The sequence below is a fragment of the Martes martes genome (genome assembly GCF_963455335.1).
Source record: "Martes martes genome assembly, chromosome: 8".
Lineage (NCBI taxonomy): Eukaryota > Metazoa > Chordata > Mammalia > Carnivora > Mustelidae > Martes > Martes martes.
The window spans coordinates 112503613-112575701 of NC_137895.1; the positions used below are offsets into that span (position 1 = coordinate 112503613).

General features: G+C 38.6%; 1 protein-coding gene across 2 annotated transcripts; it reads left to right on the forward strand.

Moving 5' to 3' along the window:
- Positions 1-13260: 13260 nt before the first annotated feature.
- ITGB1 (integrin subunit beta 1) lies at positions 13261-58127 on the forward strand. Of its 2 annotated transcripts, XM_080811555.1 has the most exons (17): positions 13261-13836; positions 31294-31360; positions 33825-33910; positions 36640-36862; positions 38595-38765; positions 39283-39521; positions 41820-41975; positions 42789-42884; positions 43194-43283; positions 44977-45117; positions 45286-45485; positions 47071-47309; positions 47532-47754; positions 48382-48614; positions 50330-50496; positions 51440-51520; positions 56901-58127. In XM_080811555.1, exons 2-16 carry the CDS (start codon positions 31294-31296, stop codon positions 51512-51514), a joined length of 2406 nt encoding a protein of 801 aa, XP_080667681.1. In that variant the 5' UTR covers positions 13261-13836; the 3' UTR covers positions 51515-51520; positions 56901-58127. The 2 variants fall into 2 exon arrangements, with proteins under 2 accessions (XP_080667681.1, XP_080667682.1); XM_080811556.1 differs by lacking the exon at positions 51440-51520.
- Positions 58128-72089: the final 13962 nt, after the last annotated feature.

Consider the following 72089-nt stretch of genomic DNA (forward strand, 5'->3'; position numbering starts at 1 on the left):
CCCAACCAGCCCAGTCACATGATTGCAGAACAATATGAGTTTTCGGGGCAGAGCAATGCCCAGGGTAGTTGCCTCTGCCAAACCAGGCCAGTGAAGCTGGAGGCAAGGTGCTCATGTTTGTGGTATTCCATGATGTTTTAAAGGAAGGGAATTTAAGAATATATCAACATTACCATTTTCATTACATGGAGTATTTCATGTAATGTTTACATTACACATATTATCTCCTTTAATTTATTGTCCGTGAGAACAGATGAAAAAGCTGTCTCAGAGAGAAGGTATTACAAATCAGAATGAGAGTCCAGGTTTGTCTGACTTCCGAGTGCAAGCTTTTATACCAAATCATGCTGTTTTGCTTACAGCAGTGGGCAAGGAAAGACTTTTCCAGCCCCTGAAACAGCCCACTGGGTCTAATTCTCAAATTACTCAAATTATCCAAATGGCGTTTTAATCCCCATAACTTTGCAGAAACCGAAAATTTCTATTTTACCTCTCCTTCCCCGGTTTAGTATCACTTGGGAGTGTGGATAGAAGGGAAATGGAAATACTAGAAAAGGAAGAGAGAAAAGCGTTATGGTACCAAAGATACAGTGTAGAATTATTTTTGAAAATAATTTTGAGATGCATGAATGGGATTTCTAGGATACCATATTCAAGTTAATAACTTGTCTGTGCAGTTTCAAAACTTAGAAATCTTGATTGTAGAAGCTCTGGCTGTGATTTCTATATTAATGGAGTGTTTGGGCATGCCATTTTTAGGTGGACATTTGTCAATGGCTCCTCACTGTCATCATGTACCCATCGCTAACAAATTTGTAGACAAATGGTCCGTCTTGAGTTTCTATAAATTATCTTATGCTGATGTTGTCATTTATTCTTTCCTTTATTATTAATATTACTATTATTTTCCCTCACTTTCCAATACACCAATATGATTTTGATACCAATTGATACCAATCTCCACAATATCTACTAGCTACACAGTTTACCTATAAGTGTCCTCAATACTGCCCAGGTCTGGCTCTTGTAAAAACATTTACATCTGTCTAATTGACAGATTAAACCCCTCCTTACAGAAGGAAATTCAACATCGTTTTCATTGAAGGATAGTTGACACGCGATGTTGCGTTAGTTTCAGGTGATCAAAATGGTGATTCAACAAGTCCATGTTATGCCATACTCCCCAGGAGTGTAGTTGCCATCTGTCACCACACAACACACACTATATTCCCTATGCTCTATCTTTCATCCCTATGACTTATTCATTCCTTAACTGGAAGATTTCAACATTTTTGAAAGATAATTTTCCAGTAAATTGTGAATATGTCTCATAGCCTATACACTACGTGACATACTCTCTTTTTTTCAAAAAAGCATATTTTGTAAGGATGTAATTGTAACCACCAAATATTATTTAATGTCCAGAAGAGTAAAATCAGTGTTGCATTGACTTCCTTCACACTAAAAGCCAGGGTATTTGGGAGAGTGAGTTTTTTTTCCCCTAGAAATATCAGAATTTACTGTCTTGAAAAGGTAGATTTATTTTGGAGTAGGTAATTAATTTCAGTAATAATTTCTAATTTTTTTCCTGATATTAAAGGTTTATGGTTTTGATCAATTTATATTTTTATTAATGTGTAACTTTAACAACTAAATTTAAAGTATAAAAACTTCCTTATTATTTTCATTAATGTTTATTTACTCTGATTACAGTTAAATAAAAATTAAAACTTGTTGGTGTTTCCATCAATTTAAAGAAAAACAACAGGAAAGATTAAGAGCAGTAGACAAACTTACTTAAGTTATAAGGTTATACTAAGATTGGAAGGAAATCCGGGGTGGGGGGGGTCTGGGTGGCTCAGTTGGTTAAGCCTCTGCTTTTGACTCTGGTCATGATCCCAGGGTCTTGGGATCCCAGGGTCTTTCTTAGCTTCCTGAGCAAGGAGCTTGCTTTTCCCTCTCCCGATCCCCTTGCTTGTGCTCACTCTCTCTCTGTCAAATAAATAAGTAAAATCTTTAAAAAAAAAAAAAAAAAGAAGGAAATCCAGGAAAATAAAGGGAATTTCATTTTTTGAAATGGTATAATTGCATGTTTTGATTTAACAGTACAGCATGTGTCATACATAACAATTTGAACTCCACATTTATTAACATACACAAAAGCAGAGCCAATATTATGAATAAAATGTGTACCACCTCAGTTCAATAACTACTAATCTTTTCTCATACTTACTTCATCCATCTTTTTCTTTTTTTCTTTATTTTAAAACAAATCCCTGAGATATCCTAGTATTTCACCATTTTTTCATGTCGTGTCACTCTTAAATATTTCTCTAAAACACAAGAATATGTTCTTACAAAATCACAACACCGTATCATGCCATCAAAAGAAATATTAATTCCTTAAAATAATGCTCAGCCCATATTCAAACTTCCCCCAACCATCTCATAAATATCCTTCTATACTTTGTTCAAATCAGGATCTAATTAATTTCCACTCTGCGTTTGATACTCATGTCTCTTAAATCCCTTCTCCTCTTCAGGTTTTCTTTCCAAGATCTTCACTTAAAAAACTGAGGTCAGTCGTTCTGTCGATTATCCCACATTCTGGCTTTTTGATGCTTTCTTACAGTGTCATTTCAATTGTTCTCTCCCTGTATTTCCTAGTAACTGAAGGTAAGATCTAAATGGGATGAGATTCTGCTTCATTTTCTTTGTCTTCCTTCTTTTCTGCATAAATCTTGTTCAGGTAGTGCTTTGTACTTCACAGCGCATCACATCAAGGAGCAGGTGTCTGGTTGATAACTGTTAGGGACGCGAAGATGGACCTTGAGTTCAGATGAAAGCACTCCACCCTTCTATTGTGTAGCTCTCCATCAAACTTCACACTGATGGTTCTTGGAAGACTCAATTACTTCCATAGAGATCGCCAAGTAGTAATTTCTACTTTTATCTTTCCTCTTGTCTGTTCTACTTTTATCATTCTTTTGGCTGTAATCCTTCTTTTAAAAAAAAAATATATTTATTTATTTATTTGACAGAGAGAGACACAGCAAGAGCGGGGACACAAGCAGGGGGAGTGGGAGAGGGAGAAGCAGGCTTCCTGCCAAGCAGGGAGCCTGATGCTGGGCTCGACCCCAGGCCCCTGGGATCACGACCCGAGCAGAAAGAAGGCAGACGCTTAACAATTGAGCAACCCAGGCACCCCTGTATTCTTCTTTAAAAAAGAGTTGTTTTTTTTTTTAATTTTTATTTATTTTCATCGTAACAGTATTCATTGTTTTTGCACCACACCCAGTGCTCCATGCAATCCGTGCCCTCCCTAATACCCACCACCTGGTTCCCCCAACCTCCCACCCCCCCCCGCCCCTTCAAAACCCTCAGGTTGTTTTTCAGAGTCCATAGTCTCTCATGGTTCACCTCCCCTTCCAATTTCCCTCAACTTCCTTCTCCTCTCCATCTCCCCTTGTCCTCCATATTGTTCGTTATGCTCCACAAATAAGTGAAACCATATGATACTTGACTCTCTCTGCTTGACTTATTTCACTCAGCATAATCTCCTCCAGTCCCGTCCATGTTGCTACAAAAGTTGGGTATTCGTCCTTTCTGAGGGAGGCATAATACTCCATAGTGTATATGGACCACATCTTCCTTATCCATTCATCCGTTGAAGGGCATCTTGGTTCTTTCCACAGTTTGGTGACCGTGGCCATTGCTGCTATAAACATTGGGGTACAGATGGCCCTTCTTTTCACTACATCTGTATCCTTGGGGTAAATACCCAGTAGTGCAATTGCAGGGTCATAGGGAAGCTCTATTTTTAATTTCTTAAGGAATCTCCACACTGTTCTTCAAAGTGGCTGCACCAACTTGCATTCCCACCAACAGTGTAAGAGGGTTCCCCTTTCTCCACATCCTCTCCAACACACGTTGTTTCCTGTCTTGGTAATTCTGGCCATTCTAACTGGTGTAAGGTGGTATCTCAATGTGATTTTAACTTGAATCTCCCTGATGGCTAGTGATGATGATGAACATTTTTTCATGTGTCTGATAGCCATTTGTATGTCTTCATTGGAGAAGTGTCTGTTCATATCTTCTGCCCATTTTTTGATATGATTATCTGTTTTGTGTGTGTTGAGTTTGAGAAGTTCTTTATAGATGAACCTGGGATGTTTTTAAATTTATTTGTGTCTTGCTTAATTTCTATCAGCAATCTTTTATAGTTGTCAGTGTATAAGTCTTTCACCTCCTTGATTAAGTTTACTCTTAAGTAGTTCATTTTTTTTAATGGTACCGTAAATGGAATTGATTTCTTAATTTCCTTTTCTGGATTGATGTATGCACTACAGCTGATTTTTGTGTATTGATTTTGTATACCACAACTTTGCTGAATTTATTTGTAGTTCTAACAGGTTTTGCATGTGTGTTTATGTGTGTGTGTGTATGTGTGTGTGTAGGTAATCCTGAGAGTTGTCTACAAATTGGATCACGTCTTCTTCAAACAATCATAATTTCACTTCTTCCTTTTGTTTCAGATGCATTTGTTTCTTTCTGTTGCTTAATTACACTGTCCAGGACTTCCAGTACTGTGTTGAATGAAGTGGTGGAAATAGGCATCCTTATCTTGTGATCTTAGAGGAAAAGCTTTGTCTTTCACCATTGAGTATGATGTTGGCTGTGGGTTTTTCATAAATTGCCTTCATTTTGAGGTAATTTCCTTCCATTTCTAGTTTGCTACATGTTTTTATGAATTAAACGAAATGTTTTAAAGAGCAAGATTAACAATAAAAGTTACACTAAATAATTGTTTTCTAAGATGTTACTTTAATGTTACTTTGTAATCTTCACAAGATATTGAAATAACCGTCATATTTGTTGTTAAGTAAATAGTGAACAAATATTTACCTATTCATTCAATAACTATTGTTTGCTCTCCCTCATGAGTCAGGTACTTCTGGAAACTGGGCAAGGCAGACAAATTAGCTGCTCTCCTGGAGTTTGCACTTTGGTGGAGAAAGATAGAAAGTAAACAAAGAAAAAATGGGTAGAAAAATAGCAACTGGTGCCTTGCAGAGAATTAAAATATGGCAATGCGATGGAGAGGATCTGGGGAAATATTTTAGAGTGAAAGGTAGGGAAAACCTTCTAAGGAGGTCATAGTTAAGCTAAGATCTGGTCGATAAGAAGGAAGTAGACATATGAAGAACAAGCCTTTCAGGGAGAGAGAATGACAAGGACAAAAACTCCAAGATAGGGAAACACCTAGTGAAGTCATGGAAAAGAGCAAAGATCAATGTGATTAAAGCAGAGTGGGCAAAGGGGAGATGGATTAAGATGAGGTCAAAGAAAAGGGGTGGTTATTTTACCCTAATTGTAAAGAGAAGCAATATAATCATATATGTAAAGCTCTGTAATAGACACATAAACACTTAAGATACGCTCACTCCCCTTAAGAAGGGTAGAATCTTAAAAAAAAAAAAAAGAAAGGTAGAATCTTATAAAGTCTCTAATAAAAAATAATAACTGACCAAATTTGGAATGATGTGCTTAAACAATCTTAGCTACACTTATATGCTTATTTACATTGATATATAACAATTAGAATCTCATGTCACCCTTTCTTTTTAGATATATTTATTTATATATATTCATTATGTGTTAAATTATTTATATAATATAGTCATATATATTAAATTATTTGTATTTTTATATATAAGTTAAGAGATAGACAAAAAGTAACATAGAGGGAGGTGAAAAATGTCACCTTTTTTTAAATTGAAAATGCTGGTATTGGAGAACATGGCTAATGACAGACTTACCTGCCTAGCCACAGTGGAGGTGTAACAGGGTGGACAATGTGTCTATAAAATTACACAAGGGATCAGAGATAGCAAAGTGCAATGAATAAACATCTGGATTCCAGAGGCAGACTGCCCGGGTTCCAATCTCAGTGCTGTAACTTCCTAGTTTTTTAATATAACCTCTCAATTCTGTTTCCTTAACTCTAAAATGTGGATAATACTAATATTACTTCATAGTGGGGATTATGTCATAATACGTTCTGAAACTTGTTCATGATGCACCCATTATATACAGCCAAGATCTTTCCATAGCCATACACTCAGGTCCAATGCATTATTGTTTAAAGCTGCTGGTTGTTATATTCCATGGATGTATTAGAATTTATTTAATCAGTTTTCCCTGGATGTCATATACTTGGAGTCATATGGGATGTAACCTTTTTAGACTGGCTTCTTTCACTTAGTAATATGCATTTAAATTTCCTCCATGTCTTTTCATGGCTTAATAGCTCATTTCTTTTTCTTTTTTAGCATTGAATAATATTGCATCATCTGGAAGTAGAGTTTATTTATCCATAATTCACCTATTGAGGACATCTTCATTACTTCCAGGTTTTAGCAATTATGAATGGAGCTATTATAAATATTTCTGTGCAGATTTTTGTCTTGACACAAGTTTTTACCTCCTCTGGGTAGCTACCGAGGAGTGTGATTGTTAGATCATATGTTAAGAGTATGTGTAGCTTTGTAGGAACCTGTCAACCTGTTTTTCCAAAGTGCCCATACCACCTTGCATTCCCACTAGCAATGAAAGAGAGTTCTTGTTCCATTGCCTTGCCAGTGCTTGGTGTCATCAGTGTTGGGATTTTGGCTATTCTAATAGGTGTAGGGTTGGGTCTCGTGGTTGTGATTTGCAATTCCCCAATGACCTATGATGTGGAACATCTTTTCATTTGCTTATTTGCCCTCTATATATCTCCCTGGGTTAGATATCTGTTAAGGTCTTTGGCCTATTTTTAATTAGGTTGTTTGTATTTTCACTGTTAAGTTTTAAGAGTTCTTTATATATTCTGGATAACAGTCCTTTATCAGATATGTCTTTTGTATATATTTTTCTCCCTACTGGTGAAATTGAAGTATCTCATTTCCATAGCCACTGAGCTGATTGTACAAGAAAAACAGTTTGGTTGACATTTTAGGCATGTGGCAGCCATAAGCAGTTCTAAATAGGGAATTCTTGTGATCATAGAGCAAAGAGCCTATGACATCAGCCAACAACAATGCAGAAATCCTAAAGTAGAAAAGCCACAGGGCTTGTTCTTCTGAACGCTATATGGAAAATATCCCTAGAAAATAGAATTAAAATTTGTTTAGGAATTGTTCTCAGTCTAATTAAAAATATACATTTTTTTAAAGATTTTATTTATTTATTTGACAGACAGAGATCACAAGTAGGCAGAGAGGCTGGCAGAGACAGAGAGAGGGGGAAATAGTCTTCCTGCTGAGCAGAGAGGCAGAGAGCCCAGGACCATGGGATCATGACCTGGCTGAAGACAGAGGCTTTAATCCACTGAGCCAGCCAGGAGCCCCTACATTTTTTTACCAAGAAAATTTTTAGATATAAGTGAAGGCACTTAAATCCCAGTATGTAAATTGGAGATTTGAAATAAACAGCTCTAGGGGCGCCTGGGTGTCTCAGTTAGTTAAGCGTCTGCCTTCAGTCTTAGGTCATGGTCCTGGAGTTCTGGGATTGAGGGACTGAACCCTGAATTGGGCTCCCCAATCAGCGGGAAGTCTGCTTCTCCCTCTCCCTCTGTTGCCCATACACATTCTCTCTCTCTCAAATAAATAAAATCTTTTTTAAAAATTAAAATTAAAAAAAAGAAATAAAAAGTTCTAGTTTCTCTTTGAAGTTTATTTTACGTTGAAAATTAAACACATACACTCTAGTTGTATGGTTTGATTACAAATTATTGTACTTTTTCTGTTCTACCTCCTACAGATTAGATAACACTGCAGTGAATATCTTGTTATAACAAAATATTGGACCTTTAGTTGATGTTTAAAAATATGTTTTAGGGGCACCTGGGTGGTTCAGTTATTAAGCATCTGCCTTCAGCTCAGGTCATGATCCCAGTGTCCTGGGATCGAGCCCCACATCGGGCTCCCTGCTTGGCAGGAAGCCTGCTTCTCCCTCTCCCACTCCCCCTGCTTGTGTTCCCTTTCTCGCTGTATCTCTCTATGTCAAATAAATAAATAAAATCTTTTAAAAAAAAGTTTTAGATAAGACTAATCAGTATTCAACTCAAAAATCCAGGGCAACAACAGAAAGTTCTTGTTTAGGCTCTTGGTCTATAAAAGGGACTGATCATATCTGGGCTTAAAATACTGATTCTTAATGTTTTGGGATTAAGATTCCACTAAAACCAGAAATACCTGCAAAAATACAGATCTATATGTATAAGGGAAATCCTGTCTACAATTTTAGGGGTTCATGTATTTGCGGTTTCCCATACAGAGGTGCACAACCCTATCTCTGGTGGTTTGTTATGGGGATTCATCTGGAGGAGGAGGGCACTTTTACTAACCAAACAAACATACCTTCTGCCTAAACTGGCTTTCCCCACTCCCTAATGAATCCGGCCTAAATCAAGCTACTCTTAACCCAAACTAGCAAATTTTCTCAATACTCAAAAGTAGTTAAGTGAGAAAAAGAGAAAATGTTTTCTAATCACTTGCCATAGCTCATTGGTAGCACCATCATTTCCCGAACTGAATGACCCTGGTTCCCAAAAATAACTCCAGGGCTATTTAACTGCTTATACTTGGCATATTCTTCATTCTTATTTGGGAAAGCACATTCCCTTCTCCAGCTGAAGAAACTCAGTGTCTGAAAAGAGCTGCCTAAAAACACTTCTCCCTCTGGGCTCTTAAAAATGTTCAGCATCTGAATGCTGGCAGGGAGAGCTCACACCCAGTGGAGGCCATACTCTGTGGACTGAGCAACAGAAAAATGGGGACGCTATATATGGAAAACAGGAAGCAGAACTCGTTGAGGCAGCCTCACTTATAAGTGACCCTTATTTAAAGCCATAATCCAGCAACTGTTATCTAGAAAAGGAAAAGACTTAATAGCTTAGCCTGAGTTATAAGGGACACAGTGCAAATCAGGCCAGACCGTTCTGACATTTCCACCTTACTTTTAAATAAGCAAAAGAGTAAAGTTCCAACTAAAGCCTCAGGACAATCTAGTCAAATACACGGACACATATGATGTATACAGAGTTGGTAGCTGCCTTGCAGCAAACTGAATTTTTCACGGTTACTCTGGCAATTAGGGTATTGAGGGTTGTTCATGAAATCAAAGTCCCCAAGCCAAAAAAAACAAGTTGCAAAATAAAAGCACTTCCAGTTTCTCTGCATTATAGAATTATTTGCATGTTATTTGTCTATTTGGAGACAGAAAAAGAAGGAACTGGAAGGACTGTCTCACTCTTTCTTGTTTTTCTAAAAGTCAGTTAATTCCCAGGGCCACTGCTTTTTCTTTAACCAAAACACACAAATTCACATTTTAATAGAGGGATTTTAGTTTCTTTTTTCTTTTCTTAGGAAAAGTTTCTTTTCTTAGGAAGGAAATAGGGTTATTTATGATTAAGAAGCTCTTCATAAGATTCATAAGATTTATGATTAAGAAGCTCTTCTACATTAGTATTATAAGACATCATCAGCAACTTTTATTCTTTCTCTCCCCTTTGTCCCTTTTTTAATATTTAAAGAGGAATTACCTTCTAACTCACTGGAGGTGGCAGGTGAGGAAAACATATCTAGGTCTCTCTGCAGAAATAGTTCTTAGAAAAGTTGCTGTTGACTTAGCCACTGTCAATCAATTTGTTCCAGAACCCATCACATACATTTATAATGATATTTAAAACACAAGTTTGGGACACCTGAGTGGCTCAGTCAGTTAAGCGTCTACCTTCAGCTCCTGTCATGATCCCAGGGTCCTGCAATCTAGCCCCATGCTGGCTTCTCCCTCCTCTCCCCCCACCCCACGCTCACTTTCACTATCTCTGTCTCTGTCTCTCTCTCAAATAAATAATTAAATAAAATCTTAAAAATAAATAAATAGGGGCGCCTGGGTGGCTCAGTGGGTTGGGGCCTCTGCCTTCGGCTCAGGTCATGATCCCAGGGCCCTGGGATCGAGTCCCATGTCGGGCTCTCTGCTTTGCGGGGATCCTGCTTCCTCCTCTCTCTCTCTCTCTCTGCCTGCCTCTCTGCCTACTTGTGATCTGTCAAATAAATAAATAAATAAATAAAACACAAGTCTTGTTGACCGACCAGCCTACTTTTCAAAGATTTTCCTCAATTAAAACTCTTATTGGGGTATTTTCATTATTAGGAACTCCTTCATTTAGCACACTCATCCCCGCAGTTTCCCCCCATCATTGATGTTAGAATTGGTTTTCACCTGTAAATCTGGAACTTGATTTTTAATGTGTCCCCATGGATTCCCTATGAGTTTGTAAAATTATTTCTCATTCCTTATTGTCTGGACGCTCTTATGTATTGGATGACCATAGAATCTATCATTCATATCCGGATGTAATTTTGGGAACGAAAGGGGTGCTATTAATAATTATGCTTGGACAACAAACTCTGGCTATCTTGGGCATACCAGGACAGAGAGTCTCCCTGCTTATTTAAAAGCGATCTGATGTGGATTGTGCCAGAGTGTACCAGTCAACAGCCAACACCAAGAAACATTTGGTCTTAGGTATACTCCTGTTCTTACAATGCAAGTATTTATCCTTTGTTCTAACCACACAGGATCCTCTAATGCTTATTGCACTTTGAAAATGATTTATAACTGAACACGTACTAAACTATTTGCCCATAAATGTTTATATTGTTTAAGGTTGTTTCCACTGCCAAAGATTGAAAAGCCTTCAAGTAATCATGGGGTGATTTGTGGCTTACTGAACAGGGTCATGTTGAGAGGGTAAGTCCCAAGACTGCTCAAAGTGCAAAAGAAATACAGCTATCCACTCTTGAAGCCAAAATCGACTTACTCACTCCCCATCTTGGATTTCATAATCATGGGATTAAATATAACCTGTTAGATCTAAAGGTCAGTAATCAAACTGTGATCCCACTGTTTAAAAGAGATAATCGAGTTCCTAAGCACCTTTAGTTTCTTTTGTGCCTCACTAAATATTAGTGGTTCCTTTCATTTTTGTAAGCCTATCCTTTAATCATACATGGAAGTAGGGATTAAAGGTAGATTGAAGGGAACCTTTGTATCCAACAGTCTTTGCCAGTGAGCAACATTGAAACTTCGCTTTGGAAAACAGTAGATGAATAAAGATACAGAGCTTTCCTTTTAGGATTTATTTATTCTAGAGAGAGAGGGCTGGGTGAAGAGAAGAGGGAGTGGGAGGGAGAAACCCAAGCAGACCTGACGCTGAGTGCAGAGCCTGACACGGGGCTCAATCTCATGACCTTGACATCAGGACTTGAGCTGAAACCAAGAGTCGGATCCTTAACCCAACTGTGCCACCCAGGTGTCCCGAACAGAGGTACATTTCAAGGAACATATAGTAGTATGGTGACAAAACTAAAGGAAATACCAACTTTTAATTATCAGACATAACAACTTATGAGATGGAAGAAGACAACTGATAACTGGAGACAGTATAGGTACAACGTCATTTGTTTGAAAGTTAAGGTACCAATAGATATCCTAGCATGATATGATCTAGCAGTGTGACTTACACTATTCCTACTTACTAGGACTTCCTGTTCAGCATGGTAAAACAGACCAATCCTTTTTTTTTTAAGTAGTCATAAATTTCATAGTTCGCCAACTATTCATGAATAGTTATATGAAATCACCTGTACAGCATACTCCTGACCAATTACTGTTTTTCTGATAACATGTTTTTTTTTTTTTTAATTTCTCTTTTTTTCAAGGCTCAGGAGTTCTGCACATAAATTGCTACTCACACTTCAGTTTAGCCAAATGTTCTAACCTGGCCCCAAGGGAGCAAAAGGACCTTTTATGCATTTATCAAATATTAGCTGAGCCCTTACCATGTGCCCTGAAACAGTGTTTGATACTGGGATTAGAGAGATGATTCGACTGCCCTTGAACTAATTTAGTTTAGGGTTGTACATATCTAAACCTCATAATATTGTGTTGGCAAAGATGCCTCCTCAAATCACACACAGGGAAAAAAATTCTGGGAAATGTAGTGCAAATCAATTCTGTTTTATCTTTTTTTTTTTTAAAGATTTTATTTATTTATTTGACAGAGAGAGATCACAAGTAGGCAGAGATGCAGGCAAGAGAGAGGAGGAGGAGGAAGCAGGCTCCCTGCTGAGCAGACAGCCCGATGCGGGGCTCTGATGCGGGGCTCAATCCCAGGACCCTGGGATCATGACCTGAGCTGAAGGCAGAGGATTTAACCCACTGAGCCACCCAGGTGCCCTCTGTTTTATCTTTGAACTTCAGTCTCCTATGTTGAGACCAGGCTACTTCTGATTAATTTTGAACAGTGGTGTAACCAACAATCCAAGAATCCCAAATTCTTTAAATCCAAGAATGTTGAGGTCTTGTGGCAGCTTAACTATTGGGATAGTAATACAGAAACATCATTTACCCTCCTCCATTAAGTGGGAAAAATCATGTTCATTTCTTCATTAATCTCTTTAGAGATTATCTAACAGATTTGTTTTCCTGGTGAGCGAAATGCAAACTTTCCATAGGCAGGATTATTTTATTTTCTCTTATTTAAAATTGGCAGCCAAATGGGCATCTTAGCTTCTAATTTCCTCCACGTGAAACGCTACTTCTCGGTTTCACAAATCTTATTTGAACTCTATTCCCAGCAGGGTGCTGCAAACTGGCCAGGTGGCAGGGCACAACGTTTTCTGTTAACGGGATGGCAGCTTGCCAGCAGCATATTCTGAATTACTGGGTTTCAGTATGATGTTGGGTGGTACAAGTTTCAATCCTTTTATCAAAATGTGTCCAGCCTGTCTCATAATGAATGTTTCCCTTCTCTTTCAAATGTTCCTTCTCCCGCACTCATCTCCACCTACTAAAAAAAAAAAAAAAAAAATGAAGAGAAACAGACACTCCATTCTTATGGAAGAGACTTTTCCTCCTGTCGCTGTTCCCCATAAATGGACCTCCAGATTAATCTAACAAAAGCAGATTCCTCACTCACCAGTTTTTTTTTTCTCTAAAAGTTTCCTAAAAACCCATCTTCCTTGGCATCGCCCTCCTTCCTGTCTTCACCACTTCATAGACTCAGGGCAAGCAAACGATCGCTCCAGAAAACAGGGTTAACTTTAGCGAATTCCCTTCCGGAAGTGAAACGTTTTGGTCCCCACGAAGCCCTGTAGGGTAGGTGGCTGTCTCGGCTCCCGGGACAATCCTGGGCTAAAGGGACCTTTGGGTGTGGCTTTGGGGAAGCAGAATGTAAGCCCGAAAAGGAGTCCAGGCCCAGGTTCCCTGCGGCCCATCCAGTCTTCTCTCACGCGGGCTCCCAGAGCGCAGCACTGGGGCTCACCCCAACGCTTCCGTCCCTTGGCAGGAAAGGAAACTGAGGCACGGCGAAGGCCGGCCGAGTCCCACGCCCCGCCCTCCGCGACTCCCCCAGGCCCTCCCGCCCCACTCCTTTGTCCAGGCCGCGGTCTTCCTGCCTCCTCCTCCGCCCCGCCGTCACCTCCTCGCCTCCGGCGCGGCTGACGCGTCCAGGCAGGAATGCGTTTCCGGAGGGAGAGCGCGGCGGCGGCGGCCTGAGGAGCAGGATCGGCCACGCCGAGGAGGCGGTGCCGCGGGGGTCGTTTCCTGCCGGGAGGCGGTCCTACTCTCCTCCTCCCACCCCCGAGAAGGAGGAGGAGCCGCCGCCGCAGCCCGCCGCGCCCGAGAGCCTGGAGGCCGCGCCAGCCCACGGGAGAGACCGAGCGGGAGCCGCGGAGCAGCAGGCCCGAGCCGAGCGCACCGGGGCCTGGACACCGCCCGGAGAAAGTAAGCGCCTTGGAGGGGGCGGGGCGGGCGGCGGCCGCGGGGCTCCGGAGTGCCGCGGGACCTCGGGCGGTCAGCCGCGGGCCGGGCCCCGCGTTGGGGGGACGTCGGGGCCCGGTGGGCCGCCGGGGCCGGGGCGTGGGTGGGGGCGGAATGCTTGCCCTGGGGCGGCAGAGGAAGTCCGGGCGGGCGGCCGTGCTCCCGGCTTCTCCCGCCGCCCTTCTTGCCCTCCCCAGGCGCGGGCGGCCCGAGGGCGCGGAGCCAGCCCAGCCGCGTTGCGAGGGGGGAGGGTCGCGGGCCTGGGCGCTGTCACGTCGGGGCCGGGGTCGGCGGGGGACCCGGACGCGCGAGCAGCCCTTCGGACACCTGCCATTCGCAGCGAGCCTTCCCGGCTCGTGGCCTGGGCTCCGTGGCGCGGGCTGACCCCGCGCGGTGCCCAGGTTTTCGTCCTCGCCTCCGCCGCGCACAGGTGAGAAGGCGAGTGGAGGCCTCCCAGGGACTCGACGCTTTAGGACTTTGAACGAACTTTGACGGTTTCCCTTTGTTTCCATTCCTGTCGCCGGCTGCTTTTCTCTGAGCAGTGTTGAGTTGAGTAATTCGCTTCCAACTTCCAGAAGTTGGGCCCAGCCTTCAGGGCCTGTGGCCTGGGAGGAATTGTAGGGTGGGCCCTAACAAAAGTTGGCACCGTGGAGCCGCTAGGAAAGGAAGGCGCGGTGTTGGCATATATATACACATATATATACATATGTATATATATGTGTGTGTGTGTGTATATTTCCACTTAATGTTTATGAGGCCGCACTTGAGTGTGAGGTCCCTCAGCAGTGCGAGTCCCAGGCGCTCCGCAAGATTCAGTGCCGGACCCGCTCCTGGTGCCATCTTACTACGTGTCAATTCTTGGGCTTCCTAACAAGTTGTGGTTTTAAGAACACCAGTATTTTATGCCTAAGTCATTTTTATTTCCCCAGATTTGTGCTTGGGAGTCGAAATCTTGCACAGTAAACTACCCTCTTTAGGCTTCCATTTCCTCATCTGTAAAATGGGAACAAGAATATCCACACTAATAATAAAAGTAGCTATTATAGTAAGGACAGTGTGGGCCATGCTTAGCTGTAGGCACTTTATCTGTATTTTCTCATTTTATCCTGGAACCGATACAATGAGGTAGGTGCCATTTTTATCCCCATTTTACAAATGAAGAAACTGAGGCACAGGAAGCCTAAGTAAGTTGCCTGTGATCATCCAGCTAGTGAGTGGAGAACCCATGGGGTCTAGCAGCTGAGCCCATGTTTGAACCTTCCATAACTACAGTATACTTGTGAAAATCCAATGTAATACATAAAACAGTTCAGAGTCGAGTAGGTGTTGAATAAATATGACTTCTTTTCATCTCTTCTTGATAAATTAAAAAGATTTTTAGAAAAAAATCAGGATGTAATTGATAACATCATTAGCAAGGATTCTTTGGGGCCCAGTCCACATAGATATTTATGTGGGTAGAATTACTGGGTGGTTATTTTTTGTTGTTTTGATGGTGCAAAAATAATGTACAATGAATTTTGATTAGGCATCTTTTTAAATGTATACCCTTAGGTTATATTAATAGACCACATTTAGAAATGATTAATAAATTTTAGATGAAGTTTAGCTTATTCTATATTTGGGGACATCTACATCCAGAGGGGATAGGACATAAGAGTTCCACTACAGTGTTCATATTTTTAAATAGTTTTTGTTCTTTGATCAATATTAGATGAGTGACTTAAGATAATGAAGTCATACACAGGAAACGGAAGAAACAAATCAGTAGTTTGGAGACAGGTCTCTGAGGAAAGAGCCATTAATTTATCCTAAAAAATATAAAATGGAAGATGTTCTGAGAATGTTAGCTAAAAAGACAGGGGATGTGGTTAATACTTCTGTAAATAGAAAGCAAGTCAACTCCAAATTAAGGCATCTGTGTTGGCTTCACAGACCTGAAATATTGTTTTTGTAATGTTAATGCTTTTTAAAAGAATGCTAAATTCTATATTATGATTTTATGTTATTATAATACCCTCAATAATCTGTATGTGAAAAAGTATAGAATCAACAATATTGAAAACTGCTAGATTTAGTAATTTTAACAATCATTTAGTTTTTTCCTTAACTTTCTAGTCAGTATAATTAAAATCTGGCCCCAGTTTCCATCACTGAATGAATATGGAGTTCTATATTGTTAACGATAAATTCCTAACACCGGGAGCTTCTCTGGGGACATCTGGTCACTTTGTAATAGAATTAATCAGTTTAATGTGCTAGTTTTAATGGAATGCTTGCCACATAATAGCTTTATTGTTCGGATTCTTGCCAAATAAATTGTGGCGTACAGCATGGGGGGAGTAGTATAATAGTCTACCTCAGAAAAATATTTTTCTTTAATATTCGGTTGGTGCACTGGTCTGCTCTTAACTACACTGCTGGAATGATGAGATGAAACATCTTCTGCCTGTTCAAAGTTGCAGAACTTCTGAGTTCTGAGATTTTCAGTTTCTCAATGTGTAACAAGCCGAAAGTGTCGGAGGATTTATATGGACTCTTGTTAAATTTAGAAGATTTCCCCACTCTGCGTGGAAAGTTAGGATGCGTTAGGTTGTAGGTAGAACCCTAGAGGACTGTATTGTGCAAATGTGTAAATGTCTCTTGTTGTATTAGCAGGTCTCTTCTAACTTTGGTTATATATTGCAGGATTTTTGTCCTTTTTTGTTGTAGTGGGTGTCTTGGGGAAGGGCGATGGGTTGACAGGGATAGGAGTAAGGAAGAGTGCATTAGTCTTCAGCATCCTGAAATGGTAGCAGTATCTATAAATGTAGAAAGCTGAAAAAATACTATGGTATGTACTTGGGTTAAAGGAGGTGTAGTCCACAAAACCCAGAATATTAGCAACCTTATTGGGTAGGTGAAAAAAATGTGGTATCTCTTCTTTAGGAGCCGTGTGCAAAAAAAGGAGCCAAACTGTATTAAATTTCTCTTCTTTACAGAGGTGGCTAATTGTAGGACTTACAGAGTTATGTTTATAAAATAATACAGAGTGAGTTTTTAGAAGTCAGCTACTTTTAAACTTAATTTTTGGTTTGTGGTCTTTGATGGTAAGGTTAACTGTATTTAGCAATATGCTAAATTGTGTATATCATCTTGAAATATGTGTGTATGAGTAAAAAGAAATGGCTTCAAATATCCATGCTACATACCTAAACACACACACACACACACCCATATAGATGTATATGTATATATGTTTTACTAACTGGACTAGTGTCATTATACATCTCTAAAGTACAGGTTCCTAGACCCCAGGGACGTATAAAATGACTCATTGAACTATAGGAAGAAAATATGAGGCTTAATATCATATATACATATGCATACATATTTTTAATCTTATTTAAAGTTTAAAATTTTTGTTATTTTTAATATCTTATTATATTGCTATAAAAATACATGTATTTTAACTTATAAATAAACACATACTTTGGGTATATGTTAGCTCAGAAATCTTTTCAATGATACAAGTGAGTGATCAAAAAGCTCTGGAAATCATTGCTGTAGGGGGTGCTTTGGGTGTCGATACAAGCACTACTGTATTCAGGAGGGAGAATTGATGGGACTTGATGTCTCAAGTAAGAGAGGTGAAGGAAACCCAGAGTGACACAGGTTTCTGGTTAGGTGGTGTCATTTCCCAGGACAGGCAGTATGATCACAACGGGGTGGTACTGGTTGACTCGAAGGAGGGGAAATGATGAATTTATAACACCGAGTGTTTTTAAAAGTGACTTGGTAGAGGTGTCCAGGAGCTCAGTTGAATACACAGATTATGAGCTCAGAACAAGAAGTCTGGTTGGGAGATTCAGATTCTGGGATTCTTAGTCTGTAAGTGCTAGTTGAAGCTCTGGGCTGCTGCTGAGAACACCAAAGGAGAGTATGCAGAGTGAAAGGGGGCCAGGCAGAAAGCCTGGGAACACTTAAAAACAGTCTAGGGCTGGTTGGAGGAACAGGAATCCAGGAAAGCATTTCCTGCCCCGTTTCTTTGAATTCCTAATTCCTTTGTGTGACAGTCTAGTGAGTGACTTGGGTCTTTGGGAGCTTTTTCTGTGATTGGCATGTTTGAGGTAAAGACAAAAGGACTTACTAGTCATTTTAGACTCGTCATTAGAAGAGCCGTTTGATGTACTAAAGGCTTTGTGATTGGGAGGTGGTAAACCTGGGGTTCAGTGTAAGCTGTGCCGCTGAGTTCCTCTGTGACCTTGGCTGGAATACTTTGCCTTCTGGGGCTTTGGTTTCTGCAGCTACACCATCAAGAAGTGGTCTGTAGGTTTCCTTCATTCTGTCATTCTCTGAGTTCAAGGATAGCTACCACTCAACCCAGGCAGTGTGGAGCGCCCCTCTTCTCCCATGAGCAACCATTTTCTTGTGTCACCAGAGAGGAGGGGTGCTGTGGCAGATTATGGCTTTAAGAAAACCTGCCAGCGTTGACCAGCCACATCTATTATTGTGAGCCCTCGTCCGATGTAACTCTGCTGTGTGTTAACCTTTTAATCCGTCAGTGTACTGAGTGCCAGTTATTTGAAAAATGCTGTGCTCAGTGGTTGTAGATCAAGCAGTTGACATGGACTTTGCTGTTGAGTATGTCGTCTGGTTAGGACAAGTTGTGTTTAATCTAGGGAAACATAACAAGTACCAAAGAATATTTTACACAAGGTACTATACCAGATAATTTTCTGTAGTACATTTTGAGAAAAAGATCAGCCTTTGGCTTAAGTGGTTTTGGAATGCATTATAAAGGAGCCTGGAGGGGCACCTGGGTGGCTTAGTGGGTTAAGCCTCTGCCTTCGGCTCAGGTCATGGTCTCAGGGTCCTGGGATCGAGCCCCACATCTGGCTCTCTGCTCAGCAGGGAGCCTGCTTCTCCCTTCCTATCTGCCTGCCTCTCTGCCTACTTGTGATTTCTCTCTCTGTCAAATAAAAAATTAAAAAAAAAAAATAAAGGAGCCTGGAATGGTATGAATAAAGATATGCACAATAGATGGGTGACCTATTCCAAGGACAGTATAAGTAGAAGGCAGAATTCAGCTAATTTAGCAAATATTGTTTGACTACTCAGCGTGTGTGCTCGTACACACGTGTGTACGTGTGCACACAAGTATCTGTTGAAGGCCTGGATTTTGTCCTCCCTCTAGTCTTGAAGTGGTTCACAGACATGAGTACAATTAGTTATGATAGAAGTTTGTATTAAAACTATATTATTGAGCATCACTGAAACTGAAGGTTTGTCATTTACTATGCTAGACACTTAAGAAGATGTTTTAGGACCATAAAGAAAGGAGTAGTTAATTCTGCTTATTGTGGTTGGTAAAGAGATGAAGAGCCAGTGAAAGCCAGAAAAACAAAAAAAAAAAGAAAAAGAAAAGTTAGCATTTTTATTTCACTATAGGGAATGTAGTTTCAGTGGATGAGGAAAGTATTTACATGAAAAATTTATTAGGAGCATTCAGTGTATAAATGTTTACTGAGTGAATATATGAGTAAATTTTCTTACTCTTTGTGAAACTCAGAATAGTAATTTAGTGATGCTCGAATATTTTATAGTTAATGTATGATTTATTTCGTATTATTGTAGTGCTTCTCTGGAGGGGTCATTGTAGGTCATACTTCATTGCTGGAGGAGGAGGTTTTAGTTTGAAAAAGTATGTTTGTTATATTGGGGAAAAAAAAACAAAAAAAAAACAATAGGGAATAGATTTGTACTTGTTAAAGGAGCACAGGTTTAAAATGATTGAAACCGTTTATTAAGTAGTCACTCAGGTTCTTACCGTTGGAAACCTGTGACTAGTGAATGAGTTGGAAAGCAGGAAGCAAATTCAGTAATTAAGTAAAATGTGACCGGCAGATCACCATAAAAATATGTGTTGCTAAGAGCTTTTACACTGATGATCATATTTTACTTTTGCAGCAGTTCTGAGGTAGGTATTATTTTCAGCTTTGTGCTGACTACAATGAGAAATTTGTTTATCCCTATGTTTAGTTTTTAAAACATTTGTTACATATTTAAAATAGACCTAGCACTGTGCTTGTTCCACTCTATAGGGCAGAGAGGGAGGAGCTGTGGCAAAAGGTATAGTCAAAAGTTATTAAACTTTTGATCAAGTAAGAATTTTGGAGTGATCCACCTAAAAGTAGAAAAAATCACACAATTTGGGAACTTACTTTACAGTTCTCCTTAATTAAAATAATGTAGAACAGATGTTAAACAAGTGCTTTTTTGATACCATTACCGGTTTTGCTAGCTCCATTTACAATTATCTTTATAAACAGCCCAAAGTAAAATTGCTCAAACAAAACCGTTACTAACATACTCTTTTCTCCATTCAGAGAAGGGCAAAATCTGTAGCTGTAGCAGGTGTAGAGAAGAACAGCTCACTAGGCAGGTTTGAAAAATATCACTTCCTAGGTAATATCCAGTGCAAGGGAGCTTGGGAGAATTAACTTCAGGTAACTTGCCATGCTCATTTTGAATCAGGCTTTAAAATATTATGGCTTGATAGTTTTGTTTCAAGTGTCTTCTGCTTGTATTTTAAGTCTGTCCTTTAGACTTGAGTTTATTAATGCCCCCTCACTGAGTTTTTAGTTTAATACTTTTTTTTTTTAAACCAGGTTAGCAGTTTATTATAAAAGGATGTATTTCATAAACAGCCAGATGGAGGAGATGCATAGGGCAGCCACCGGAAGTGCTACTCTCCCCAAATCTCCTCAGTTCACTGGCTGGAAAGCTCCCAATTCTTTTTTTTTTTTTTCCCTCCCATTTTCACGTAGATTCTCCTTTTTGAGGGGTGGTGGTAGTATACCAGTTACCTGTTTATGAGATCACTGTTGGCTCCATCGTGTTTCTGATTGGCCTGAATTACTTTGAATTCTGTGTGGTTTTTCTCAAGCATGCTCTTTGTGTTGTGTTGTTCCTGTTCCTGGTATTTATGAGTTCTATAAAGGATTTCAACTTAAGTTTCCTCCCTGAGTTTTCCTCTAGTTTTATGATCTTACTGTTTTTGACTGATCCCTGTGAGACCTATTTGAGATTTTCTAAATTCCTTCAAGAGCATAATAAATTCATCTCCATTTTCTCCTATTTGCAGAGAAGATTCTTCACTTCCTTTCATTTTTTCTTCTGTAGAAGTTTTTCCTGATTAAGTTCTGCACCCCCCCCCCCCCCCGCTGATTTATCTTTGAGGCGTTTTATGTGCCAACATGCAGTGTATCCGTTCTTTATCTTTCCTGTGCACTTGTGGGCTGGATGGTGGGTGACGGTGATTGATCTTCCATATTCACATTTCCTTGAAGAAGGTGGGTAGACCAGTTCCTAGTGATGAATTTTGCTTCAGTCTATTATTGTCATTTTCTTAAAGTATCTAGTCCTGTTATGGGCTGTTCTCAGGTTTCAGATTGTTTTGTGAGCCTGTTGCTTTGGAGCAGCCTAATCTTTGCCTTTGAGTTCATTAGCTTCAGGTGGATGTTGCTATTGGGTAAGAAAGAGTCAGTGCTCTTAAAAAGCACGTTTTTTTCTGCTGGCGGGAGTAGTGAATTGTAGAAAGGTTTGTAGTTCAGACTGCTGTTCTATAAGTTGTATCTTTGCCTTGGAGTACTTGGCCTCTTCTCTTTCTTATTTCCTCTTGTTTTTTCTTTCTTCTTCATCCTTTCTAAGTTTTGTTAATCATTAATTCTGCCTTCTTATTTGGGTCATAAACACTTTCATGGTCACCAGCGCATACCTCTTCCTGCCAGAGAAAGGGAAATAAAATGCTGAGTTCTAATTGTTCTTCCTCTAGGGGAAAGATGCTCTTGCCCCAGAGGAATGCATCCCCACACTCACCCTCAAATTTGATGGACTAGGGATAAGTGGGATTTCTGAGCACCTTCCATTTGGGCTCCCCCATCTGACTGCCCTGTGTATGGGGAGAAGTGGGAAGAGCTGCGTGTAAATTCTCTGAGGCTTTCAGTTTGGTTCTGTGTTGTTTTTATGCTCTGTATTGATTTTTAAATATTATTCTTTTATAGGTCTGTTTTTTCCCTTTTAAAAGCAGATATAGAAAACAATGATGGTGGAACAGGCTTGGGATGAATACAGCTGTGTTATATTTTTAGGAGAGATTTATGATATACCTCCATGTAGTTATCCTAATCTTTTCTACTTTTAGGTGAAAAGATTTTGAAATGTTATGACATAAAAAGGGAAGCAAATTCTGTTGTCTAAAAGAGAGTATTTGAAAGGTAAAAACCATTAACCTTTTTTATTAGAAACCTACTTCTATTGAAAGCTTGAGCTTTTGAATCAGACCTTGGTTCATATCCCAGCTTTGTCACTTAGTCTGGCTTTTTCTGCACAGTAGATTTGCAATAAGTATTTGCTGACTTAAATTTAATAAGTTGTGTTAAATAAAAATATACCCTTTTGCAAGGATTTGATAGGAAGAAATTTTTTGTGGATGACTTCTTTTTGTATTGGTTGGGGTTTTGGTACCTTATTTTAAAACTTGAAAGAAATCTAACTCACCACATTTTTTTTTAAATATTTTATTTATTTATTTGACAGACAGATCACAAGTAGGCAGAGAGAGAAGAGAGAAAGCAGGCTCCCTGCTGAGCAGAGAGTCTGATGCGGGGCTCAACCCCAGGACTCTGGGATCATGACCTGAGCCGAAGGCAGCGGCTTTAACCCTCTGAGCCACCCAGGCGCCCCTCACCACATTTTTAAAAGTAATTTTTCTCTAAACTGTAATTGTTCAGTTTCTACAAAAAGTTTCTAAAGATTTTATCTGTAAATGTAAAAGGAAATGCCATGTGAGTTACTTGTGGCAGTGTTAAAAATATTAAATACGTGTGTATTTAGAAGTTTGAATAGGACATAAAACCACACTTTGGTGAATAAAGGTGAGTTTAGAGTGGAGATTAAAATAATTCTGTACAGTTTTTGACAATGGGAACAGTGCACACAGTTCAGGCTGTTAACCACTAAAACAAAATTGTTTGGAGGAGGTGCTTAAGATGATTTATTGTTTAAGGAATGAATTATGACCCTGTAGATAAACTTGAATATGGTAAAAAGTAATACTAGGGTAAAACGCCTCTGTAGAAATCGAGGCACAAAACCTATGGGTACACTCAATATTGTACTCAGTATTGAAATTTGCCAGTTAAATTAACTTTTCTTGGCCTCCATTCAGTTTGAAGGACTAAGGAATAAACTCACAGAACATTATAAACCCTTTCTACCTTTATGCTTTGAGTCTGTTCTCACACTGGAAGGATGTTCTTTTTTTTAAATAGTGACTTGAGCAGGCCTTCAAAAAATTAGAGTTTAATGAAGCACAGACCCGGTGATAGCTTGTATGTAATTCAGATGGTCTGATTTCCCTTTCACCAGTGTGACCCTGGAGAGGTTATTTTACCTCTCTGTAATTTGGTTTCCTCATCTGTAAGCCAAAGGTAATATCATTCCTAACTGCACAGAGGTACTTGGAGAAGATAGCTGTTAATTATTTCTATGATTATTGCTACTATTGTAGTCATTTGAAAGTGTTGGAATAAAAATGAGATAACTTTTTGTTACAAATGAGCCTAAATCCTCAAAACTCAGTGTATTGTGTTATTCTTGTCTGTGCCTGCTCTATGCCTGCTCTGGATCTTTAAGCCTACCAGTCTTCCTCTTTTTCTTTGTAGTCTTCAGTGGGCAGCCACCCATGGCTGAAATCGCACTGGTACACAGTATTGGGATTCACCTTTTTAGTAGTAAGAGGTCTTTTCAGGGAAGTTTCCTTTCTTTTAGCCTCTCCTCTTTATTTCCCCTAGACAGAAGCCTCGAGTCATTCTCCTATATTTCTATTAGGTATGGTGTCTCCTACCGTGATCTCTTTTTTAAGGTACTCTCTGATACTCATGTTCAGAATTATCTGTATTTTGTCTAATGTAGTAATAGAAAACACTGAGATTCTGCTTTCTTATTATTTTACATACAAATTGTTAGAAAGCACATTAATTAGAATAATCCTTCTTAGATGTAGAACCTAAAATAAGGCTCCAATTATATTATTAATATAATTGGTGTCTGATATGATAGCATCTGATTAAACCTTATTGTCATACAGTATAATGACGTTTTGATACTGTATCCAAATAAGTATCTGAGTGGCTATAACAATGAGCATTAATCTTGTTTACAGTTGTTTTATTTCTAATGCATATCCTTTCTTCTAGATCTTGTTTCTCCCCGGAGTGCGTGAATCCAAAATTTTCTGGTTACAATTATGGTTGAAGAAAAGCAAAACCTTCAAATTAAGTTACTTCAGAGATTTGCATCCAGGCATTCTGGCTCCAAGTTGGTGTCCTCATCTCTGTGCTACCATGTTATTGTACACTGCTTGCCCTCCTTAAGCTTCCTGGTTTCGTTTTTGTTGTTTCTTGGATACCTCGGAATATTTTCAGTAATCTTTATCTTTAGTGTCTTTATTAAATAGTAAGATAATGTGCTCAATATAGAGAGAACACTGAGCGCTGACTTCTAGGGGAGATGGCAGTTCATAAGACAAGTCAGCCTCACGCATCTGTAGTAGATGGATAAGAGCTCCTTGTATCTTAAATACTAAATTTTGAAAACAAAGATTGTTTATATTTGAATTAGTGTATGTATCTGACTTAAATCACCTCCCCAGTTCTTGCCGTCATTGGGAGTCTTCAAGAATACAAGCAGGTAATACCTCTCATATTCTGGTCTAGCAGTTTTCTTGACTTTTTCAACTCCAGTTGCCTTCGAGCGCTGTGCTAGAGACCTCTTCTGTCCTTCTCACCTCCTCCTGGCCTCTTCTCTGATTCCAGCCACTGCCGCTGGGAGCAGTTAGTGTTATGACTCACTTTGGCTGACTGCATCTTGCCTCAGGTTCCTCCTGGGCGTTCTCTTGGGTGATGGTCAGGCGAGAAGCTGGTGCAGACTTCTGGGCAGATGCCCGGCCCGGTAGTTCTTGGAAGTGTGGGGGAAGTGAGTGCCCCTTGGGCAGACTTACCTGCGGGGACTGGAATTAGGAAATGTACTTCTCCACATTGACCCTCCTCTGGACAGACTCTCTGGGCACTTCTCAAAACCTCTCAGCCAGGTCAAGCCCCCAGGCACCCCCATGGCAAAGAAGTCTCCTGAATTGGCAGTCTTGGTTCACTCTCTTCAGTATCTGTGTCTTTCCCTGGGGTCACCTTTGTATAAAAATCGCCTGCAGTTCTGTTTTTGTCTCAGCCTCTGCTTTCGGAAGCAACTCTGGCTCAAGTAATTGCCCTCTGGCTCAAGTAATTGCCTGTAGCTTGTCCTCGCTTAGAACTTTACCTGTCTCTGCAATGTTAAATCCGTCCTTCCTTTTTGGCTCTGCGCTCCCCTGTGTGCAGGAGCCCCTTTTTCTCTCACCTACCTCTCATGATCTCTAGTCCCTTTGCCTTTGTCCTCTTCTGTGTTGTTAACTGTCAGCACAGCCAGTCCTCCTCCCCACCCACCAGCACTTGCCTTGGAAACCAATGGATTAATTCAGTGAGTTCCAGTGGGAGTCTGAGTATCTGTGGGAGGTGTCTCAGCGATTTGAGCTACAGAATTGGTAAAAAATGTTGTGCTTTTGTGCTAATAATTATGGTAATAAGTAGCCAACATCTGGATTATCTGGTTGACTACCTTGTAACCGAGTTATTATTACTTTGGTGCCAAGTTTTATTTGTATGTGTAAATTAATGTTGGTTCTTAATATATAAGAGCCAGGACCATGAGGCATTTTACGTCTGGTTTTAAGTTGGCTGTATATACCTAAATTAATTGAAAGTTGGTATTACTAGGGTGTCTATAGTAACTGTTTTCTATTTAAAGAGAGTCTGCACAATAATTCTGAGAAACTCTTCTTTCCTGGGCTTCTGAGTAATGTTGGAAAAAAAACATCATACAGTTTAATACCATTCAGCAAAAATTTCTGAACATTGACTTTGTGCCAAGTGGTTCTGGTGCTTGCTGTCTCAGAATAAGACACACCAAGGCCCTGTCTTCTTGAAGCCTGGAACCCATCAGGAAAGATGGGGGTGAACAGGTCGTTCCCAATGAGAGGAGTGGCTGTGCCTTTGTAAGTCAGGGCCCTGAGTGCTGCTCTGCAATGCCGCCACCTGTTCCCAGGACCCACCCCCCCTTTGGAACCCCACCTCCTCCCTGCCCTGCAGTCGTCCTGGCTCTGCTTTCAGAGCAAACCTAGGCTGTCTTGGCCTGCACTGGCTGAGAGAAGCACCCCTCTTCAGGCTCACGCATTCCCTTGTGGACTGGATGCTGTCCTCTCTGCTCCGACGACGCCCCGGGCTCCATCAGGTACCCTCTCCTGGGTCCTCACCTCGTGAGCTCGCCTCTTTCCCCGAGTATTCTTTCCTTCACGGCCTCCTAGTTTCATAGTTTCAGTTGCTGCCTCTGTGGCAGCCATTCTGGGGTAATCCGTCATCTCTAACCCTGACTTATCTCCTGAGATCAAGACCTGTGTCTTACCTTCCTGTAGGTAGCCTTCCTAGAAGTCCCTCAGGCATCTCACCTTCCTGGGTTCTAAAACAAAGGCATTATTTGCTCCTCTAACATCTTTGTCCTTCTGCCTTCTTTGTTTGAAAGGGGTGATTCCTTTTCCAAGCTGTGCTGCCTCCTGATCCCACAGTTGTCTTCTCATCCTTGTCCACTGCTGCTCTGGTGCCTTCAGATGTTTGCTGAGCCCCGACAGGGAAAGCAGGCCTTATTTTGCAGCTCTTAGCTTGATGCTCATCCTCTGCCTCGTGGAGTTCTGTCATGTCTGTACCATATGCTACCCTGGCCCATTTGTTCCCCCGGTTTCCTTGCTATATACAAAGTAGAATCTAAACCCTTTGAGCATGGGTGGCCTTGAAAGCTCTCCGTGACCCAGCTCCTCCTACCTCGCTTACAATTTAAGTCTCAGAAATGCTTAAATATGTTAAGATTCTTTTCAGCCTTCATGATTTTAAGATTTTTAAAATTTATTTTAAGATTATAATGTAATTTTTACTTATTGTAGAAAATTACAGGGACAAAATAATCATCCCACAGACCAGCTTTAACTATAATGTGTATATATGTGTGTGTGTGTGTGTGTGTGTGTGTGTATGATATATATATATATAATATAGATACAAATTTTTAAAAGTATTTTATTTACTTATTTGACAGAAAGGAGACAGTGAGGGAGCACAAGCAGGGGGAGAGTGTGAGGGAGTGGGAGAAGCAGGCTCCCCACTGAGCGGGAGCGTGAGATCATGACCTGAGGCAAAGGCAGACGCCCAACCGACTGAGCCACCCGACGCCCTTAAATATATTTTTTCTAACCTTTTTTTCTGTGCAGATAGAGTGAGACAGTCCCAGTTGGGTTGGGGTTGGGCGGGGGGTCACCAAGCATGTATGTTTAGAAATGAGATTGGAAAGAAGTTACTGTAATTCTTCCTAGGACTCCACGGCTTTGCATATACAGACCTCTTGCCTGGAACATTTCTCTTCATCTGCCTGCCTGTTTTGCCAAATCCATGAAGCCACTGAACTTGGCCAGGCCGATTTTGGTGTCCTCAGTGCACTTTGTCCTTATTTTCATTACAGAAACCGTCACATCATATTGTAATCATTTGTATTTTTGCCTGAATGGAAAATTCCTTGAGACTGATTTTTGTTTCTCCAGATTGGGCACAGAACCTGACAAAGTTGGCTGAGGAAGAACTTCCAGAGAGGTGGGGGAGAAACCAGGAAAGCCCGAGGGAACAGAGTGGGTTAAGAAAGAATGGTGAAATGGGTTAAGTGCTGTGTGTAAATTCTGTGTACGGGAAATGGATGTATCTCCCCAGGCGACCTATTGTAGGCAGTCATGGCATTTTTGCCTGAATGAATGAATGCAGAGAGTAGTGGAAGGCCTGGAAGGTTATTTTTTTGCACAAGCAGTTTCACATGCATGGTGGGAAGTGGACATCAATTAGAGCCAGTTGAGGAGGGAGTAGGAGATTATAAAATGGAGAACAGTGTAGACAATCTTTGAAGATAGGATAATGCCTTGGAGGCATCTCTCCCTGCCAGCCCCTCAGGTTGAAGAGTTCTGCGAGGAGTACCCATGGTAGGAAACTACTAAGCTGGGGAATCAGAGGAGAACAGGTTCCGCCTACTGAGCCTGTGGGTTTTAGGTGCCCTGGTGGGCATCCAGGTAAATCTGAAGCAGATGTTGCCTAGATCACACTTGGAGAAGAGCTGCCTTAGGAGGAAAGGCTGCAGGGAGCTCTTGGTGCGTCCTCCTTCCCGCCCCACATGCAGGAGGAGCGTCCAGTACCTTCGGAGACTGTCCTCGTTGACTGGGAGGCTGCTGTCTCCTGTGCCGCGTCCTCTGCACAGCCTGCTATCCTCTCCTCGGCCACTGCTAACCCAGTTTCTTCCCAGCCTCGTCCTCGCTGCTCTTTATCTTTCTTTGCTGTCTTCTTCTGTCTCCAGTGGCCTCTCTGCTTCCCCGAGCGAAAGCCTGGCCTTTTATAGGCGTCCCCAGCCAATGACGGTGCCTGTCTGTCTCTTGCCAGTGTGCTGACCAGTCCCAGGAGAGTTGACAAGTGTCCTTGAACTGTTCTTAGCGGTCGTCCTGTTGTCTCAGCTGCTCTTCCACACTAAAGTCTTGTTTTGCCTGCCTCTGGGTTTGGGGCCTTCCAGAGCAAGGGGGTTTCAGAAGGCTCATCTTCGACTTGTCAAGGTTTACAGGAGGAAGAGGAGACGGGGCATTTAAAGTCTGTTTTAAAGGTGTGTGGCCTAAGGTTGTGAGGCTGCCTAAAACAGTGCTGCTCTTATCTCCTAACTCTGTCTTCATGGTGATTCTCTGAGTTGTGTAATATTTTAAAACGTTTTTCAAAGCAGTCTAGGGCCCTTGAAGTAGCCCGAGGAGTGTCCCGAAGAACCGTACCAGCCCATATATGGGACGAATATTTATTCTGTTTCTTTTGTGTGAAAACTGCCCGGATGATTCATTCATCACAGTCTTCATGTTCCAGGACCTTTTGGTCATAACTTTGGAATTGGTAATGTTATTTGAATTGCTTAGAATTTGAGTCTAATGGATTTATTGCATATAAACCTGTTGGAGAGGCCATACAAGGCAAACTGTAGGCATGTCCCACTTCTATGACACTCTGCACAGTTACGGTCTTTTGGATGCAGTTACAAGTGGTGCGTAAGCAAAACTGTAAGCTCGCTGCATAGTGGGACTTGCTGCTCTGAGCAAGTGTAGAGCGTGTGGTTACATCAATTACTCTTACTCCTCTTCTCTGGGAAGCCAGCAGAGAAAGCTTAAACGTTTGACAGCAGAAGAGGCACAGGAATCTGGGGTGCTCTGAGCACAGCTTTGAAGCACTCTTTGGGAGTTGTGGGAATAGCATCTTAGAATGGAAGGGTTTTTTTTTTTTATGATTTTTTTTTATTTTGACAGAGAGCACAGGCAGGCAGAGCAGCAAGGAGAGGGAGAAGCAGGCTCCCCCCTGAGCAAGGAGCCTGATGTGGGCCTCGAGCAATCGCAGAACGCTGGGCTCATGATCTGAGCGGGAAGGCAGCCACTAAACAACTGAGCCACCCATGCGTCCCTGTCTTCTTCTTCTTTTTTTTTTTTTAATAAAGATTTAGTGTGAGAGAGCAGGGGAGAGGGGCAGAGGGAGAGAGACCGGCAGATTCCCTGCTGAGCATGGAGCCCCACCCATGCAGGGCTGAATCCCAGGACCCTGAGATCAGGACCTGAGCTGAAATTGTCAGATTCTTCAGCGACTGAGCCACCCGGGCACCCCCACCATTGTCTTTATATTATGCATATAAGTTTCTGTCATCTCTAGGACTCCTTGGTTACTTTATATGTTCATGTACTGTTATTTTTACATACTTGTCATCTAAATATGTACTTTGCATTCAAAATTATTCTAAAAACCTTTTGTTGTTACTACATTTTATTTTTATGACTCTACTAGTCCCATCTGGTTGATGCAGTTAGCTGTTTCCTTGTTACTGGGTAGAAGACATTTGTGTTTATGCCTATTGTAAATAAATGAGTTGTGTCTGTATATCACCTTTTACATTTTTAACTATTTCCTTAGGATGAATAATAGCTAGATTGCAAGGTCAGAAGGTACAAACATTTTTTTATGGTTTTTGATACAGGTTAAATTATTTCCCCAAAAATTATACCAGTTTATAGAGCCATCTCTGGTTTCTGTCAGCCATCTGCAGTAGTTTTGTTGGGTTAAAACTCCTCCCCCCTGCTTTTTCTCTTGCTGGTTCACCTCGTATTGCTTTAATTTATATGTCTTTGATAATTAGTAAGCTAACTTTTTGGGATTTTACCATATTTCTCTTTGTTTTTATGTATTCTTGTGGGAGAGGCAGTTATTTATATGTGATTGGCTGCTAGTCCAAAAACAGTAAACAGTGAAAGGATAGGGTTAGTGAGCTGTGGCTGGAGCCGTAGCTGAAGTATAAATCAATATTGTGAAAACTGATTCACGGGAAATTGTCCTATATCTAATGGATGCAAGTTGGGGTAATTCTAGATAATATATAGATTACTTAATATATAGATTACTTAATTTTTCTTAATTTTTCTTTAGAGATTCTAGAAGACAACTCAAACCCCTGTCAGTCTTTTTAGGCGTGTCAGTCTTTTTAGGCTCTCCTCCTGTACTTTTTCTTTTTCTTTCTTTCTTTTTTTTCTTTTTAGTCTAGTTTGTAGATCTAGAAATGACAGGGAATTGAACTAAATGTTTTACTAATGCCATGCATAGACATTATTTTATTAAAAAAAGATAACTAAGTACAGGAACTCAACCTCAAAAATTAAGTCAGGCCTTGGGCAGGATGTTGGCCTTAGCCCGAGGAGAAATAGACATTATTGAAAAGTTGTAAGCAAGGGGGTGAGCCATCTGGATTTTGACAAGTTCACTCAAAGTGACCTGCAGTATTGAGGTAACTGCCGCATCTGGATATGGCTGTGTGGCTCCTGGGAGCCACAGGAGGTAATAAACATAGCGATTCCATGGAACAAAGACTGTTTATGGCTCCTATAGTGTTTGGGAATACTTGACACGTTTTGAGCATTGTTAATTAGACATTAAAATATATTTGATATGGAGAAAGGCGAGAATGGATTCTAAGGATCTGGTGTGGACATTAATTTAATGTAATTGACAGGTGAGTTAACTGGGAAGGAGAGGGGGAGGATAAAAGAGTTATAGAGAGGGACTGGAGAGGAAATGGTTTGAGAGGGATTATATTTATAAAATCAACAGAAGATAAGGTGAGTGGGAATGTTTTGTGTTTAATGTGTTACTGGTTTTTGTTATTTTCTTAATATTTAGCAATGTACATTTTATATTTCAGATGAATTTACAACTGATTTTCTGGATTGGGCTGATCGGTTCAGTTTGCTGTGTGTTTGGCCAAGCAGGTAAAAAAAAAAAAAAAGTTTTCAGTTGTCTTTTCATTTTAGTGTTTTGTATTACTTTTTGACCAGTTAGATTCTTGAGCAAGTCTAAACCGCAAAATACTGCTCCTTCTGAAAGCTGTGCAAGGGCCGCATCACACTTGGGGTAAAGGTTCTTAGAGTGGCCTGCGAGACCCTTCAACATCCAGCCCCTCACTGCTGCCACCCAGAACAGCGACAGGGCGAGCCGGTTAAGGAAATGCTGAAGTGGTAGGAATACAGAACACAACAGAAAGGTCCTTTAAGACTGTAATAGAGTGTTGAAGTGAGCATAGAGAAAGCAAAGGTGTGTAACACATTTAGAAGAAAATAAAGTGAATGTGTAAAATGATGGATTATAAATAAACCATTACTATCTAAAAATTGAAACCAGGAACAGCTCACTTTCTAGAAGATGTTCTTACTCTTGATCAAAAAGTCTTGCAAAGGGGCGCCTGGGTGCCTCAGTCATTAAGTGTCTGCCTTCGGCTCAGGTCAGAATCACAGGGTCCTGGGATCACCCGCATTGGGCTCCCTGCTCAGCCGGAGGCCTGCTTCTCCCACTCCCCCTGCATGTGTTCCCTCTCTTGCTATATCTCTCTCTGTCAAATAAGTATAAAATCTTAAAAAAAAGTCTTGCAAAATGTTGACATGATCTAGAAGAGGAATGAAACAAAGCCAAAAAATATATTTAATCCTCTTACAAACCATGGTGCATCCACATCTGGAATAATGGATGTGCAGTTCTCTTCTCCAAATTTCAGAAAATACATTGCATAGAAGAATTATTTGATCTTAGACTAAGAAGGACTTAACTACATGGAAAAGTGAAGAAAAACCTTAAAGGAAATTATTGATAAAGTTGATGACCTAAAACCAACAACATAAAAACCCAAAGTGTCTGGATGTCAGAACACCATCAACAAGATGGGAAACTAAGCAGAGGTTTAATTTGATTAGCATGTGTTGAGATCCATTAAAAACAGATGAACATGACAGAAAAAAAATTTGCTAAAGATATAAACAAAATGTATAAAAGATATGGTCAGTAAAATCTGATAAAAATGAAACAAATAACTGACAATAGAATTGATACTCTAATTTCTATGCATTAAATGAGTAAAAGATTTTTTATATTAAAAAAAGTACTTTGTGTTTGTTGAAGGTTTGGTGAAAATGGTATTTGTATACTGCTTGTAGGATTATAAATTTGAATATTACTTCTGGATAGAAATTAGTGTATACTGAGAATATTAAAAACATGAATACTCTCCAACTCAGTATTCTCCTTTTTAGTTTGTGCTAAGGAAAGGATCAGAGTTTTACACTGGGAGAATGGTCCTCAGAAGGGTGCATATATGTGCACATATGTGTATACATGTATTTGGAAGGTTCGTGCGTGCATTGTGAGCAAATGTGTGGAAACTATGCATGTATGCAATGGAAACAATCTAAATTTGTCCAACATCAAATAGGACACATTAAGATAATGAAATATATAATCATCAAGAGCCATTTTTTAAAAGAATTTGTTAATGAAACACTTAGGATAAACTATAAAAATAGTATGCAAAAAAATAGTATGCAAAATGTATATTTTCAGTTTATTTAAATAATGTCTATATGTACTTCCTTGCTATTTTTTTTTTAATCTACATAGAAAAAGGACTGGAAAGAAACATACAAAAATGTTAGCAGTAGTTATCCCTTAGTGAGTAGATTATGGGTGATTTTGAGTTTGTTCTTTATGCTTTTATGTATTTTGCAAATTTTCTATTTTGAATATATGTTAGATTTATAATCGGAGCAGACACACTGGAGACAGTCCATGTTAGTGCTTTTACCACATGAAAGGCATGCTGATCCTTAGGTGGAGTCAAAGAAATGTGAGACATTCTTAGCACATAGAGCCTGAAAAATCATGGGATTGTGGACTGGATGAATACGGGCTTCTTAAGTATTTAACTTCTTAAAAATGAAGGGAAAGCTTTTGCAGATGCTTTTGTGGGTATGGGTGTGGTAGTATGACTTAAATTAAGGGAAATAATATTTTACCCAGTTGTAAGAAAACTCCAGATAGTTATGACCATCCAACATAATAGATCCTAAAATTATGCCTTTGAAGAAAAGGAGGAATGTATAGATTACTGGTACCTAGTCTTTGCTATAGAAGACAAGAAAGCTAACTATCTTTTCATGGCTCTCTATGCCAAGGTAATGTAACATCATCTCTTTGGGGTAGGTCTGGATCAGTGTATTAACAATTTTTATATATTATTAAGATAATGGAATACATATATATATAATATATAATGTGTAACAATACATGACATATGTTGTGTTAGTCATACTTAAAGTTTATATGTGTTGTATTTTGTCATTTTAATCGTTTCTCATTATTTTCTTTCTTGAAACTTCAAGTAAAGTTGTCTATTCTTTGTCCTGACAGATGAAAATAGATGTTTAAAAGCAAATGCCAAATCATGTGGAGAATGTATACAAGCAGGGCCAAATTGTGGATGGTGTACAAATTCAGTAAGTAACATTGTTCAAGGCCTTTCCATTTACTCTCTAGTCATTTACTATGGTCCAATATTGTATCCTTGGGAAATGTTAGATAAGAATTTTCACTGAACATTTATTGAGTAGGTATCAACTATGTGATGGTCTAGAGGTGTGCTGTTTAATTCAGTAGCTGCTAGGCCCACGTCACTGTCAGGCACTTGAAACGTGTTCCACGTTGGTCCAAACTGATAATTGCTATAAGCCTCAGATGTATCCTGGAGTTTGAAGAGTTAATGATGAAAAAACAATCATTAATAATGTTGAAATGGTAATATTTTATATATATATTGTTAAAATTAATTTCCTGTTTCTTTTTTCTTTTAATGTGGCTACTAGATAATTTTAAAATACACATATAGCTCACCTTTGTGGCATGCATTATATATATTTCTATTATAAATGCATTATATTTCTATTATAATAGCTTCTCCGAATCCCTAGCCATTTAATTTGACTGTTTTAGAGGGTTTTTTTTTCCCCCGGGAGAGGTATAAGTTAATCTTACTAATTATATCTGAGTTAGAGCTAATATAGGATTGATTTGCATCCCAATAAAAACCCGTTCAGGTTAGGGTTTAAATTTTATTCACTCGTGTCATCTGTGTACATTGCTTAACTTGATCCTTTCACAAAGGCTACTAAATGTTAAATAAATAAATGTGTGAATGAGTGTCAGAACAGGAAGTGCTGGGAAGTCATTCGAGGATATATAATTTATTCTTAGAGTGAATAATATCAGAAGCTCAAAGGTTTATTGTTGATTTTTACTCAGGCGTCGGACTTCATACATTTCAGCTGTCTGTTTTGTAGGTGTAACTAAACTGGTTAAATATCAGACACTTAGTATGGTTTGACCATACAAAAGACAAAATCAGAGGTTTTTCATTTGTTACTTCAAAATTTTTCCAGTGATACTTTTGTTCTCCTAAAAATGGTATTCTGGAATTCAGTTTGTCTCAGGAAGGGCTTACTTGCCAAACTGTTCTTTAAATAATTTAGTCTTTGAAATTTGTGGCATGATTTTGGAATGTGTTTAGTGAAATTTTGTTTGAGTTACAGTCTTGAAAGTTTCTACGCTAGGCTCCTGTGCTTTGGTGTTGTATTTTATTTTATTTTTTTTTTAAATTTATTTATTTATTTGACAGAGAGATCACAAGTAGGCAGAGAGCCAGGCAGAGAGAGAGGGGGAAGCAGGCTCCCTGCTGAGCAGAGAGCCCGATGCGGGGCTCGATCCCAGGACCCTGAGATCATGACCTGAGCCAAAGGTAGAGGCTTTAACCCACTGAGCCACCCAGGCGCCCCTGGTGTTGTATTTTAGTTAGGTTTGATGATACGTAAAAGTAGTCCAGCTTTGAACTATCTGACCCTTTGTATTCCCTTCCAGTTGTTTTTCTAATTCCATAAATGCTCTCATTAGTGTTATGTTTCCCTTCAAAATAACTGATTAAAACCATTGTGTATTCTTGTATTTAAATATCCTCACTTATGCATGAAAAAATAGCATATAAAATTGAACACAAAGTGACCTCAAAGAAAAGGCATTTCCTCATTTTCCTAATGTCAAGATTTAAACAAAAAAATCTTTGGCTTAGTGTAACTACATATAAAATGTGTAGGGATATATGTGAAATACTCAAATGTCTACTATAATAATTGATTACTATAGGTACACGTTTAAAGGTGACACATACCCACACACTAATGTCATTGTTTTTCTCCACTCTCACATTTCATGAAAAACTTTTATTCAAAGATTTTGTCTACATCTTAACAGCAGTGTTTTTGCTTTCACTAAGATACTTCTTCAGTCATCTGATAAAATTTTTATTTACATCTAAGTTGGAGCTATAACACATTTTGAAATCATACCACTACTGGAAGTTTTACCCCAAGCCACAAGTAGCGTTTATATAGCACTCAGACCTTTTTATTTTTATACTTTTAAAATGCACTCTATGGAAATATATTCATGACCTTATCATGTGATCAGATTTTATTGTGATTACTGTTTCGTATTGTCATGTAATCACCACTGTGATTATTGCTTTTCAAAATGAATTTTAAAAGCCTTATTTAAAGTAATAACCAACACTTGAAATTTTTTCATGTCTCCAGGAATATTTACTACCTCTGTGTTAAATTTCTCAGTCTCCTTTTTAAAAATTGCGTCATTCACTGAAACACCTTCAGGCTAATATGTTTTCCCTATACATTGAGTTGTTCAAAATAATGTGAGGAGAATGCTACATAATATGAGAGCCATATATAGGACTTCTTAAGGGAAATTTTGGGAAAAAAATATTTGCCTGGTATTTGGGTATATACATTATTTATTAGTGGCCCTTAAGCATGCTGACTGTGTGATTTTCACTGAAGAATTTCTTCGATTTAGATACTTTGAATTTGAAGGTGGGACAGTTAAAATGTACTCTTAGGTCAATCCTATATTACTAAAGTAATTCATTACTAGTAATATAGTAATTATAAAGGAATTACTCTTCTAGAGAATGAGTTCATTTTTTTAAAGTAAGAGCATATGATTGGGGTGAAGGGAGCATTTTGTTTAAAAACTAGAAATGAAGTATGTTAGTTGTGTCACTTGATTTTTTGCATTCTAATTGCACATACGCAATTATGATTACTCAGAATGTTTGACCATTATACTTATTGTTTATACTTATATTTTGTGTGTCACTTAGACATTTTTACAAGAAGGAATGCCTACTTCTGCACGGTGTGATGATTTAGAAGCTTTAAAAAAGAAGGGTTGCCATCCAGATGACATAGAAAATCCCAGAGGCTCCAAAGATATAAAGAAAAATAAAAATGTAACCAACCGTAGCAAAGGAACAGCAGAGAAGCTCCAGCCAGAAGATATTACTCAGATCCAACCTCAGCAGTTGGTTTTGCAATTACGATCAGGTACAGAAATCTACTTGTATGACAACTTTTATTTCAGCTTGAGATTTTGATGACTATGTAAGCCTCTTTTGAGTTTTCCTTCTAGGGTTCATTTTCACATATGGACCGTCACTCAAACAGAAATGTGGAATATGTCAAATTTTAGAAGTTTTTTGCAGACATAACAATTTGTAAGACACATATGCTTGAATTAATGAAGGTTGCCTAATGTCTGAAGGAAATTCTGTGAAAGAGAAAGTATTATATTTAATGGGTTTTAAAAATAAAAGTGTCCATCCTGTGGTACAATTACGTAATATAAACATACTGTTCTAACTCGTGTTTTTCCTGTGTATATGTTTAATGTCATTAACATAATAAGCTTTTATAAGAATCTGTGACAGTCTTGCATTGAAAAAAGAAAAGAAAAAAGAAAACAAGCTCTTTTCCTACTCTTTCTAGTGTCCGTCCCTTTTCTCTGAAAAGAATGGTACACAGTCATTGTCTCCATGAGTTCCCCTCTTGACCACTGTTCAGCCTGCTTCTCAACCTCTTCTGACAAAGCTCTGCCTTCACCTTGAACCACCAGGCCTCGTGGACTCTTGTCAGGCCCTTCCCCCCCACCGCCCTCCCCTTAATCTTCCTGTACCAAGTAACACCTTTGAACTTCTTGAAATGCTCCCTCTTGACTCCTACATCACTCCTGGTTTTTCTTCTTATCTCTTAACACTGCTTTCCAGTCTCCTTCTGTTGTCTTTCTACTTCCTTCCTCTTTGCAGTCCACTTAATTGTTGATTTTTCTCTCATGGCATTAAAGCCATCTGTGTGCTGTTAACAGCCTTTTCTCTTTTTTTTTTTTTTTTTTAAAGATCTTATTTATTTATTTGACAGACAGAGATCACAAGTAGGCAGAGAGGCAAGCAGAGAGAGAGGGAGAAGCAGGCTCCCTGCTGAGCAGAGAGCCCGATGCGGGGCTCGATCCCAGGACCCTGAGACCATGACCTGAGCCGAAGGCAGAGGCTTAACCCACTGAGCCACCCAGGTGCCCCAACAGCCTTTTCTCTTAAGCCCCAAACCCATTCACCCAGCTGTGTACTAGAAATCTTGTAGAGAGAATATCTGCAAGATAACATGCAATGATTTTTTCACCCAAACATTCTCTTTCTCCTCTGTTTCCTGAGGAAATTCTACCTTAACGCCTCTTGTGTCTCTCTCCCCTTCTTATTCCTTATGGTTTTTGTTCGGATCTTCCTGTCTTCCTCTAAGAGTTTTGCAGTAGTTTCTCAACAAGTCTCTTGTCTCTATAATTCATTTTTAAAACTTTTTTTTTTGCCATGCTTTTGAAAGTAAAAATCAGATGATCTTGCTCACTTAAGTATATAAACAGAGAATAGACTGTTTTTAGAACTTTTGGTCTCTAAAAGGTCAGGTGCACGCTGTAGTGTGCCCTGCTTCACCCACCCCAGTCTGTTGCGTGCTCTCCCATCTATTTGTTGTCCTTGGTCATAGTTCTAAGTCAGTTGTCTGTCTGTCTTGCCCACTGTGGAGTATTGTCCTTTTCATCTTGCATGCCCAGGGTTGGCATGGTAAGTGTTTGTTGAGATTGAATACACACCCGTTTAGTTAGCCAGTGGACTTCCCAGGATCTTGTAAAAATTATGGCAATAATACAGTCTGTAAATCCAGTTTGCTTTTCCTCATTTGTTTTTGATTGCTGGCAACTAACTTCATTCTCTAATCTCTGCTTAATTAGGGGAGCCACAGACATTTACGTTAAAATTTAAGAGAGCTGAAGACTATCCTATTGATCTCTACTACCTTATGGACCTCTCCTACTCTATGAAAGATGATTTGGAGAATGTTAAAAGTCTCGGAACGGATCTCATGAATGAAATGAGAAGGATTACTTCAGACTTCCGAATTGGTAGGATTATTGGGAAAATTCATAATTTTCATTTGTATAAGTCCTGGTGGTTTTGTTCTTCACTGTATACTTGTGAAATAAATAGGCCAGTTTTTAGCCTTTTCTTTCTGAGGGGAAACTGATATTCCTGTCACATATCTAGTAATTTTTGTGCCTCCTTGTTCCTCTTTTACTTTATGCTGTCATATTACTTAACACAGATTATATCACGTAGAAATGAAATGCATGCTTGTTTTCATAGGAGTGTATTCATTCATTTGTTGAATTACTTTTTAAGCATGTTGAGTATTCCAGTTCTGTTTCATTACTAATTAATATGACCTCACCTGTCTGTACAGCCTAATCTCTCTTCACCCCTGGATTTTTCATATTATAATGATCTCCTTTCCAAACTTTATTATTAAAATCTTATTTCTTATGAAAGATTGGCGTACATATGATAACATAACTTAATTCTTTTTAATACAAGTTTGCCCATCCATCTGTCCATCTCTCTATATGCATTTTTCCTTCACAGGATTTGGCTCATTTGTGGAGAAAACCGTGATGCCTTATATTAGTACAACACCAGCCAAGCTGAGGAACCCTTGCACAAGTGAACAGAACTGCACCAGCCCATTTAGCTACAAAAATGTGCTCAGTCTTACTGATAAAGGGGAAGTATTTAATGAACTTGTTGGTAAACAGCACATATCTGGAAATTTGGATTCTCCCGAAGGTGGCTTTGATGCCATCATGCAAGTTGCGGTTTGTGGAGTAAGTGCATTCGTTTCCTACAAAGGGACATTACTTGTGTGAATTTTAAGTGTGATTTTACTATCAGTGAGGACAGAAAAACTTACCTGCTTACCAAATCATGCTTCATGATCCCAGAGGGGTACAGAATTTGATCCCTTAAATTCCTTCCAGCTACACAGATGCTTTGTAAAAGCTTATTTAATCATTATGTCCCCTATATCAACTGGGCAGCTACTTCATTTATACAGGATCTTAAAAGCCAGCATGCTGACCATTTGAAACAGTGGGGCAGTATAGTTGTACTTTGGCTGGTGTTCTAGGTTTTTAGAAGAGGCTCAGGTGTCCTGACTCCGGCTTGTGCCAGAGGTGGAGCTGTGCTTGGCCGAGCTGTGACCAGGAGCACCGAGAGAGCCCAGCTAGAACAGCGTCTCAGGTGCCATTTCCTTTCGATGGGCTCTGCTCTGCCTGTCACCTCTGAAGGATGTCTTCCTGTGTCTTAGTGACTCGAAAAGCAGGAACTTTTTGCGTCTTTCTCTGTAAGCTATATGAGAACTAGATTTTGAGAAGTCGTAGCTTAGTAATCATTTTAATTGGAAGATTTTTAGTAGTGGCATGTTCATCTCCATTAGACTAGTGGTAGTATTTTATGACACATTTAGCAGCTGAAGATTTTGAGGTGACGTTTTCATGACACAGCTGCAGCTGAAACTAGAGAGCGCTGTGAGGTAAATAAGGTTTGTCTTAAGTACCTACTTCTGTCTCATTCCCCCCCTTTTTTTTCCTTGTGGTATCCCTGTTCCCTAGAAGACCTTCCCTGATTCCAAGTGCTTTTTAATGATTATTCCTCAACCAGTTTTTGCTAAGGTGCAGCTACATCCAAGATAATGATGTGGTTTAACAATACGGTTGTAGTGGTTCAGAGAACCGTTTTTAGACTGTTAGGACACTTTCACATTGTCCCATTGCCGCCAAGTCTGGACAATGTAGTTAGTCCCACTGGAGGGCGGTTTCCTTCTCCATGAGAAGGGATAGTTATAGATAGACCCGATAGGACTGTTAGGAAGCTTAAATACGGTAATGCATATAGAGTGCCAGGAAGCTCTCAGCAAATATTAAGTACTATATTAGTTACTTTCGATTTCTCCCTGGGACAGTTGTCAAAGGGTAGCCTCTGCTTTTAATGGGGAAGAAAGACTAATATTCCAGGTAGTGCCTAGCCTGCCACCCTTCTCTTGGAACTATTGATTCATGATCCTGTTAGCAGCTCAGTGTGGAGAGAACATTCTCTGGGCTGCCTCCATCTGTGCCTCAGTCTGTGGGATTAAAACAAGCCATAGCACCCACGGCCGCTTCTGTCCTTCCGTGTTTACCATGCTAACTGAGAGCAGCCGTTCCGCCTGCTTCTCTAGATGCAGCGTCCTAATGCTTGGATCGCCGGCATCAGCGCCCTCCATTCTTGCCTTCAGGGAGTTTACAGTATTATGGGGCTATACACAGATGTATTGAGTAAATTTAGACAAATATAATTACAAATTTACCATAGAGAGAAAAGGATTTTTTTGCTACTTTGTTTTTTTTTTTAAGATTTTATTTTTTAAGCAATTTCAACACCCAGAGTGGGGCTTACAACCCCTACATCAGGAGTCACATGTTCCACCAGCTGAGCCAGCATGGTGCCCCTTTATTGCTACTTTAAATCCTTTGTTGAATGAGGAGGAGAATAAAGTACGAATAAATAGTACCGATGAGGCATGGTGGGTGGAATTAAGCAGGGCAGGTCTTGGGAGAAGATCATTTCTTCTGTAGTTAAAAAAAAGAAGGCCTAATGTGGAGGCTTGATAAAGGAGGTATATACTTTTGAAGCTAAAAGCAGGGTGAAGGATGGATGGGAACGTGAGAGTAGCAGTAGGGTGAAGTATGGAATGGGCTGAGACATTTTTATGCACCCATTAAACACCTGCTGTGTGTCGAGCACTGTGCTGGCTCCTGGAGGTACGATGGTGAGCAGAGCCAGACATGCAGTGAGCTTACCCTCTGCTCGGGGAGGGAGACATTGATTTTAAAAGATACAGTTTTTTAAAAAGAGCTGAGAGAAATGGACAACCAGGCAAGACACAATTTTCCTGGGGGATGGGGGAGCCCTCTGCCATGGGCTCTGTGCAGGTATCAGTACGAATGTTAGCACCGCAAAAAGACAGGCTATGGGGAAGGACTAGAATGAGGTTAAGAGTGCAGTGGGAGCCTATGTGAAGATGACAGCTTCATGCACAGTGATTGTGGATAGGATTTATAAACTGAAATCTTTTTTTTTCCAAGTCCTTGATCGGCTGGAGGAATGTTACACGGCTGCTGGTGTTTTCCACAGATGCTGGGTTTCACTTTGCCGGAGATGGCAAACTTGGTGGCATTGTTTTACCAAATGATGGACAGTGTCACCTGGAAAATGATATGTACACAATGAGCCATTATTATGTGAGTGCTGAATTCCTTACATATTAAATGGATTTATGTGGGATTTTGGTGTTTAATACTAAGAATAGTGTGGGCGACTGGCTTGTGGATTTGTTATTTTGGTAAGTACAGGCCCTAACCTAATGTGCAAGGAAGCTAGTGTCTATGTCTGAAGATGTGGTTTTGTGCTTGTTTCCTGCTGCGTAGACAAGGGCCTCATTTGGTGAAAGCAGCTGCTTGGACACTCTCACTCCGTGCCTCCGCCCATCGCTATGTGTCTTCTCCCCTGCACACATCATTTCGTAGCAAATTTGGTACTATTTCCATACAGATGTTTTGTATAGTCCAGTACTCCTCATCTTATTTATTAAGATTTTTGGAAGTAGGCACCCTGCTTTTACCGAAAACAAAGATTGGCAAATTATTCAAATTCTAGAAGAAATCTAAACCTGGTGAATTTTGGTGATTCATGATATAACCTATAGTTATTGGCAGTTCTTTAATTTCATTGTTCTAACATTTAATAAACATAAATCTTGCTTTTTAAAACCTTTTTATTGTGGAAGTTTATATATATATAGGTGTGTGTGTGTATATATATGTGTGTGTGTGTGTATATATATGTGTATATATATGTGTGTGTATATATATAGATATATATATATGAAGATTAGAAACCCACATGTACACACCTCCCACTTCAGCAATTATTTGTGTTATTTCAAGCAGGCTTGTGTAAGCAATGCAGTTAAATATGCAAATCATCATTTTGAAAAGGTATTGAAAAACTGGAATACATTGGATGTAATTACATACTAAATTTTAATTTTGTAGGATTATCCTTCAATTGCTCACCTTGTCCAGAAACTAAGTGAAAATAACATTCAGACAATTTTTGCAGTTACAGAAGAATTTCAGCCTGTTTACAAGGTAAGTATATGTGTGTGGATAAAAAGAGGAACCAATTTCTAGAGCCCTCGTGTCTAGTCATTAGAAGCAAAATATATGTCTGATTGAAATATGGGAAAGTGTTACTAGCCAGACAGACTGGATTTTATAGTAGTGCCTTCTATTTTTAATTACATCTAAGACTAGTTTTTTTCAGGTTTGACTCCTTAAGTTATTTAGAGACTGTCTAGGGTGCTACAAGCACTTCTGAATGTATTTTACATATTCAGTCAGTGCTCATAGGTTGAATGAATAGTGTTTGTATTCACAGGTTTTATCTTTTAATTTCAGGAACTGAAAAATTTGATCCCTAAGTCAGCAGTAGGAACATTATCTGCAAATTCCAGCAACGTAATTCAGTTGATTATTGATGCCTACAATGTAAGTACATTCTGCATAAGATCTCTTTTAAACAATACCCTGTTGAGTGTACTTTGCCCAGAGAAAGTAAATGTCCCTTCATACACGATTTAGCAAGCCCAGAGGACAACGTAAAACTAACATATTGTGTATCTGGAGCAAAAACCTCTTATATTCTCTTACAGAAGCAGAATTACGTACGTAACCTAAACAAAGCAAAAATACGTTAAAGGCATGTGGGGAAGGTTTCTAAATGTCTGTTTGATGTTATTAAGTAGGTTTCCTTGTTGGAAAACAAGTGAAACATAACTTACATTTAGACTTACAAGATTACCTCCGTCTCCTCCTCCCTCCCCCCAGTCTAGATTCATTTCTTTTGATGAATTGTTCTGGAAAAGCTTTTTTGTCAGTTCTTCTCTTGCCATGGATTCAGAGATAACAGTTTTCTATTCTTAAGAGATACAGAGGCACTCATATATACATCTGCCATAAAATATGTACATAGCTAAATATATATACATATATGTGACTTGGCAATTTTAGAAAGATTGATAAGATTTTTTTCTTCCCCCACACACGGAAGGAAGTTGAATTGTCTAGAGCTCTAATCCAGAGTACATTTAGTGATTCTTGTTAAGCATTGGTGAATAATCATTTTAAGTAGTCAGAAGACATTTGTAATATTGTACCCATTATGTGTCTACCCCTCAACCTTTTGACAGGTTGAATTTTAGATACTTTTTACCTTATGCTGAGGATGGTTTCCCAAAATGTTTTGGAAAGACCCTACTCAAAGAGATCCTACTCAGAGAGGGTTTTTTATTACAAAGATTTTCAAGACTCTCAGTTGTTCCATGTCTTCCCTATAGTTGTTCTCCATCTCAACAGAATGTTGTAATATTTTCCTAACTCACATGCATGTAGGTGTGTGAACAAGAGACAGCTTGCTGCTAACCCTTTTCCATTTGTCTTGAGCTATCTGATATTCTTAAAAAAAATGCACTGGCTTGAATCCTTTGTACTTGGGGTTTTGGGTTTGTTTGTGTGAATTTTGTTGTTGTTGTTATTTTGTGTGTGTAGTTTCTTTTTTTGGCTGGGGGTTGGGGAGCCTGGTCTGTAATGGCTACTAAACAGATTGTTCCTAGACTATATAGTCAGTTGTTTACCTGTGTCCTTAGTTGGCTAGAAGTGGTAGGGCCAGAGGAGAGCCATATTGCCAATGGGGCAATATGTTCTGAGTTCTTAGGACTCCTCATATTTAATATCAAGACTTCTGTATGATCAGCAGTAATTAAAGCACAAATATTCCCTTTTTCAAAGATTTTATTTAAGAGCAAGAGAGCACGAGCAGTGGTGAGGGGCTGAAGGAGAGGGAGAAGCAGACTCCTCGCTGAGCAGGAAGCCCGATGCAGGGCTTGATCCCAGGACCCTGAGATCATGACCTGAGCCGAAGGCAGATGCTTACAGTTAAGGGTCTGAGCCTTCGAGTTAAGATTGAGCCACCCAAGCCCTCCATCTTACTTTTTAATCATGTACAGTATTTTGAAGAATTCTGATTTGAGCCTGTTTCTCTGTGGTCTTGTGTTTTCTGGTCATTCAGGATTTGGCTCCAAATCTTTTATTTAAATAATAACATTTCTTAGTAGTTCATTTTGCCTATCGGTTTTATGCATTCAGTATACTTTATAGTAGCATTTTGTTGTCTTTCTTTCAGTCCCTATCCTCAGAAGTCATTTTGGAAAATAGCAAGTTGCCAGAAGGAGTAACAATAAATTACAAATCTTACTGTAAGAATGGGGTGAACGGCACTGGGGAGAATGGAAGAAAATGTTCCAATATTTCCATTGGAGATGAAGTAAGTTATATAAGCATTTTTCTGAAGAAAAGAAAAAAAATTGCGTGTTTATAAGCAAATCTAGTTAATAATTTAAGAAACAGTAAAAGAAATGAGCTTTTTGAAATATTTTTTAGCAGATTTAAATTGCCTAGTTAGTGGTTAATTTAATTGTTTTTTTCCTTCAAGGTTCAATTTGAAATTAGCATAACTTCAAATAAATGTCCAAATAAGAATTCTGAAACCATTAAAATTAAGCCTCTAGGCTTTACTGAAGAAGTAGAAGTTATTCTTGAGTTCATCTGTGAATGTGAATGCCAAAGTGAAGGCATCCCTAGCAGTCCAAAGTGTCATGAAGGAAATGGGACGTTCGAGTGTGGAGCTTGCAGGTGAGCTGAGGTTGGTGGAGAATGACAGAGAGAGGTACATTAGGTTTAGAAAGTTGTGGGCAGGCTCTTTTGAGAAATCCAGAAAGAAATCTACTTAGAGCAAGTAAATTCTTTGTTTCAACCAGTGCTGCTCACCATGAGATCAGTTTGAGGATCTTGTGTGGTATTTATAGAAAGTTCTTCCCTGCCTTCTTTTTTGTCAAGAAGATGTTCTTTCAAATAAAAGATTTTATAGCCATCTAAGACATACATTTAACAAATTGTTAAGGTAGCTTTTGGGTTTTTTCCCCTCATATAATAGCAACCTGAATTTTCTAGAGCTAAATAAGCTTATATAAAATACATTTACAGAAAGGGTTTTAGGAAGATATATCAAACTTCCAATGGTTTTATCTGGGAAGTAGAACCAGGAAACAGTAAAGGGTGTTTACCTTGTGCATGTACTTCTGCATTGTTGGAATAATTTTTTAAAAAACAAATATATTTTGTGAAAGTAAAAAGAAAAACTATTTTCTGAACATGGAATCTACTAACAAAACTGTAATCGAATCATTTAATTTTTTTTTTTTTTACACTGTGGTGGTTACCTTTTAATTAAAAATCAAAATTGAATAGATTCTGAATATAGCTTTCTCCTTGAAAGATAGGAGGAAGGGGAGAGTATTTTGATCTAAATGTCAGCCCCAAATGACTAGGCGTTGAAGGTAACCGACAGCTCAGTCGGTTAAGCGGCTAGCTCTTGATTTCAGCTCCAGTCATGGTCTCAGGGTTGTGGGATTGAGGCCTAGGGGCGTTGGATCCAAACTCAGTGGGGAGTCTGCTCAAGGATTCCCTCTTTCTCCCTCTCCCTCTGCTCCCTCCCCCAGCCTGCGGGCCTGGGTCCATGCTCTCTCTCTCTAAAATAAATAAATCTTTAAAAAAACAATATTTTGCCTTCCTCCCCTTTACATATTCTCCAGTTACAGAATTAGTATATTTCCAGTGTCTATAAGCCTTGGATGTTCAAAAAATACAGTGTGTCCGGAAAGTCTGGACCCATAGGATATACCTGTTTTTAAATAGTGTATTTTTAAATGATATGCTCAGTATGTTTTTCTTTAACTTCTGTGCACTTTTTGGGGTGTGTTTATTGTACTTTTTTAGATTAATGATTGGACCATTGCTTTAAATTTAGAGATGCTTCATTTATAATACCAAATGTGATAGCATATCATTTGAAAACAGAACTAACATACTCTTTTAAAGTAAGTTGATCCTATATTTCCAAATGTTTTGTTTACCTGTTCAGTGCTACATGATATTTTCATCTTGATCAAAATGGTTATTTTCCTGAAGACATTTTTTTTCCCTAGTCTCTTTCATATAGCCCATGTGAACTTAACTGGTGCACACACACACACACGTGTGCACATATGAACACTTTCATACATGTCTGTGACATGTGGTGTGAACACTCCCATGTAATATAATTGTATTTTGAAGATACTGTTCACAGTCTTGTTTCCTCTCCCCATCTTTCTCACAGTATGACTTGTTATTTTAAATTTTTATTTTATGTGATTGAAATTCTGGGTTCTTTCTTTAGGTGCAACGAGGGCCGAGTTGGTAGACATTGTGAATGTAGCACGGATGAAGTGAACAGTGAAGATATGGATGCTTACTGCAGGAAAGAAAACAGTTCGGAAATCTGTAGCAACAATGGAGAGTGTGTCTGCGGACAGTGTGTTTGTAGGAAGAGGGATAATACAAATGAAATTTATTCTGGAAAATTCTGCGAGTGTGATAATTTCAACTGCGATAGATCCAATGGCTTAATTTGTGGAGGTGAGACAAGGGTCTGAAAATGGTTCTAAAGTGTGATCCCATCTAATACAATAAAAAAGCATTAGGAGTTTGCTTGGTGAATAAGTAGAAAAAGGGCAGCACTGTAGGGTCCGTGTATCCTTAGCCACGTGTTCTTCTACATTACTGCTTATTTTGACTTTGAAGTCAGTGCCGTGGTTGATATCTTTACCACTGTTATGAGAAATGATATCTTAATCCCAGGAAATGGTGTTTGCAAGTGTCGCGTGTGCGAGTGCAACCCGAACTACACTGGCAGTGCCTGTGACTGTTCTCTGGACACGACTTCGTGCCTGGCCACGAACGGACAGATCTGCAACGGCCGGGGCGTCTGTGAGTGTGGCGCCTGTAAGTGCACCGACCCCAAGTTCCAAGGGCCGACCTGTGAGATGTGTCAGACCTGCCTCGGTGTCTGTGCAGAACATAAGTAAGTCTTTCCCAGGTGCCAGAAACAGTTGGTATTTGCTGTCTGTTGACCTAACTGTGTGGTATTAGACTAGAACCAGAATAGTACTGGTATTCGGTCACACTGGAAATAAAATCTCTGACACATGTTGGCCCGCTCTGAGTCTTAAAAATCCTTTCTCAGTCGCTGGCGTTTGTTATATGATACTTAAGTGTGTCATAGGAGAGTAGTTGGTGCCATCGTTTGGGTCCGAATTGGCTATGTCGTTGACTCCACATGGTAACCTTTGTGAATTAGTATTACCACTTGTTTAATTACTCTCTCTTGACTAAACTAAGCAAAATTGAAGGTTTTGCCTTTTGAAGAACTGTTGTATCAACAACACATTGTTTAAGTCACTTTGGTTTTGTGCTATGCATTTATAATGTCTGATAAGGCTAGTTTTATTTTACTGCTTTTTTATTTCTCTTTTTGGATTTTAGTTTGAACTGTACTATGTAATTTCACTGGGGAAACGAGCATTTTTATATTTAGTTTTTCCATCTAGAAGTGTCCTGTGCCTCTCCATTTATTCACATGAAATAGTCTTTCAGCAAATACTCATTTTAAATTTTAAATACTTTGTTAATATAATTTGTATTTTCACAGAGAATGTGTTCAGTGCAGAGCCTTCAATAAAGGAGAAAAGAAAGACACATGTGCACAGGAATGTTCACATTTCAACATCACCAAGGTTGAAAATCGGGACAAATTACCACAGCCCGGCCAGGTTGATCCCCTGTCCCACTGTAAGGAGAAGGATGTTGACGACTGCTGGTTCTATTTCACATATTCAGTAAATGGGAACAATGAGGCCATCGTTCATGTTGTAGAGACTCCGGGTAAAAATCTGATCATTTTACATTCTTTTCTCTTTCTTTTGACTTCTTTCTGCTACTACTTAGGCCTCTTGGCATTTTCCCTAACACCCAGTGATGGCCTCCAGCTGGATTATTTTAGGTTCAAGATAAGGCGGTTTAAATCTCAAAGCTTAAAATAGTATTGTTAACTATATAAGAAATAAGGAAAAGAGAAAGCAGGTCTTAACTGTTGTGAGTGGAGAGTTTGAAGACCAAGTGCGTGAATCCACATAAAACACTCAGCATACTGCCTGACTCTTTTAACCAGGAACTTACTAGGACTTAGATCATTATTGATGATGCTTAAGTTTGAGGTTGATTTAGGTTTAGGTACTACTGGGAAAGATAATTTGTTAAAGGATATTGTAAAACATGAATTTTTTCAGCTTCTCAGAAGATGAAACATTTTTTATTTGGATTTTTATAGGCACTTTTTTGTATATTCTTTCTACATTTGTATACAGGTTTTTGTGAAATGTAAATTTTCATTTCTTTTGGAAGTGTAGTAGGAATGGATTTTGGAGCATATGGTGAGCATATGTTTAACTTTGTAAGAAATAGCCAAACTGTGTTTTTGAACTTTGTAAGAAATAGCCAAACTGTATTGTTCTGCATTTCCAGGTATGTGTTTGACAAATGTTGTTTACCAGTTAATGCTTCCTTCTCTTTTCACCTTTTTAACAGTGTTTTTTAAAAGAAGCTTTAATTTTGATGAACTACAGTTTGCCAAGTTTTTCTTTATGGATCTTGCTGTTACTATTACATTAACACTCTTTGCCTAACTCAGGATCAAAAGGACTTCTCTCCTGTGTTTTCTTCTAGAAGGTTTATAGTTTCTGGTTTTCCATGTAGGTCTATGACTCATTTTGAGTTAATCTTAGTATATGGAGTGAGATTCAGTTTTTTGCATGTGGATGTCTAGCATTTCTAGCACTATGTGTTGGAAGGATTGACCCTTCTCTACCTTTGTTGAAAAATCAGATGATCTTATGTATGTTGGCCTATTTCTATTTATTTATTCTGTTCCATTAATCTGTGCATCTGACCTTTAGCCATTATACCACACTATCTCAATTACTGTTACTTCATAGTTAGTCTTGTAATCTGGTGATATGAGATGTCCACCTTTGTTCTTTTCCAGAGTGTTTTTGAATACTTTTGTAGTTCTCTGCCTTCCTTGTGCATTGTAGAATTAACTTGCTGATATCTATAAAACTCCTGCCAGGATTTTGATTGGGATTGCATTGAGTTTATGTAGATCAAATTGGGGGAGAATTGACATCTTAGCATTATTTATTCAGGTCTTTGATTTCTTTCATCAGTGCTTAGTAATTTTTGCATGCAAATCTTGCCCATATTTTGTTGGATGTGTACATAAGTACTTCATGATTTTCGATGCTGTTGTAGAACATACTATTTTCTGAATTTCAATTTCCAGTATGTAGAAATGAACTTCTGTATAATAAGTAGAAATACATATAATTTTTATTTATTGATCATGTATCCTATGGCTTTATAAAGTCACTTGTTAGTTCTAGAATCTTTTTTATAGATTCTTCAGAATTCTTTTCATTTACTTATTTTGGGTTTTTATTCCTATATGTTTTGGATACGAGACTAATGAGGTCTTTGTAGTTTGGGCTGTACTTTGCGTGTATCATCCCTTGTGGGCTTACTCTTTCCTTTTTATTTTACAGAGTGTCCCACTGGTCCAGACATAATTCCAATTGTAGCTGGCGTGGTTGCTGGCATTGTTCTTATTGGCCTAGCATTGCTGTTGATTTGGAAGCTTTTAATGATAATTCATGACAGAAGGGAATTTGCCAAATTCGAAAAGGAGAAAATGAATGCCAAATGGGACACGGTAAGTTGCAGAACATCTAAAATGTAAGGAGGTTTACAAAGTAAATGTAACACTTCTAAGGCTTGTCTGTTAACTCTAAAACTGATTATTAAAGTCTTCTTTAAGTATTTTATTTCTCCGGAAGTTCATCACTCAGAGAACCTGTATTTAGTGAAAAGCAGAAAACATCTTAAATATATCCCCTTAAAACAAAACATTTTAAGAAAGGATCTTCTGAATACTGTGGTCATTGTTTTTATTTCCTAATTTTGATCTTAAATCTGCTCTTCTGCCTTTTCTCATCTCATGTAAAATAGAATTCTAAATAATGTTACCTGTGTAGCAAGATAATCAGTGGAAAGCTTCTCTCTCTCTCTCTCCTTTCCAATGAAGAACCTTAATCGAAAGCAGCCAGACTCAAAAGGCTACGCATTTTATGATTCTACTTATATGACATTGTGGAAAGGCAGAACTATAGGAGCAGAACTAAATCAGTGGTTTCCAGAGGCTGGAGTTGGGGGGGAGAGGGCATGAGGGATCTTCTTGGGATGATCTTGATTGTGGGTATGTATGTACAACTCTATACTTAAAAGGGGTATATTTAACATTCTGCAAATTATAACTTAACTTCGTAAAAATTTTTAAAAGCTATATGTGAGTGGAATGTTGTGCTAGCATATAATATATTTTGAAATACGAAGTCCAAGGGTGGGGGTGGCCAAATGTTGGCCTTCATGTATTTATCTTTTGACACAAGAAGGCAGTCTTTAGTAATTTTAAAGTATAAATGAATTTTAGTCATTTGCATTTTACTGCAGTTTCTTTTTTTTTTTGTAAATAATGATATTTGGAAGTATAAAAGTAAAATTTATAACAGTGAAAATTCTCTTATAGTGGTTAAACACTATACATGTCAATTTTTTTTTTCTGATGAAATCATTAGAAACTATTTCTTTTACTTTAGCAAGAAAATCCGATTTACAAGAGTCCTATTAATAATTTCAAGAATCCAAACTATGGACGTAAAGCTGGTCTCTAAGTTGCCGTTCGTATTTTTTTTCATTTTCTGTCTTTGCATGTGAACTCTTATTATTTTTTACTGCACTGTGTGTGCTTTATCACTGGTGCTGTTTTTTTTAAAGACTGGCTTTATTTATATGGCTATATTGTGGCTTTTTTTGGTGTGTGTGTTAATTTAGAGTTAGTGTTTCAAAGGGCTTTAAAACCAGCTTTCTGGTGCAGGAGCAGCAGCTGGGTTGTAGTAAAAAGAGGATGTGCTTTGTGGTCAGACCGACCTGGGGTCAGAGCCCAGCCCTTCGACAGCATTGAGCCGCGTGGCTGTTCAGAGCTTAGCTGTCACATCTTTAACGGGGAGCTGTTAATAACCTCTGTTGTGTGGGCGTGGGTGTCTGGCTAATGAACTGCGTTATGTGATACCAGCCTGTCACGTATAATCTTCACGACGCTTCTGCGCTTCAGGTGGCATTATCCTTACATATGAGTCACTGTATGGAGATTTCAGGGTGAAATAGTGAAAAGTAAAAGTGAAATCTAAATTGCAAAATGGAAAAATAAATGTAACCTGGTGAAACATTGGTATAATATGCAACTACAGTATCATTGGTTCTAGAACTATTTGGAGATTCTTTAGTACTTGATTTAAGTTGAAATTCCATTAAAAACCAGAAGACCTTTCATTTATATATATATATATTTTTTTTTTCTGGTTATTGAATGGTTCTAATATTCAAATCTAACATTGAACTTAAAAAAAAACAGACTTTAAAGAGAAAGTCCCATTTACAGTTTTTTTTTTTTTTTAAGATTTTATTTATTTATTTGACAGAGGTCACAAGTAGGCAGAGAGGCAGGCAAAGAGAGGAAGGGAAGCAGGCTCCCTGCTGAGCAAAGAGCCCGATATGGGGCTCGATCCCAGGACCCTGGGATCATGACCTGAGCCGAAAGCAGAGGCTTAACCCACTGAGCCACCCAGGTGCCCCCCATTTACAGTTTTAAATAAAAATTCAGTTGAAAATTCAAAGTTGTAATAAGGCTTGCTTTTCCTATTCACTGAGCTAGGGTAATCTGTTTTGGTGAATGTACATTTTACATGAATGACAAATTTATTATTTTTTCTTTTATTAGTAGTGGTCAGGATTTCCTTATATCTGAATTTTCATGAAATGCTTCTAGCATATTTTGATATAATTATGTAAGTCCCTAAAACTGATTTAAGAGGATTTAAGAACAGATTCTCCTGGCTGGTGATCCAGAATTCCTCTTTGCTTTCCCAAGGACTTTTTTTTTTTTTTTTTTAATTTCACATATTAAAAAATGGAGGCACAGAAGGGTTAGGTAACTTGACCAGGCTCACACATGACTGATTAGTGGAAGAGCTCAGAATCAGACCCACGCAGTTTGGACTCCAGGGTCTGTGTTCTTACCCACTACAATGTATTAGCAGCAGTCACGCATCTTCAGGAGACTCTGTTACCTGGTTAAGAAGAGGTAGATCATTCTTTATAGAGAATTTCAGCTTTTTAACATTTGTAGTAACTTAGAGTAACATTGTAACATTAATGCATCGGAGGGACATTGTAACAGACATACCACTTAATGACACTTTTTTTGCTTATTTACTGAGAGTAAAATTTTTATTTTTTATTTTTGATTTTTTTAAAGATTTTATTTATTTATTTGACAGACAGAGATCACAAGTAGGCAGAGAGGCAGGCAGAGAGAGAGAGGAAGAGAAGCAGGCTTCCCGCTGAGCAGAGAGCCCGATGCGGGGCTCGATCCCAGGACCCTGGGATCATGACCTGAGCCAAAGGCAGAGGCTTTAACCCACTGAGCCACCCAGGCGCCCTGAGAGTATACTTTAAATACAGGATTGCTTAGTGTTTTTAAGACGATTGGAAACCATTACTTGTCAGATTTTTCTTTTATTTCTAAGCAGATTTTAAGACTTTTTCAATGGCAAAATTAAATTTGATGGCAGAAGATTACCGTCACATTCATATATGGGCAGGCTGGTACATTTTTGTATTAGTCTAGACTTGGTGTGTTCTTCTCTTTCCTTAATCCTTTCCATGGAGTATTTTTAGAAGAAAACGGATTTGCTCAATTTCCTTCCTTCCTTCCTTCCATCCATTCTTCCTCCTTCCCTCCTTCCTTTTTTTTTTTTTTGGTAGGTCAAAAATAGTCAAATATTGACAATTCTATATGGTTACTTCTCAAACGAGTTAAATTTCTGTGTATCCTATTAAAAGGTGTAATTTCTACCTTTACTACACATGAAATTGTACATTGAAGGAATAATAGTGAAACTTAATATTTATATCATTAATTTTGGCTAAAATGTTACTTCTTCAGCCAAAATAAGCCTTTTGGATAACTCAAGAAGTAAAAGTTTGGTTAAAATTTTATTATTCATTAGTGAAATCCAGTAAATTAATGGCTATAGGTTATTCTGAGATGTTTTCTCACAAAAAATTAAAGTAGAAATAAACAATAGAAATTAATGAGCATTAAGAAATGAAAATAAATTCTGATTGTGAAACACTTTTTGATATGGGACCAGCGTTTACCAGTCAATGAATTATGTCATTAACATATTTCAGGTAATGAACAGACATTGTAATTACGTCATAAGACTATTATGTAGGTATATTTAAAAAGTCAAATTATCAACTTTATACTTTTAAAGTGGATTAAAAAATTGTCTATCTTCCTTGCTGTTATGCAAATTTAAATGCAGCTTCCTAATCTCTCACAGTTGTGTGTTGTCTATCTAGTATGTTATGTTACAATCCGCGATGATTCTGTAGCCACTGCTCTCAGTCATTCCAGTGTGAACATAAAGATGACATTTTACTGAGTCCAGAAAACTTCACTGCTGAATATAACCCCTTTCTCTTGAGTTAAATATGCTTTTAATTTTTTTTTTCAAGATAAGGGTGGGGTTGCACTCTGAACGATAGAAACTAATCTGGTCTACTTTAGTTTACCTCCATTTAAAAATGATGCCTAACACAGACAGTTTAATTTTACCTCTAACCTTGCATGTTAAACTTTTGTTTGGATGTAATAATAAATATATAAACATTTGTGTATATGAAAAGGCACTTTTCTCCAAAGGTAAGTTCCTGCCTTATGTACTTTGGACTCATCAGTAATTGGGGTGTTTTTTTGTTTTGTTTTGTTTTCTGGGTTTTTTTATTTTTGGGTTTTTTTGTTTGTTTGGTTTGGTTTGTATATGAGTTTACCTCCCTTACAATTCCTAAGGTTGAAATATTAGATCTAATGTATTGTTTTAAAGAAAAATCATGATTTGTTTTTCTCAGTAAATTTGGAAGAATCTAGTTTTAGCATCATATGCTGAATAGCAAGATGGAAATAGAGAGTTTAACTTCTTTGTACTATATAACTTGCTAAGAATGTAGTTTCCAGGATCCAGTTTCCTGTCTCCGTTATGAAATGTCAGCTATAATGTCTGTATAATAATGTATTAGTTTCAGTTGGATAAGAGATAAGAAGTTGATATCCTGTATTTTTTTTTTTAATCATCCGGATTATATAATGTTTGTCTCTAAGGGATCCTGAGTTCCATGTTTCTGAAATGACTGGTCAAGTTGTATTTTGTGGGGTGGGATTGGGGTCAGGCTAAAACATAGTGTCCTGTCTTAATAGGAACTCAGACTAACTGCTGAGCTGAAGTGGTAGTAGTTTATTTGGTGTGTTTCAGGACCACCCACCTTTACACGCTATACTTTTCCTCAATGATTTCCTATCTATGGGATAAAATTCAGTCTTTTCAGTGTGGCCTACAGGATCTTTAGGATTTGGCATTGTCCTTCTCTCTTGTCTCTTCTCCCTTGCTCACACCTCAGGACATACACTCACACTTACACTCTTAAAAACTTCTAAACTGTATGTATTTCTACACAAATGTGTCATTCTTTTTCCTAGACCTTGACTTTGCCTATGAACTTCGATTTTCCTTGTGTTTCTATTTATCTTTTAATATTTTAACTATAATCAATTTCTCTGAAAATACCTTTAATCTTCTCTAAGTCCTTTTTTTCTTTTACTGCTCCCATATTGTGTACGTAGTTGTATTTTGTACTGTATCAAAATGCCTTAACTTATTTGCATGTGTGTCATCCACCAGAATGTACCCTTCTAGAGGGCAAAAATTGCAGCAATAAAAGCCATATCCAATTATAATCTACAGTGAAGTATAAATAAATTTTAAAAGCAAAAATGACTATTTAGATGCTTTCTACAAATATTTTAAAAAGCCACCACAAATGGCTCTATGGTACAAAACCAAACAGCATTTTCAAAGTCTTAATTTTTACCTAAAAACTTAATACCTTAAGTTTTTATTTAACATTTATTGATTTGTGCTCACTGCAATTTCCTCTGATAGAGGATTATTGGCCATACTTCTCAGTTGGCTTTTAAGCCTACTTTCAGTTTATAAGGATGGGAGAAAGAAAATGCTATAGTAGATACTGAAATGTATCACTTAGCATAAGGATTTTGTAAGGGTTTTGTTCTTTTTTGTTTGTTTGTTTGTTTGTTTTTTAAGAAAATGGTAGTGTGGGAGTATATGTTGTTTGCCTGCTTAAAACATCAGTGCCTGCGTATTTTTGGATCTTGAAAGAGCTCTTGTATTGATGGCTTGGAGTCATTCGCTGGGCTTGATTTCAGTACTCTTTAACACAATTTAGTATTGCAATAAAGATAAAACATTTTACCAGTGTGATACCAAAGGATAATAGTTATTTCATGAAGAATGGTGTTATTTGTGTTAACATTTTAAGCACATTTGTGACGACTTGTGGAGGCACAGGACCCTCAGCAATCCTGTGACAGTCTTGTCGCAGGACTGTCTGTTATCAGTAAGTGCTGTGGTGGAAGAGCCTCAGGAGAATGCTTCCCTCACAGAGATGACAGTACAGGATTCCCAGGAATTATCAAGAACCTTCTTACCCACAATGAAGGGTTAAGAATCTGGCAGTTAATGGCAGAAGGGTTAATTCTTCTTTAAGACAGGCATTCAAAACTATAGTTAAGAGGAGAGAAGCGTTAATAGCACAATCTCTGCCGTGGAGAACATTCTTAATCCTGCTGTATAGGAAGGACTCAGGAATGAAATGATGCCAGTTTACAGGGTCACCTTTCCACTTGAAGAGCCAAGCTTTCATGTTTCATTTCTGTGCAAACTTTTATGAATGCCTTTTTAAAAAATTGAGTGTGATACCTAGACAGATAAGAATGGAAAGAATGTCCAAAAATGACCATTCACTTTCAATATTGTCTAAATACTAAATACTACTAATAGTACTAATACTAAAATACTACACAATTTTAGTAAACCGATCATTTCTCTCACTTTTTTTTTTTTTTTTTTTTTTTAGGGTGAAAATCCAATTTATAAGAGTGCTGTGACAACTGTTGTCAATCCAAAGTACGAGGGCAAATGAGCGTGGCCTGTGCAGACTGATGACACTGAGTGCAGAGTGGTAATTTTCACAGTCACAGTGAGGTAGCTTTAGGGCAGTAGCACTATGATTTCTCTCATGTGCAGTTTTTGAAAATGTACAATATGTATAATTTAAAAAGGTTTTTATTATTTTGAAAATAATGTTATAATCAATGCCAGGGACTGACAAAAAACTTGAGACAGGATGCTTATCCTCGTCAGCAAAGGTCACTTTGTGCCTTTTTGACCTTTTCCTCCTGGACTGTTGAAATCAGGCTCTTACTGGGGATTAAGTGATATTGCTAGAGTGATTGAAAGGACAGTAGTTAAAGTAACGAGTATGCTGAGAGTTTCCATTAATCAAGTATTAAAGTTGATTTTTCGCTTTACAGATATGTCAGGTTTTAGTTTTACAGAATCCCAAGTACATGTCCGACGTAGCTAGTTTAGAATTGTTTTAAATTTGTTATTTTGCTCTTTGCCTAGTAGACAAGACTGATGACATATCTGAAAGGTTGAGCATATTGGGAATTACTGGTGTAAAATAGTTTTGAAATATTTGATCTACAGAGGCCACGGGAGAAAGAGAGTTAGGAAGGGAAAACATAGCTTTAAAACCTGTGTGCCATTTTAAGAGTTACTTAATCTTGGTAACTCTTTGCCTTCACTTTGGAAAGTCAAGCCTTGGATAAAAGTAATGGGAAATTTTCTGCAAAAAAGTCCTTAATTTAGCATCATTTACATAATGGCCTTAATTTACAAAATATTTGCTGAATTGAGGACCTTTGGGTGAATTTATTTTATTCATTGTATTTCTTTTAAAGCCTGGTGCTTTTTATCACCTCACCTCTTCTAATCATTTAATGTATTTGTTTGCAATTTGGGGGTTAGACTTTTTTTTACCAGTACTTTTTCTTTGACATTTCAGCTGTAAATTTGCCTTTTTAATGAACATGTGAAGTTGTCCTCAGTCCTCACTTACTCACGTCCCCCCTTCGGCCCACGCTGTAACAGACCACTGTATATTTCCTTCTCACCGTTTGCCCGTTTTGTTTCATCCTAGTCACGTTCTTGTGTTAAGTGCCTTTTAATTTTAACAGTTCACTTTTTACATGCTGTTTACTGAAGTTATTTATTAAATAAATATGCCTAAAATATGTAAGTTGGATGTTTTGCTGTTTTGTCAGTTTCTGTGCATGACATTTTTATAGCTTATGCTGACAAAAAGTATTTCTGGTTAATGGAAATTTCACTTAAGAAGATAAAATATATTTCTTAAAAAAAAGAAAAGATGTGCCAGCAACACAAGGAAAGTGGTGTGATCAAAGAGATTTTTCAGACTGTCTCTGGGCTCTTTAAATAATATTGGATAAATCCTCACCCTCTCCCTTGCCACTCGCTCCCTGCACTGTGCGGTGGGAGATCGCTTTCATCCCTGCATCAAGCAGGATTAACTCTGTGAGTGTCTTAGAACTGGTAACTAGAAGCTGGAAATTGTTGTTTAAGACCCAGACAGGATTGTTACTTTTCTTCCTTTTTAAAAAAAAAAATTTATTTATTTATTTAAGGGGAGAGGAAGAGAGAGCAGAGCAAGAGGGGCAGAGGAGTCTCAAGCAGACTCCTGGCTAAGCCCGGGGCTCACTCCCACAAGTGAGTCACGACCTGAGTTGAAACCAAGAGTGGAGCCCTCAACTGACAGCACCATAGGTGTCCGTGTTACTTTTCTGATAAGGAAATTTTATTTTCATTTGGTTTTGGTTCATTTGTGAGAAAGTATGTACACCTATAAAACATACTTGTGTAAAGTATATTAGAAGACATAATTCTTCCTAGAGCATACAAGTGTGAGAAACACTTGGGGGGAGGACTGTGTTAAAATTTTCAACTTTACATTTGCGGTATCCTCCCATTTTTAAAAACGTGTTTTTTTGTACTTATTCCACTTAATTGTAGCTTAGACTAGCTTAGACTAAATTATTTTTAATATTACAGGAACAAAGGCAACTGTTGTATATATACATGTTTTTTTCCTGACATACATGTCCTTGAGGCTGAAATATGGTGAATTTTTAGATTTTATATTACAACTTACAAAGATGGAAATTGTTTTATTTGGAAGTTGGTGGAACTGTATAGAGTTTATTTCTCATACTGACTGTAAGAGCGTTGACATTTGAATAATTTTAGGTTGCAAAACTTGCAATTCCAAAATACAATTTCAAGAGATGGGAAATTAGCTCTGATTGAAGTCACATAGAACTTTGTCACTGAAATATTTATTTTCCTAGTGACAGTATATTTTGACCTCCAATGAAACACTTTCTAAAAAATAAGTTCCTGAAATAAAAAAATAGTTAAAAGTTCTTTTTTGTTTTTATTCAGACTCTGTTATGAAAATTTACAAAATGTAAGTATCATTAATGAATGCTTTGGTGAATGTCAAATGTTAGTAGTGACATTTGTTGCAGAGATGCCCAGATAAAACCTAGAGTCACAGGAGCAGATCATCATACTTTAAAAAGTCACTGTGGTCAACTTTTTAAACCTGAAATTGGCCCTTTTTCCTTCTGTTGCTACTAGAATTTGAGGGACAACCTTGACTGGAGGCCATTTGTCTTTTGTTTATTGCCTGTCTCCTTGAAGCCTTGGATGTTTCTGACCTAATGGACTCAAAGGAGTTTGGAGGCAGTATCTTCAGGACGCTTTTTGAGCCCATGAGACTGGGTCTTTAGAGTCTCTCTCATGTTCTAGGATTCTTCTGAGAATTTAGGGATAGGTAGAAGTGGCTTTTGACTGATCAGACTGATCAGTTGGAGCAGATTTAGGGGCTGGATTAGATCAAGATTGAAGAACCCATTAAGCCTCTACCACAGTGAGGATGACCTATCTTCTCAACTAGAACCTCTGGGGCACAAAAATGCTAGGAGGACACATGAAACAAATACTCCCGTAAGCCTGTGATAAAGACAATGCTTATGTTCATTTCCTTCCATAATATCTCTAAGTGTTCATTGGGTTTATCTTCTGTGAATTTTTCAAGGGTATAGAGTTCCCATAAAAGGTTACTAGTGACATTTCATATAATTTTATTGGATTTTTTACTTACTCTGGGTTTATTATTGAGACTAATTCTAAAATAGACTGGTATATTAAGCAGAGTAAATTATGAATCACAGTGAAAACACTATTCAGAATATTTAAATTCCATTATTTAACCCATCTTTATTATAATAATTTATAGAAGACAGAGTTGCCTTCATTTTATGTGTAGTATTTGATATGTTCCTGAATTTACTTACTGGTAGCAATGTTATATTAATATTGCTTGCTGACCAAGATTATTCCTGGGAGATAATCAGCATCTGGGTCTCCTTCAATAGCTAAGTGGCCTCTCAGCAACCATTTAAAATGTACTGTCTCAGTGTCCCCATTTTAACTCCACTTTCAGATCCTCGAGCTTTTCTGCATGTCCCTTGTACTTTATGTTTCTGTCTTATCCCTAGATTTACTAGGTCTCCGCCTCACACCATGTACAAAAACTATCTCATAATGGATCAGTAATCTAGGAGCTAAAGCCATAAAACTCTCAGAGGAAAACATGGTAATTCTTCATGATCTTGGATTTATCTGTGTATTCTTAGACATGACACAAAAGCATGAGCAACAGAAGAAAAAATATGACTTGGACTTCATCAGAATTGAAAACTTTTGTTCATTAAAGGACATTATCAAGAAAGTGACAAGGGGCATCTGGCTCACTCAGTTGGGAGAGCAACCAACCTTTTCTTTCACAATCTCAGGGTTGTGAATTCAAGTCCCATGTTGGATGTGGAGTCTACTTATAAAGAAAGTAACAAGAACAGGAGAAAGTATTTGTAAATCACATATCTGATAAAGGAGGAATATATAAAGAGTTACAATTCAACAGAAAGACAACCAAATTAAAGATGGACAAAGGACTTGAATAAACATTTCTCCAAAGAAGAAACAAATGGTCAATAATCACATGAAAAGATGTACGACAGAGAAATACAAATTAAAAGCACAGTTAAATATCACATCACACCTACTCGGATGGCAATAATTTTAAAAAGTGGAATACAGCAAGTGTTGGTTGAGGATGTGGAAAATTTTACAAACCTTGTGCTTTGCTGGTAGGAATGTAAAATGGTGCAACAGCTATGGGAAATAGATTGGCAGTTTCTGAAAAAGCTAAACCTAAAATTACCATAGGACCCAGCAATTCTAGTTTAATAGCAGAAGAATTGAAAGCAGTCACTCAGATGCTTGTGTGCCAGTATTCGCTGCAGCAGCATTTGTAATGGCCAAAAGGCAGAAACAATCCAAGTGGTTTTGCTAATAGCTAAACAACCAGATAAGGAGTTAGGTTGCCCCCACCCATGAAGATCCCTCTTGCAGAAAGCCCTGGGCAACCTAGATAACTCTTCAGGGAACCCCACCTCGAACTTCCTGAGCCACACAGCTCCCCACTCTGATGCTTTAGATTGGCCAATAAAGAAATGCAGAAAACATGAGACACATCACCCCCAGACCCTGAGGATGGCGGGGGCCCATCTCGTTGTGCTTTGTCTCTCTTTACCCTACCTCGCTGTGTGACCCTTGGGCATTTCATGTACCCACTGAGAACTGTAAGAAATCTTGTTTTTTCAAGTTCCCTAATGGTTTCTTGCTTATGTGTATCCTGTCCTCATAGTAAGAACCATGATGGTCCATCCAGCCACAACATTGGCCCTGGTGGGGGTTCATGTCTGGGAGCTCACTAGGAGTTCTATGGGGCTGGGCATGTGCCTTGGACATTCCTAGCCCAAAGTGTCAATATCAACAGGTTAGGGCCCACCCAACAAAGAACCAGACCAGTGTTTAATCCAGGGCTTAGCCAGTAAATCCTTGGATTTAGTGAAGGAAGAGCCTTCTGGGTAGTCTACACAAGGCTTTTGGAATTAAGGAGGTTTTCCAATCTGGTAGGAATAGTCATTATTCCTGGCTATTTGCAAGCTTCTGACCATTTAGGGTAGATAACTTTCCTCAATCTTAGGTCGTTTCCTCACACAAACACAGTTGCCAGTGTTCTGAATACTTATGGGGACCCTCAGCAGGGGTTCTTCCTTTCACTCTGCCCTGCATCTTCTACCCTGCTTGCTGTCCTTGGACTCCTGGAGCTGAGGTTGCCAAACTCTGCTTTGGTGCACCTTCCCTGAGTCCTGTCCTGGCAAGGCTTTAAAGACTGTAACTTGGGATGATTCTAGAGATCACTTCTATTTTCCATCTCTCAGGGATGTCCCAAGTGCTGAAAACTGTCTCATTTGATTTGTTTTAAATCTGGTATCTTGGCTTGGAACAGAATTACTGGGAAGATGAAATTTAAAATTTTTTGAGGTCTAAATTATTAACTTTTATGAAGCTAAAAATTTTATGAAGTCAGTTTATCAACATAAAATTATAACTCGAGATTTATGCCTACTTGAAAACAAAACAAAAATAAAAGGCTTTTTTCTATGTTTTACTTTACTTTTTTTGTTTTCGCTTTTATATTTATGAGTTGGAATTTATTTTTTGGAATCTAATTGGAATTTAAATTTTTGATTTTTTTTTCGCATATGTGCATTAGTATTTCCAGCACTAGTTGTTGAAAAATTCATTTTCCATTTAATTGCCTTTGCATTTTTATAGAAAAATCAATTGAACAAGTATGTGAGGATGCATTTCTTGATTTTGCATTATGATCTTGTAATGTTTCTACTTTTTCATCAATACCACACTTTTTTATTACTGCAGTATATTACAGTAAAACCTAAAACCAGATAAAGTGTATCCTGTAATTCTTTTTCAAAATCACTTTGTTTTTCCAGTTCCTTTGCCATTGCATGTAAATACATCTGCTTGAAAATTTCTACAAAAATCATGACTTTTTTTTTTTTTTTTCAAGATTTTTATTTGACGGAGATCACAAGTAGGCAGAGTGGCAGGTGGGGTGGGGGTGAGCAGGCTCCCTGCTGAGCAGAGAGCCTGATGTGGGGCTCAATCCTGGGACCCTGAGATCATGACCTGAGCCGAAGGCACTGAGCCACCCAGGTGCCCCGTTTACATGGTTTTAAATGTGATGGCTAGATCTATAGATCAGTTTGGGGAGAACTGAAATCTTAACAACTTTGAGTCTTTTTTTTTTTTTTTTTCATGGTCATGATATCTCTACCTATTAATTAACATCATCTTGGATTTCTTTTATCGGTGTTTTGTAATTCTCAGCATTCACACAGCATAAATTCCAATTTTTAAAGATTTTAGCCCATGTTTTAAAATTGTTTTTAGTGCTTCTTTAAATGGTACTATTTTTAAATGTCAGTTTTCAGGGGGGTTTTTGCTAGTATATAGAACACCAATGGTGTTTTAAAATATTGATCTTTTATGAATTTGTTAATTTCATTTATTCGTTCTGTAGCTTTTTATGTATTTTCTGGGATTTTCTATGTTTACACTACGTGCTCTATGAACATAAGCAGGCTTATTTCTTCCCAATCATCTGCCTTTCCACTTTTTTCCTTGCCTTACTACAGTGGCAGGACTTCCATTATGATATTGAGTAGGAGTGCTATGTTCTTATCAGAAAAGGAAGACATTTTCCCTTTCAACAGTGATGAGGTTATCAATATGCATTTAGTAGATGCCATTTATCAGGTGGAGGAAGTTCCTTTCCATTCCTAGTTTGCTGTGTGTGTGTGTTTTATTTTGATCATGACTGCTTGTTGAATTTTGTCACAGATTTTTCCCTGTATCTGTTGAGATGGTTCTTCTTACTTAATTGAATGGTGCTTTATTATAATTGATTTTCAAATATTTGACTATCCCTGCAATTTTGGCAAAAATCCACTTTGGTTATAATGTATTACATTTTCTATCTATTGTTGGATTCAGTATTTTGGAGAAGATTTTTGTGTCAGTGTTCATGAGGAAATACTGACTGTAGTTTTCTTATAATGTACTTGTCAGGTTTGGTATTAGTATAATTTTTGTTTCATTAAACAATTATCAAATGTACCTTTTATTTCTTTTAGAAAAAGTTTGTGGAGAATTGGTATTATTTTTTCCTTAATGTTTATTAGAATTTATCATTGAAGCCATCTGTGCCTGGATTTTTCTTTGGGAGATGTTCTTTCCTCTGAATTCAGTTTCTTTAATAGAGCTAGGACAATCCAGATTATTTCTTGCATGATCTTTGGTAGCTTGTTTTTTCTAATTTTATTTTTATTTATTTTTTTGAATTCTACCATTTTTTGAATTTTTATTTTTTCAGTGTTTTAAGATTGTTTATGCACCACACCCACAGTTCCATGCAATATGTGCTTTCGCATCCCACCACCTCCATCCCCTCCAAAACCCTCCCATTTGTTTCTCAGAGTCCATAGTCTCTCATGCTTCATCTCCCCCTCTGATTTACCCCAATTCACTTTTCCTTTCCTTCTCCTAATGTCCTTCATATTATTCCTTATGTTCCACAAGTAAGTGAAACCATATGATAATTGACTCTCTCTGCTTGACTTATTTCACTTTGCATAATCTCTTCCAGTCCCATCCATGTTGAGACAAAAGTTGGATATTCATCCTTTCTGATGGCTGCATAATATTCCATTGTATATATGGACCATATCTTTATCCATTCATCTCTTGAAGGGCATCTTGGCTCTTTCAACAGTTTGGCGACTGTGGCCATTGCTGCTATGAACATTGGGGTACATATGGCCCTTCTTTTCACTGCATCTGTATCTTTGGAGTTAATACCCAGTAGTGGTAGCTTGTTTTTAAGGCATTGTCCATTATATCTAATTTGTCAAATTTATTGGCATATAGTAGTTTGTAAGATTTCTGATTACTTGCATTATCTGTGGGACATGTAGAGCTGTCTGCTCTTTCAGTCCTAATCTTAATAGGTTTTTGTCTGTCTTCTCGGTCTAGCTAGAGTCTTATTGATTTTACTGGTGTTTTCAAATATGGGTGCCAGCTTTCAAATTTTTTAAAAAAATATTTGAGAGAGAGCACAAGCTGGGGTGGGGGGAGAAGCAGAGGGAGAGGGAGAAGCAGAGGGAGAGGGAGAAGCAGACTCCCTGCTAAGCAGGGAGCCCAGTGTGGGGCTTAATCCCAGGACCCTGGGATCATGACCTGAGCCCAGGGCAGACGCTTAACCAACTGAGTCACCCAAGAGCCCTTGTATTTTTGCCTTCATTTCATTGATTTCTACTCTTTATTGTTTCAGTCCTTTACCTTGGCCTGGATTTGATTTGTTCTTATTTTACTATTCTCTTAAGCTAGAAGCTTATGTCATTGATTTTAGACCTCTTTCCCTGCTAATATAAGCATTTAATTGTATAATTTTCCCTCTTACTAGTGCTTTGGCTGAAACTAAATGTTTTGATACATTTTTTAAGTTCTTTGAATTTTTTTGTGGAGATAAAAATTTGTCTGGTATTATGTTCCTTCTTCCTGAATAACTTCCCTTCACATTTCTTATATAGTGCAGGTCTTTCCTTTTTTGCTTGAAAATGACTTCATCTTCTCCCTTTTCTTCTCTTACGTAGTGTCCAAATCGTTTGCCTGTTTTTAAATTGATTTTGCTTATTATGAATTGCTTATAATGTTTGCTTATTTTGAGTTGTAGTACTTGTTTATATATCCTAGATAGAAGTTTTGTGTTAGATATATGTATTATGCATTTTCTTCAGTCTCTGGGTTGCCTTTTTTTCTTTTTTTTTTTTTTTGGTAGTGATTCTTTTAAAGATCAGAAGACATACATTGATGAAACCTATTTTATTATATTTGTAAAATTTTATATCTAATGTTTCTTGAGTTTTAAGAAATTTTTGCCCTACCCTAAGGTTATCAAGATTTTTTTTTTCCTGTTCTGATTTAGAAGTTTTACAATTGTTCCACTTTTATGTTTGGATGTATAATTCATTTTTTTTTTGTTTTTTTTTTCTTAAAAATTTTAACTGTAAGGGGGAAAGGCAAGATGGCAGAGGAGTAGCAGACCCTATTTCAACTGATCCCCTGATTTAGCTGGATATCTACCAAACCATTCTTAACACCTATGAAATCAGCCTGAGATGTAAGAATATATATCTAGATTTCTACAAGCAGAAAATCTCTGGCAGTATTGAGGTATGAAGGGCTGAGCCATGATTCTGCAGGGAGATATTGGAAGATAAACAGAAAGGGGAGGGAGCCACCATAAGGCAGTGCTGGGAAGGTGATTTAACAACAGAGCATAAACACATCCAGAGCTGGGGACCAGGCACAGACTCACAGATCAGTAGCAGTGGTGAAAGGGCTTTAGAGCAGACCCCAGCCAGGATCCAGGAGCTGCGGGAGCAGAGGTGCAAACTCGGGGTAGTTTGCAGTTTTAGAAGCACAACGGTCAGAAACTTACCCAGCCCTAGGATCAAACTCTGGGATCCCAGGGTTGCTGTGGGATATACCACTGTGGGAGGCTGTGGTTTTTAGCAGTACAGACAGAGACTTTGTACCCTGGAGAGCTCAGTGAAGAGCAGAAGATTTGCTCTGGGCCAGAGGTGTGGGTGTGGTCATTTCTGCTCTGACTTGGAAGAGAGGGCAGAGATGTGGAAAGCCACCAGAGAACAATAGCTCAAAAAACTGGATTCCATTGCCCACCACCCCACAGGGGGCAGGGCAACTCTGCCTAAGCAAGGTTGCCTGAGTAACAGCCTAGCAGGCCCCTCCCCCAGAAGACAGGCTGAAAGAACAAGAGGACGACAATATGTAATCTGAAGAAGGAAATAAGCATTCATGTCGAAGAGGTAGAGAGGACCCCCCCAAAACAATAAAAATAGATCAAAACCCCAACATATAAAAGTGAAGATTACAAATTTCAGTGATAGAAAATCCTGAAAGCAACTCATGATGAGGTTCCTAACCAAGAGAGGTAGGAATATTAGATTTACATCAGACCTATCCACAGAGACCAGAGAGTCAAAAGGGCTGGCACAATATATTCAGGGTACTAAATGAGAACAACATGCAGCCAAGAATACTTTATCCCGCAAGGCTGTCATTCAGAATGGAAGGGAGAGATAAAGAACTTCCAGGACAGACAGAAACTGAAAGAATATGTGACCACCATGCCAGTCCTGCAAGATATATTAAAGGGGATCCTGTAAACAAAGAGAGAGCCCAAGAGTAATGTAAACCAGGTAGAAACAGAGACAATCTACAGAAACAGGTACTTCACAGGTAATACAGTGGCACTAAATTCATATCTTTGAATAGTTACTCTGAATGTAAATGGTTTAAATGCTCTAATCTAAGGACACAGGGTATCAGATTGGATAAAAAAGCAAGAAGCATCCGTTTGCTGTCTACAAGAGACTCATTTTTGACCTAGAGACCCCTCCAGACTGAAAGTGAGAGGATGGAGAATTTATTATGCTAACAGAGCTCAAAAGAAAGCTGGGGTAGCAATTCTCATATCAGACAAATTAGATTTTAAAACAAAGACTAGTAAGGGAGGAAGAGGGACACTGTATCGTCTTTAAAGTGTCTACCCAACAAGATCTAACAATTTTAAATATGCCCCTAATTTGGGAGCAGTCAATTATATCAACAAATTAATACCCAAATTAAAGAAACATAGATAATATTACAATTAGTAGGAGACTTCAACAACTCACTCCAGCAATAGATCATCTAAGCAGAAGATCAACAAAGAAACAATAGTTATGAATGACACTTTGGACCAGATGGACTTCGTAGATATATACAGAACATTCTACCCTAAAACAACAGAATACTCATCCTTCTTGAGTGCACATGGAGCTTTCTACAGAATAGATCACATGCTGGGTTGCAAATCAGGTCTCAATCAATACCAAAAGATTGAGATCATTCCCTGCATATTTTCAGACCACAGTGTTTTGAAACTGGAACTCAACCACAAGAAAAAATTTGGAAGGAACTCAAATACTTGGAAGTTAAAGAGCATCCTGCTAAAGAATGATTAGGTCAACAAGGAAATTAAAACTTAATTCACTGAAACTACTAAGAATGAAAATATATGGGACCAAAACCTATGGGATACTGCAAAGGCGGTCCTAAGAGAGAAATACATAGCCATCTAAACCTTTCTCAAAAAATTAGAAAAATACCAAATGCATAAGCTAACCTTACATCTAAAGGACCTGTAGAAAGGACAGCAAACAGAGCTGAAACCAAGCAGGGGAAGAGAAATAATAAAGATTAGAGCAGAAAGCAATGAAATAAAAACCAGAAAAACAAATCAACAAACTAGAAGGTGGCTCTTTGAAAGAATTAATAAGATCAATAAACCTCTGGCCACACTTAACCAAAAGAAAAGAGAAAGGACCCAAATTAATAAAATCATGAAGGAAGGGAAGAGTCAAGATGGTGGAGGAGTAGCAGGCTGAGATGACATCAGGTAGCAGGAGATCAGCTAGGTAGTTTATCAAACCATTCTGAACACCTACAAATCCAACAGGAGATCGAAGAGAAGAAGAGCAGCAATTCTAGAAACAAAATCGACCACTTTCTGAAAGGTAGGACCTGCGGAGAAGTGAATCCAAAGCGAGGGGAAGATAGACCACGGGGGGAGGAGCTGGCTCCCAGCAAATGATGGAGCAATGGAGCACAAAATCAGAACTTTTAAAAGTCTGCTCCACTGAGGGACAGCACTCCAGAGGCTAAGCTGGGGTGAAGCCCATGTGGGGACAGTGTGGTTTCAGGTCCCGTGGGGTCACAGAAGGATTGGGGGTGTCTGAGTGTCATGGAGTTCGCAGGTATTAGAGCGGGGAAGCTGGCTACAGGGATGGAGCCAAGGAGTGAGCTCTCAACTCAAAGTTACCTTAAACTGTGCTCCATGGCACAGTCAGGTTACTGCTCTTTGAGCAGGGACCCCACAAGATCCAGGGAGACCCCCCACTCTGGAAGAGCGCAGGGATCTGCTGGGTTTGGAGACTCCAGGCAGGGCTATGTGCCAGAGACAGAAACGTTTGGTCACAGGCTGGGTGAGCTCGGAGTGCAGCCAGAGGCCAGGGAGACGGGAGTGATTGAGCGCTTTTCTCCAAGTGCGCACTGAAGAGTGGGGCCCCGAGCTCTCGGCTTTTCTGGGCTGGAGATTGGGAGGCCACCATTTTCATTCCCTTCCTCCAGAACTCTACGGAAAGTGGAAAGTGTTCAGGGAACAAAAGCTCCCGAAAGCAAAACCGAGCGGATTACTTAGCCTGGCCCCCGGTAAGGGCGGTGCAATTCCGCCTTGGGCAAAGACACTTGAGAATCACTACAACAGGCCCCTCCCCCGGAAGATCAGCAAGAAATCCAGCCAAGACCAAGTTCACTTACCAAGGAGAACAGCGGAATTCCAGAGGAGGGGAAGGCAAAACATGGAATTCATGGCTTTCTCCCCATGATTCTTTAGTCTTGAAAAGTTATTTTTTTATGCTAAAATTTTTTTATAACTTTTACTCTTTCCTCATTTAACGTTTTTTAACTAGTTTATCTTAACAGTACCTTTCATTAAAAAAAAATCTTTCTGAACCTTCATTATTATAGTTATATTTTATCTTTCGTTGTATCTAACTTTATTTTTTGTATACACATAGGGTTTTTTCTTCTAAAAAATTTGGGATACAACTTCTTCTAATAGATCAAAATATACCCTAAATCTAGCACAGGGCTTTGTTCTAGTCTCCAGCCTGAGCAAATTCTCTCCACTTCCTTTTTCTTTATTCTCCCAACCAACTTATCAACTCCTTTTTCAGAAAAATTTTTAAAAATTTTTCATCTTTATAGGCATATTCCATCCCTTCATCGTGTTTACCCTTATTGTGTGTGTGTGTGTATACATATATTTCATTCTTTAAAATTTTGGGAGGTTGTTTCTTCTAAGAGACCAAAATACTCCCCAGATTAAGTGGGTGACTGTTCTATTCACCAGTCTAATATATATTTTTTCTTGTTTATATTTTTTCTTTCTTTTCTTTTTTTTTCTGAACTTCTTTTTACCCTTTCTTCCCCCCATGCTTTGGGGTCTCTTCTGATTTGGTTAAAGCACATTTTCCTGGTGTCTTTGCCACTCTTTTAGTATTTTATTCTCTCCTTCATATATTCTTATCTGGATAAAATGACAAGGTGGAAAAACTCACCACACAAAAAAGAACAAGAGGCAGTACCAAAGGCTAGGGACCTAAACAATACGGACATTGGTAATATGTCAAATCTAGAGTTAAGAATGACGATTCTCAGGGTGCTAGCCGGGCTCAAAAAAGGCATGGAAGATATTAGAGAAACCCTGTCTGGAGAAATAAAAGCCCTTTCTGGAGAAATAAAAGAACTAAAATCTAACCAAGCTGAAATTAAAGCTATTAATGAGGTGCAATTAAAAAAAAAATGGAGGCTCTTACTGCTAGGATAAATGAGGCAGAAGAGAGAATTATTGATATAGAAGACCAAATGACAGAGAATAAAGAAGCTGAGCAAAAGAGAGACAAACAACTACTGGACCACGAGGGGAGAATTCGAGAGATAAGTGATACCATAAGATGAAACAACATTAGAATAATTGGGATTCCAGAAGAAGAAGAAAGAGAGAGGGGAGCAGAAGGTATATTGGAGAGAATTATTGTAGAGAATTTCCCTAATATGGCAAAGGGAACAAGCATCAAAATCCAGGAGGCGCAGAGAACCCCCCTCAAAATCAATAAGAATAGGTCCACAGCCCATCATCTACTGGTAAAACTTACAAGTCAGTGACAAAGAGAAAATCCTGAAAGCAGCATGGAACAAGAAGTCTGTAACATACAATGGTAAAAATATTAGATTGGCAGCAGACTTATCCACAGAAACGTGGCAGGCCAGAAAGAACTGGTATGATATATTCAGAGCACTAAACAAGAAAAACATGCAGCCAAGAATACTAGGGGCACCTGGGTGGCTCAGTGGGTTAAGCCTCTGCCTTCGGCTCAGGTCATGATCTCAGGATCCTGGGATCGAGTCCCGCATCAGGCTTTCTGCTCAGCAGAGAGCCTGCTTCCTCCTCTCTCTCTCTCTGCCTGCCTCTCTGCCTACTTGTAATCTCTCTCTGTCAAATAAATAAATAAAATCTTAAAAAAAAAATACTATATCCAGCTAGGCTATCATAGAAAATAGAAGTAGAGATGAAAAGCTCCCAGGACAAACAAAAACTAAAAGAATTTGTAAACACCAAACCAGCTTTACAGGAGATATTGAAAGGGGTCCTCTAGGCAAAGAGAGAGCCAAAAAGTAGTAGACCAGAAAGGAACAAAAACAATATACAGTAACAGTCACCTTACAGGCAATACAATGGCACTAAATTCATAACTCTCAATAGTTACCCTGAATGTAAATGGGCTAAATGCCCCAATCAAAAGATACAGGGTATCAGAATGGATAAAAAAACAAAACCCACCAATATGCTGCCTACAAGAAACTCATTTTAGACCTAAAGACACCTCCAGATTTAAAATGAGGGGGTGGAAAACAATTTACCATGCTAATGGATAGCAGAAGAAAGCTGGGGTGGCAATCCTTATATCTGATCAATTAGATTTTAAGCCAAAGACTATAATAAGAGTTGAGGAAGGACACTATATCATACTCAAAGGGTCTGTCCAACAAGAAGATCTAACAATTTTTTTTAAAGATTTATTTATTTGTTTATTTATTTGACAGACAGGGATCACAAGTAGGCAGAGAGGCAGGCAGAGCAAGAGGAGGAAGCAGGCTCCCTGCCTAGCAGAGAGCCCGATGCGGGGCTCGATCCCAGGCCCCTGAGATCATGACCTGAGCCAAAGGCAGAGGCCCTAACCCACTGAGCCACCCAGGCGCCCCAAGATCTAACAATTTTAAATATCTATGCCCCTAACATGGGAGCAGCCAACTATATAAACCAATTAATAACAGAATCAAAGAAACACATTGACAATAATACAATAATAGTAGGGGACTTTAACACCCCCTCACTGAAAGGGACAGATCATCCAAGCAAAAGATCAACAAAGAAATAAAGGACTTAAATGACACACTGGACCAGATGGACATCACAGATACATTCAGAACATTCCAT

Bases quoted from the DNA above. Each gene is read 5' to 3' on its own strand.
- ITGB1 (XM_080811555.1), top strand. From the start codon at position 31,294: ATGAATTTACAACTGATTTTCTGGATTGGGCTGATCGGTTCAGTTTGC. The intron at 41,976-42,788 runs GTGAGTGCTGAA...TTAATTTTGTAG, and splicing joins ACACAATGAGCCATTATTAT to GATTATCCTTCAATTGCTCA. The intron at 42,885-43,193 runs GTAAGTATATGT...TTTTAATTTCAG, and splicing joins AATTTCAGCCTGTTTACAAG to GAACTGAAAAATTTGATCCC.